At 45.0% G+C, this 71,377-nt stretch overlaps 6 protein-coding genes and 1 long non-coding RNA gene across 9 annotated transcripts in view; 5 read left to right on the top strand and 2 right to left on the bottom strand.

The window, feature by feature from the left end:
- LOC132473976 (probable E3 ubiquitin-protein ligase HERC6) overlaps positions 1–1,697 on the bottom strand; it is an 18,936-nt gene extending 17,239 nt beyond the window's left edge. The window contains 2 exon segments of the mRNA XM_060074373.1: positions 701–854; positions 1,400–1,697. Coding sequence (XP_059930356.1) covers positions 701–854; positions 1,400–1,601 — 356 coding nt within the window. The 5' untranslated portion in view covers positions 1,602–1,697.
- An 18,652-nt stretch (positions 1,698–20,349) lies between these two features.
- c5ar1 (complement C5a receptor 1) lies at positions 20,350–22,792 on the bottom strand. The gene is made up of 2 exons (XM_060075003.1): positions 22,763–22,792; positions 20,350–22,460 (listed from the first exon to the last, which is right to left on the bottom strand). Exons 1-2 carry the CDS (start codon positions 22,775–22,777, stop codon positions 21,456–21,458), a joined length of 1,020 nt encoding a protein of 339 aa, XP_059930986.1. The 5' UTR covers positions 22,778–22,792; the 3' UTR covers positions 20,350–21,455.
- Positions 22,793–26,230: 3,438 nt separating this feature from the next.
- LOC132474588 (uncharacterized) lies at positions 26,231–27,526 on the top strand. The gene is made up of 2 exons (XR_009529682.1): positions 26,231–26,319; positions 26,365–27,526. It is a non-coding gene; the product is annotated as an uncharacterized LOC132474588 (long non-coding RNA).
- A 14,747-nt stretch (positions 27,527–42,273) lies between these two features.
- polr2i (RNA polymerase II subunit I) lies at positions 42,274–44,999 on the top strand. Its single transcript, XM_060075155.1, has 6 exons — positions 42,274–42,453; positions 42,997–43,051; positions 43,504–43,577; positions 44,121–44,195; positions 44,401–44,452; positions 44,609–44,999. Exons 1-6 carry the CDS (start codon positions 42,392–42,394, stop codon positions 44,669–44,671), a joined length of 381 nt encoding a protein of 126 aa, XP_059931138.1. The 5' UTR covers positions 42,274–42,391; the 3' UTR covers positions 44,672–44,999.
- Positions 45,000–46,043: 1,044 nt separating this feature from the next.
- On the top strand, positions 46,044–50,864 carry foxg1c (forkhead box G1c). The gene has a single exon (XM_060075971.1). It carries the CDS (start codon positions 47,493–47,495, stop codon positions 48,870–48,872), a length of 1,380 nt encoding a protein of 459 aa, XP_059931954.1. The 5' UTR covers positions 46,044–47,492; the 3' UTR covers positions 48,873–50,864.
- Positions 50,865–51,743: 879 nt separating this feature from the next.
- On the top strand, positions 51,744–54,064 carry snrpd2 (small nuclear ribonucleoprotein D2 polypeptide). The gene is made up of 3 exons (XM_060075307.1): positions 51,744–51,925; positions 52,432–52,611; positions 53,636–54,064. Coding segments are annotated over exons 1-3 (357 nt in total). The 5' UTR covers positions 51,744–51,923; the 3' UTR covers positions 53,811–54,064.
- A 14,168-nt stretch (positions 54,065–68,232) lies between these two features.
- vaspb (vasodilator stimulated phosphoprotein b) overlaps positions 68,233–71,377 on the top strand; it is a 24,380-nt gene continuing 21,235 nt past the window's right edge. Inside the window, exon 1 of one of the 3 annotated variants that reach the window (XM_060074812.1) lies at positions 68,233–68,696. In XM_060074812.1, coding sequence (XP_059930795.1) covers positions 68,692–68,696 — 5 coding nt within the window. In that variant the 5' untranslated portion in view covers positions 68,233–68,691. The remainder of the gene's footprint in view (positions 68,697–71,377) is intronic. The other 2 variants (XM_060074811.1, XM_060074814.1) reach the window with 2 other exon arrangements.

Below are 71,377 nucleotides of genomic sequence, written 5' to 3'. Positions count from 1 at the left end.
TCCCAAACGACCTTGTCGGGTTCTCCGACGTCTCTGGTTCTTCTACTTTCACATCAATCTGAAGGAGACTGAACTGCGCGCTACCTGCTGCCGGCTGCCCGCTGCCGGGCGGTGGTGCTTCGCGGCGGTGGTGCCTCGCACAACCGGCGGCATGTCGCAGTTCATGTACTTCAGGGAGTCAAAGCCAAAGTTCCTTTCCCCCAATTCCTTCTCAACCCTGGCTGAGATAACCCCCACTACAGTCTCGTTGTGGAAATACAAGAGACGTCAAGGAACCGACAGCAAACACTTGCGTTACAGTGTGTGTAATCACACACACTCACATATATGTGGCGCTCGCACAGTCGTGGCTCTTTGGCGGGCCAAATTCTCTGGGCGGGCAAGGCAGAGAAAGGGGAGGAGCTTAGATCCTTTATGATGACTTATTGGACCACATTCCAATTCAGCTCGCTTGAGCCTCCGTTTTCTTCAAAGGCGAGCAGAACACCTGGTGCTCGTTTTACACCAAACGCAAGTTTTAGCCACTGGGGGACCATAGGCAGGCTAGGGGAACTCATATTTATGTTAGAAAACCTCATAAAGTGAGATTTTCATGCCATGGGACCTTTAATGAGTTTATTTATTATGTTGATTGTTGATGAATTAATAATCTTCTCTTTGCCAGTGCAACCTTATTATTAGTATGATGTTGTGTCTTGACCTTGGTGTTTGGATCATAGATGTTATGTGTCCAATGCCAAGTTGTCCATCACCACCTGCCCCCCAGGAGTACAGGTCTCCAGTTGTAGACAGCAAGAGGCAGTGGTCCTGACCGCAGGACAAGCTCACCGCTCTTCTACAACCTGACACACGTCCTGCAGTGGGGGCCAAAACAGACAAATGCAAATGGATTGTGGGAAGTCTGAGGGAGTGGGACTAAATTCATCTTGAAATAGTGAACATTAAAACAGAATGGAATTTCAAAGGCTATTAAATATTAATGATACACAAATTATTCTCCATTTAGTTTAGTTTACAATCATCATTGTTGTGCCTCAGTACCAACAGTAAAGGATTAATGGTGTAATATTTGCCCCATCCCCTTACAAACTCTGTGCAGCTCATGACTTTCGTTTCTTTGATTTTTTGCACTTGCAAGAGAAAGTGAAACTAACAAAGTGGGCAAACCAGACTGAATAAATGGCTAAATAACAAATATTTCAAAGATACAAAGGGTAATAATAAGCATAAAACAAGTTGATGTGAATTATGCGTTACATATGTTGATACATTTTAAATTGTTTATATAGTCCTATCTATGCCTATTGGTTATCTGGCGATATTTTTCTATGTAACCTCAATTCTATTTCTTACTGTGAACCCATATTGAAAGGGCTCATATTGTACAAGAACAACTCACCTGGCTTCGTCTGATCTTCGAGACTATTTCGACCGAGTTGTCCTTTGGAGTTTTGTCCGCAGGACAACACTGTGCCATCGCCGGTGAGGAATAAAGTATGCTGCGCACCACAACAGATGAGTGAGATGTCTTTAATGATACTCCACGACAAACGAGCTGGGTTTGGTTCGGCGGAGCAGTTTTTCCACCTGTACAGCTCCATCGTAGAGTTTTAACTAAATAGGTGGACTTTATAACCAGAGATAAACCACCATCAAGTCACCCTCCGCCCAAAGAGACTACGCCTCGTGCCCACTGCACCGTCAGTCAACGGACGTGGGAAGGCGTGGCTGACGGATGGGGGAGTAGTCTTTGCAGAGGCATACGTCAGCCAAGCCCAAGCATACGCGATCTGATTGGATGACGGAACCGTCGCTGCCGAAAAAGTTGAACATTTTTCAACTTTCTGACGGTGGCGAACGCTCCAACTGAACGGACGGATCCACAATGCATTGCGCGTCCGTCCCCATTCAAAGTCAATGGGCAACGGTCAACTGACGGAGGCAGTGGGCACGGGGCGTATGCCCACCACCTCCGTCAGTTGTCCGTTGCCCATTGACTTTTAAGCACTGTGACGTGTGACTGGGCACGAGGCGAGAGACTGAGCGCTGCTTTCGTTTCCTACTGTTTTATATCTGCCCCGCCCATAATACAGGGGTCATAGGCGGCGATTACGCCCGGGACGCTGGGGACGCTTTCCCACAACAGACCAAAAATAGTCGAAAAGCCTACAGAAACTATAGATAGTTAATGTGACAATCACATTATTGAAAATAAACTTGGAGCAATGATTTACTGAGGAACAATTTTTTTTGGGAGCATGCTTTTGCAGGGAGTTCGCCGCCACACCTGCCCATATGGACGGCACTCGCCTGATCAGTTCTATACATTGCTTCTATCTTCTGTTTGGCGCACATGGCTAATTTGCATACTGGCACAGGACTGTCGACTCCGCTTGGCAAAAAAATAGAACGTAGGTCTATTTGTGAATAAATGCTTTCTGAATACTGGACATGGTGAGCTTAAATACATTTAAGTGACCATTAGTGAGATGGCCTAAAACGGAATGCAAATGAATTATTTTATCTAGGACATAGGCTTTCAGGATAAATTCAGAGGTTCAACTGTTCGGGATTCATTTTGCTTAGCCAGTGAAAGTGATCAGCTTTAGATTCCACACTGTTAAAAATACTTCACTACAAGTATAGCCTATAAGTCCTCCAAATAATTCAGCAGAATTGCATTCCTGCCACAAGCATGCGCTAAGGTCCCTGCCATTGTTTTTCTATTCTGATGTTTGTGGATGAATCTTTCAGCTACACCTTTGTTACATTTCCTTGCGATGGTTTAACTATACAGCAATACCTCAAATTATGTAAAATGACCATGTGTCCGTTGCGTCCCTCCGTATGTTTCTCGCATAACCCTGCAGGCTGCAATAAGAATTGCAATCCACGCTATAAGACGCCCATATCAGGGGCGTAGCTTGGGCCGGGGCTCCCGGGGCGGGGCCCTGGGGGTCCGGGGGGCCGGGACCTGTTCAGCGTAGTGTCTGAATCCTCGTTTGTTCGTTCCCTATATAGTGCACTATATCATGAACACTATGGGAATAGTGAGTGAGTGTATAGCGAACGACTTCGAACACAGCTAGTATCTCCAACTCTAACATATTGTTAGAGTTGGAGAGAGTAGGGCGGCGAATTTCATAGCGAATCCCCCGGACCACGGCAAGTACAGGGACCTCAAAGCCTTCCTCTTGAAGACTTTTGGGCTGCCGCAGTCAGAGCGGGCCCATCAGTTGTTGGCTATTCGGGGCCTCGGGGACAGCAAACCCTCTGAGCATATGGAGATGATGCTCAACCTGCTGGGTGCGGAAGAACCTAACTTCCTCTTCATGGAGCTGTTCCTCCAACACATGCCAACGCAGGTCCGGACGGCGCTCGCGGGCACGAGGATTACTGAGCCACGCGCGTTGGCGGAGGAAGCCAACCGTTTTTTCCTGGCTGCTCAGAGTTTCGCACTTGAAGTGCTAGCCCCAACACGCAGTGCCTACCCACCGGACAGTGACAGGCTAACCAACAGAGCCCCAGTGGCCGCCGATGGCCGTGCCAGCAATGGTATGTGCTATTTTCACGCGCGTTTCGGCGCTAAGGCAAAGAGGTGCCGGTCCCCGTGCAACTTCAAACCGACGGGAAACGCCAAGGCTTGCGCTCATTAGTGGCCGTGAGTGCAGGCACGTCAACCCGGCTATTGTTCATCAGGGACACTCTCTCCGGCCGCGAGTTTCTTTGCGACACCGGCGCTCAGAGGAGCGTCCTGCCGGCTACGGTGGAGGACATCGCCCCTGGCGTCCACGGTCCACAGTTGAGGTCCGCTAACGACACACCCATCCGCACGTATGGTACAAAGACTGCAGACCTGTGCTTTGGAGGCCAGCGATTCATGTGGGATTTTGTCCCGGCCGACATCTCCTTTCCCCTCCTCGGCGCGGATTTCCTTTGTGCGCACAATCTGCTGGTAGGCGTAAATGGTGACGGCGGTGGTGACGCCGTTCGGGTTATTCGAGTTCCTGCGTATGCCGTTCGGACTCAAGAACGCAGCTCAGACCTTCCAGCGGTTAATGGACTCGGCGCTCAGGGAGATGCCCTTAATTTTCGTTTATTTGGACGACATCCTGGTCGCCTCCGAAAAGGAGCACCAGGGTCACCTATGCGACCTCTTCATGAGGCTCGACCAGCACGGACTAATCACCAACCCGGCGAAGTGCCTGTTCGGGTTGTCCTCCATCCACTTCCTGGGGCATCTCATCAACAAAGATGGGGCCGCCCCTCTTCCGTCGAAGGTGGAGGCGATTTCTGCTTTCCCCCGCCCACACACGGCTCGGGCGCTCCGGGAATTCCTGGGGATGGTGACGTTTTACCACCGGTTCATCCGCCAGGCGGCTCACGTCATGCACCCGCTGTACGGGGCTCTCAAGGACAAGTCCCCTGGCCAGGCTGTCGACTGGACGGCGGAGAGGGAGAAGGCGTTCGAGGCCACGAAGGCCGCCTTGGGCCAAGCCGCCATGTTGGCCCATCCGTCGCATGATGCCCCCATCGCCATCACCACCGACGCGTCTGTGGTGCACGAACAATGGGTCGATGGTGCCTGGCAGCCGCTCGCCTTTTTCAGTCGCCAGTTGACCCCCAGGGAGCTCAAATACAGCGCGTTCGACAGGGAACTCCTTGGACTCTGGCTGGCGATCCGCCATTTCCGGTTCCTCCTGGAAGGACGAGAGTTTGCGGCTTTCGTGGACCACAAGCCTCTGACATTCTGCATGTCCAAGGTGGCGGAGCGGTGGTCTGCCCGCCAGCAGCGTCAGCTTGCGTACATCTCTGAGTACACCACGGACATCCAACACATTGCTGGCAAGTCCAACGTGGTCGCAGAACAGTCATCGGGGCCGTCCAACTGGGCCTGGATTACGTCCGCATGAGAGTGGACCAGGCTTCCGACCATGGGGTCCAGGCCCTGAGGGATTCGGACACGGGATTGCGCCTGGAGGAGGTCTCGTTGGCAGCTCGGACGTGAGGCTATGGTGCGACGTCTCCACAGGCCAGCCTCAACCGCTGGTCCCAGTGTCCTGGCGCCGGCCCGTTTTTGAGGCGTGGCCTTTCCCACCCCGGCAGGAAGCCATCGGTGAAATTGGTTTCCCAGAGGTTTGTGTGGCAGGGGCTTAGAAAGGACGTTTGTGCTTGGGTCAGCTCATGCGTTGACTGTCAACGGTCCAAGGTGCACCGCCATATTAAGGCCCTCCTTGGAGAGTTTACTGTTCCCGAAAGGAGGTTTGACCACGTCAACGTCGACCTGGTGGGACCGCTTCCCTCCTCTTGTCGGAGATTAATCGAGATTTAAAACACTTAGACTAATTTAAGAGAGAGTGTAAAAGAAATCGAGGGGTCCGGAGCAAGAATTGAAAAAAGACTTTATCGTGAAGAAAAACAACAACAGCCTGAGTAGGTCTATAGAGTCACTGCCCGAACATCAGTTCCAGCTTCTCCTTTATACACGCATACATACAAGAATTTCTTTGTCCAATGGGGGTTTCCGCCCACGTCAATCTTCATCAATCATCAGTCTCCGAATATTATCAACAAATGTGATTTTGGACACCAGTCTGAGGCCAGCATGCATTAACTCTGTAGTCAAAATAATCATAGGGCTGAAGGCTGAGGTCAACCTGCTCATGTGTCCCACCATCTGTTCTGAATCCAGGCTCTGCAGGTATCATGTGTCTTCTACCATTATATATATATAAGACATAATAATAATCATGGTTTACCATAGAATATACTCATTAAATTCTACCACACTCTCACGGGTTCACCTCTTCACCATGGTCGACAGGACGTCCCGCTGGCCTGAAGCTGTTCCCCTCTCCTCGACGTCGGCTTCTGACGTGGCGCGCGCGTTCATCGGCACATGGGTCGCGCGCTTTGGGACTCCTTCAGACCTCTCCTCGGACCGGGGCTCGCAGTTCACCTCGGAGCTCTGGAACGCGGTGGCTGAGGGGTTGGGGGTCAAGCTGCACCGCACTACCGCCTATCATCCCCAGGCAAACGGCTTGTGCAAACGTTTCCACCGTTCCATGAAGGCAGCCCTACGGGCCAGCTTGAAGGACGGCGACTGGGTAGATAGGCTGCCATGGGTAATGCTCGGCCTCAGGTGCGCCCCCAAGGAGGACCTGCAGTCCTCTTCGGCGGAGCTGGTCTACGGGCAGGCCCTACGAGTGCCAGGCGATTTTATTCCTGACGCCTCGGTTCCCTGGTCGGCGGCCAGACAACGTTCCTCCCTGCTGGAAACCGCTAAGGTTTTCGCGCCTGTTCCCACGTCGCAACACGGCACTGCCACTTTCAGCATGCCCCCCGATCTGTGCACGGTGGACTATGTTTTCATTCCCCACGACGCCCACCGTGGTCCCCTACGACCTCCTTACGATGGCCCGTTCAGGGTTTTGAGCCACGGAGACAAGTGCCTGGTGGTGGACGTCGGGGGTAGGCCTGAGACCGTTTCCTGGGATAGGGTTAAGCCGGCTGACGTGGACATTTCCAGACCGGTGGAAGTAGCGCAACCCCCACGCCGGGGACGTCCGCCTGCGCCGCGCCCCGCGCTGGCCGTTGAGACTCCAGCGACCTCGTTGACCCCCGTGACCTCCGAGGTGGTGGACGGCGCCGACGTGCCTGCTGCTTCCTCTGCCTCGGCCCCTGTCCTCCGCTCGAGACGGGGTCGGGTCGTCGCCCCTTCCCGTCACAAGGGCTTGGACTATGGGTGAATTCTGGGGGGGCTTGTGTGGTGGTTAACATAATTCACCCACGGAACTATGGGTGGGGGGCGTGTTTAGCACGGACCCTTTTGGCAGACGGAACGACCGTCCAGTTCAGTCCGGTTTGACTTTCCGAATGTACGTTTTATTGTGTTGTGTTCATTAAAACTTAGTGCTGGATACTCCGCCTCCGACTCCCGTCTCTCGGCAATACAACTCACAATTAGTTTAGTTAACATGTTTTAATGTCGCTCAAAATATACATGTTAAAAATATAGATAAATTGTGGGTGTGGTCATACGCCAGTAGTTTCTGCCCCACCGAAATGAAGGGGCACCGCACGCTACTGGAACTGATTGTTGTGCATTGTTGTGGATAGGTAGGCTGGTTAGTTGTGGTTTTTTGTGGTCTTTATGAAACAGCCTTGCCTTGGAGTTGGAGAAGTTGGAGTGATTGTGTGAATGTTCGAGAGAGCGCACCTGCCGTGGTGATGTTTGGCTTGTTGTGGGCTTATATGTGATCAATGATGTCTGTCTGATCGTATTAGCTGTAGATGGATGGTTAAATAATGTCACAAGATCGGTCATACTGCAGGCTCTCATTTGCAAGTGCACTGTGCCCGTCTCCGATATGCTATATACCTGGCATTTATTCAGTTCATGTTCTTCTGAGTGCGCAAGAATAGTGCCTATTATTGTCATGTTTGCATTGTAATGCACAACTATGCCTCTCCCTGTTATAAAATAACGTGCATCCCAACAACTTCAGCCAATGCAGGCTCCTATGTCAGTGTTGCTTTACCAGTGTGTTTAAAGTGTTTGCGTGTGTGTGTGTTGTCATGTAGGCTATAGATATAGATTGATTGTCTTGGCTTGCATCCAGAGCCGGCCCTGGGCATAGGCAGTATAGGCATATATATATATATGCCTAAATAATTTTACCAGTGCCATTACTACTATTATTACGAAATATTATTTAAGCCCACAGCAACATAAAGTCATAGCAAAGACTTATTAATAATGGAGAAGCCTTTTTTCTGGGTGCCTGCCTGATCGTTGCTCTGTACCTGCCCTCTGTGAGGGGGCCAGCTGCCCTCAAGAGGCCAGCTGCCTGATTCTGACCGGACCGTGATCCCGAGGCGAAGAAAAAGATTAGTGACACTGTATCGGAATTATGTCCAAAAGACTGAAGCCCACCGGCGCCCAAGGAAGGAAAAGAAGGAAAGAAGAGGAGGAAAAACGTGAAAAAGATAGAGGTACAGTAATGTCAATGTGATGAAGTGCATGAAATTAATAGTTTAATGCATCGTAGTTACCGTTGTTGGAGCAGAGTGTTAGCTTGCTAGCTTACTTCGGACGATAGCAACATTGTTTAATAATCAATAAACGTGTCGACGTGTGTTAATGTTACTCCATCTTAAATTCATCAGTGACGATTGGAAACTTAACGTTAGGCCTGTTCAGGTGTTATTTTACACGTGTCTTTCCTGCTTGTAGGCCTATGTCAGTTAAAATGCTTTTAGTTGTCCATCCCCTTTGCAATAGGGTGGTTGTAAGCATTTGGTTTTTATGTGTCACAGTTTATGTTTGTTAAAGTTTACATCAGTGTTAAAGTGCAGTTAAAGTGTATTACTGTTAATATTTCATACCTTAGCTTTCACATATCATTCATAGGCTATATATACATATTTATACAACGGGGGGCCTAAATCCAGCGATCTGATTGGTTCCTAACTGTTGTATAATGAGCGTATACATAACTGCTATGACGCCCGATCATTTTGTGAAAGTATCACTCCGCGCCTTGAAGTGGAAACCGTTACAACCGTTCTCTCGAAGGGACGCTAAAGTGTGTTGCATAGCGAGCGTCGTGCATTTTGAAGGCAGCCAGGAGGGACTACTTTTTTGTATTCTTTAATAAAACGGCTACTTTGACTTTCTTGGTTTCTTTTTAAATGTAGTGTTTCTATGACTTTCGTTTCGCCATAACAGTAACCGTTGTATAAAAGCAATAGATCACTTCAGTCAGTGGCATGTGCTCATTATACCACTGTGAAGGGGCGTTGTCCGGCCCGACGCGCAGCGGAGGACCGGCGACCCCCTTCAGTGGTATAATGAGCACATACCACTGCCTGGCGTGATTTATTGCTTAAATATTCATTTCACTGCACTTTACTGGTTTTTGCACTGTGGTTAGACTGAATTGCATTGCAATGACAATAAAGTTGAATGAATCTCATCACATTTTCATCATTAGTCTATATTAGTCTCATGTATAGCACACCAAGCATTTGTTTTTTTATTAAAATGTAACATACAGTCGTCACATATACTTCTCTTCTCTCTTCAGATGCACTTTTAAAATATTTCAGTACCACCCCCAGTGACACAGCATCAGGTTCTGCTATGAAGGTATTATTGTAGCAAAAGTCTTTAGCACCTGTAACTGCAGAATTTGAATGCGTACACTAAAGTCACAGTAAATTTGAAGTCGTATATATTTATTTTGCAAGTGTACTCTAAAGTCATAAATGTGTAACAGTACATTTGTAGTCGTATATATTTTTTATACCATTGTAAACACAAAATAGGGTCTACGAGTACGCAAATCTGTGTTACAGGTGCACAAATCCTTTTGCTACAATTATTGCAGCGCAGTTGGTGCAAAACACATTCGCACACCCGTGTTTCATAATCTGAGAACATGCCCAAAAGGTGTGCATTCGTAAACCCAAATTTGAACTAATGCATCAGAAGATGCACATCTGTGAAAACTTTCCTCACAAATAAAATGATAAAGAATGCTATGTTAATTCAGCATTTTAATGAGCGAACACAAATCCATTTTACAGCTGCTCGAATCTGCTCCTGCAAGTCTCAGCTGTGGGGTTTTTTGCAGGTTGTTTTGCACCACGTCTAGGTGGTAAATGTGTAGCAAAAGTATTCGTATCCGTAGATGCCAGAGCGTCCGTGGGCGGGACAAAATAGTCCCGCCCATAATTTCCTCATCCAATGAAAATCGCCGGCAGGGATGCATTTCTCAAATTACACTGGGACCAGTGACGGCTGGTGGTGATTTTGGGTGGGTGGGCTAAAGAATGCATTACATTTATCAATACTTCACAGGGCTCCAGACGCCATGAGGTCACCTTTATATAGCTGTTCATAACTTTCATATAATGTGAATGATTTTTAAACAAGATTAAGGTGTAGAGAAAGGCATGTCTTTATTTGAAGCACAATTATAAATAAGAAGAAAAATAAGGTGTTTAAAGTGCTTCACTGAGCTGAAATTGAACATTTCGAACTAAACCATTAAGCAAAATAAAACTTTTTTTGTGCTTAAAGTATTACACAATTAAAATGTTGACTGGTCTCCCTTTGCGCAAAATGCGGCTGTAGACGATCACACACTCTTTGGTAGAGACGTCTGTCGCCGTCAATCATGAAGGACATGTAGGCCTATGTGGCGTTTCCGACGTCCGCAGCTGTCTTTTGCTTTAAGGTGCCGCCTAGTACTGCAATGAATTGTGCACATGCCATCTCATTGCTATACGTCGGGTTGATGTTTAATCCATTTCTCTTCATGAGAATAATTTCGGATTTAAATTGAGAATGGCAACTCCTCTTTGGCAATGTTGTATGCAACATTAAATGAGATCATTTCCGATTCCTTAGAGAACCTTATTGTTACTGCCTGTTGCTGAAATGCAGCTGGGAGAGGGGCCACTTTCTCTACACACTTGTCACGTCATGTTGGGTTATTTAGACAGCTTTTTTAATGTTTCGATACGAAACGTAGTTGACCCGCTTACAAATGCACTATTACCGGCCATATTCTGACCGCACTCCTGACAGTAAATCTGTACATCATTTGGTTGATGTGTCCCCAATCTTTTCACTTCCAATTTTTCCTCCAAAGAAGAAAACCGATTAGAAAGTAAATAATCCACTTCGTTCATTTTCATGCCAACGCCCGCCATACTGCACTTGCGCTACTGTGCTGTGATTAGTTGAAGGTCACTGTACTGTAGCTACTGTGCTAGGTCAGCCTTGGGGCTAAACAAATTTAGCCCAAATGGGAAGCATATGAAGGGGGCGTGTCAGGGCACCTGTCAATCAAACGTCAATGGAAGCTCACGCTACTGCGCTTGGGCTAAATGAAATTAGCCCAAATGGGGGCGTGTCACGACACCTGTCAATCGCAATAAAATGGCCGCTTACGCTACTGTGCTTGGGCTGAATGACTTTAGCCCGAATAGAGTGGCGAAGTCACGCCCCTTCCGGTAGGGCTCATGGGACCTATGAGATCGAAAAAAATGAATGGGTGTCAATGGAGAGAAAATAATTATTTTCTGGTCCCAGTCTTTATATGCCCTGGATTACACATATGTTGTTTGAGGATTTAAATGATAATTTTTCATGCAAAGAAAACTAAAAATGTTCGTGAAGAAGTTTGATAATTTTAGGTTTTATGTGAGGCCGCTTTGTGAACTACAGCTCTTCGCTGCTCTCGACGCATAATATATACGTCACCACACCCGCCCTTGGAACTCGGCACAGAGATGGCGATCTCTCTGCCCCACTTCACCGCTTTTTCCAAGGGGAGGATAAAAGCATCGAAAGAGGTGAAAACCATTATAAGTCGGGGCACGTGCAGAGTTTCAGTTATGCCGATGGGAAGATTGTCGGTCTTCTCCACGCCAGTCGCAGGGAGCGTGACGTCACATACGAGCCGTGTAGTCTTTCTCGTTGTGTTTTCTCTACAGCCTTTATCTGAACAATTGCACAATAAACGGTCGAACTCTTTGCATGAAAAATTATCCTTTAAATCCACAAACAACATATGTGTAATCCAGGGCATATAAAGACCGGGACCAGAAAATAATTATTTTCTCTCCATTGACACCCATTCATATTTTTCGATCTCATAGGTCCCATGAGCCCTACCGGAAGGGGCGTGACTTCGCCACTCTATGGGAAGCATATGAAGGGGGCGTGTCACCATACCTGTCATTCAAAATTGAATGGAAGCTTACGCTACTCCGCTTGGGCTGAAAAAAACGAAGATATATATATCCTGGGTTTTTCTGTCACTTTTTGGTGCTGTTGCTCCTTTAGGTTCTACCAAGTTTTTAATAATATTTTTTTCATTTCCATTGTAAAAGGTAGGGAGGGCTTAGCCCTGTTAGCCCATTTATACCAGCCGTCCCTGACTGGGACCCATCGCGTGCCAGCCATGGAGCTATAAAGATCGCATTTCATTTAACATAATGTAGGATACCCACCTCCATTCAGTAGGACGCCCTCTTCACTTCTCCAGAAAGAAACGTTTCCCGCGCTGAGTATGCTGCGATCTTTATAGCTCCATGGCTGGCACGCGGTGGGTCCCAGTGTCATTTGAGAAATGCATCCCTGCCGGCGATTTTCATTGGATTAGGAAATTATGGGCGGGACTATTTTGTCCCGCTCACGGACGCTCTGTCATCTACGGATACGAATACTTTTGCTACACATTTACCACCTAGACGTGGTGCAAAACAACCTGCAAAAAAACCCACAGCTGAGACTTGCAGGAGCAGATTCGAGCAGTTGTAAAATGGTTTTGTGCTCGCTCATTAAAATGCTGAATTAACATAGCGTTCACAGATGTGCAACTTCTGATGCATTAGTTCAAATTTGGGTTTACGAATGCACACCTTTTGGGCATGTTCTCAGATTATGAAACACGGGTGTGCGAATGTGTTTTGCACCAACTGCGCTGCAATAATTGTAGCAAAAGGATTTGTGCACCTGTATAACAGATTTGCGTACTCGTAGACCCTATTTTGTGTTTACAATGGTATAAAAATATTTACGACTACAAATGTACTGTTACACATTTGTGACTTTAGAGTACACATGCAAAATAAATATATACGACTTCAAATTTTCTGTGACTTTAGTGTACGCATTCAAATTCTGCAGTTACAGGTGCTAAAGACTTTTGCTACAATAATACCTTCACAATAATACTGCGCGCTTTTCTGCCTAGAGGTAAGTTGCCGCTCTCTGTTCGTGTAGGCCTACATTATAAACTAATGTATGGATAGACCAACAAGTTGATCATTAAAATATTCATGGAAGTAAAATGCATAGGCCTCATGTTTATGTCATGAGGTCGTTTGAATAATAGCATTTAGGCAGTGTTTTTCCAGCTTTTTTTTAACCCTTTCGTGCATGGCGTCAACATAACAATTAAATAAACTCCAATATGTTGGGCTTATTTTGGTAATATTCTCTAAACCACATTGGTAAAATATGTTTCGTGATGTTTCTGATTTAAATTTTGCTTTTCCCCTCCATATTTGACTGTATGTTTAATCTACATCCTATCACAGCTCGCACACGCACACTGCACCACGACATTGTACCACATAACACACACATTACAAAACCAACAGTTCTTTTCAGAACTCCTCTCTGTCTGTCTGTCTGTCTGTCTGTCTGTCTGTCTGTCTGTCTGTCTGTCTGTCTGTCTGTCTGTCTGTCGGTCTGTCTGTCTGTCTGTCTGTCTGTCTGTCTGTCTGTCTGTCTGTCTGTCTGTCTGTCTGTCTGTCTGTCTGTCTGTCTGACTGACTGACTGACTGACTGACTGACTGACTGACTGTCCGTGTCCTGATTTTCTCTGGTCAGGCACTGCAATGCTTGAAAAAAATCATATTTCATATCCAGGTTTATAAAAGCAGTAACTAATGCGCTATATTTGTGTGTGTTTCTACCCTCGAGTATGTCCGAGAGAAATAAAGAAGGTAATCAATTAATCATTCACTTGAATTAGAGTATGATAAGGCATAATAACAGGATTTGAATATCAACATTTAATGCATGGCCTTACTCTTTGCATAGTGCATTACATTTTGATATTGGAATTCTGACAATGATCAAAATAAATAATGAAATACATTCATTTATTCATTCTTTGTGTCCGTTTGTTACCCACAGCTACTTTGATTGACCTTGTGTTGCCTTCGTACATGTGCGTGCGTGTGTGTGTGTGTGTGTGTGTGTGTGTGTGTGTGTGTGTGTGTGTGTGTGTGTGTGTGTATGTGCGTGACAGGTGTCCCACTGCGGTACCCCCCGCTACATGGAGCCCCACATCCTGGGCTGGAGGCCTCTCATGCTCTCCATGGTCAAGCTCAGGCTGATTTACTTCCTCTTCCTGAGGCCATCCCTGATGACGTCAATGTGGTAAAAAATATCAATTGTCAGTGTCAATTTCAGATGGTAAAAGTTATGTTTTAGCAGGGGTTTAAGTGATGCTGTGCCTTTTAATGTTTATTATTTTTCCCTCTGATATATAGACACATTAGTATACTTTTGGATGGTGATACACCAAACATTAATAATATCACCAACAGTGAACTGTTCCACTGTCCCTTCTGTAAATACGTGGGTGCAAAATATAAGGTTGACAACCATGTAAAAGGCCATTCGTCAGTGAAACACAAAGGTGCTTATCTAAAATATTACACAAATGAATTAATTTTTTTTTTTTCACAAGTATGAATCTTACTTCCTTTATTCCTCTCTTACAGAGTTCACAATAATCAAGTGTGGATTAAGTTGTCGGACGGCAACACATTTTCATTGTTGCTATTGTGCAGCAACACTTAGAAATCGATTCCAATTGGTAAGGCACCTAGAAATACACCGGGAGGAGGTGCAAGCTGCAGCCCCTGCACAGCACTTTGTGGCCCCCGCTCAGCTCCCTGTGGCCCCCGCTCAGCTCCCTGTGGCCCCCGCTCAGCTCCCTGTGGCCCCCGCTCAGCTCCCTGTGGCCCCCACTCAGCTCCCTGTGGCCCCCGCTCAGCTCCCTGTGGCCCCCGCTCAGCTCCCTATGGCCCCCGCTCAGCTCCCTATGGCCCCCGCTCAGCTCCCTGTGGCCCCCACTCAGCTCCCTATGGCCCCCACTCAGCTCCCTGTGGCCCCCACTCAGCTCCCTGTGGCCCCCGCTCAGCTCCCTGTGGCCCCCGCTCTGCTCCCTGTGGCCCCCACTCAGCTCCCTCAGCTCCCTATGGCCCCCGCTCAGCTCCCTGTGGCCCCCACTCAGCTCCCTGTGGCCCCCACTCAGCTCCCTGTGGCCCCCACTCAGCTCCCTGTGGCCCCCACTCAGCTCCCTGTGGCCCCCACTCAGCTCCCTGTGGCCCCCACTCAGCTCCCTATGGCCCCCGCTCAGCTCCCTGTGGCCCCCGCTCAGCTCCCTGTGGCCCCCACTCAGCGCCCTATGGCCCCCACTCAGCTCCCTGTGGCCCCCACTCAGCTCCCTGTGGCCCCCGCTCAGCTCCCTGTGGCCCCCGCTCAGCTCCCTGTGGCCCCCGCTCAGCTCCCTCAGCTCCCTGTGGCCCCCACTCAGCTCCCTATGGCCCCCACTCAGCTCCCTGTGGCCCCCACTCAGCTCCCTGTGGCCCCCACTCAGCTCCCTGTGGCCCCCACTCAGCTCCCTGTGGCCCCCACTCAGCTCCCTATGGCCCCCGCTCAGCTCCCTGTGGCCCCCGCTCAGCTCCCTGTGGCCCCCACTCAGCTCCCTATGGCCCCCACTCAGCTCCCTGTGGCCCCCACTCAGCTCCCTGTGGCCCCCGCTCAGCTCCCTCAGCTCCCTGTGGCCCCCGCTCAGCTCCCTGTGGCCCCCACTCAGCTCCATGTGGCCCCCACTCAGCTCCCTGTGGCCCCCGCTCAGCTCCCTGTGGCCCCCGCTCAGCTCCCTGTGGCCCCCGCTCAGCTCCCTCAGCTCCCTGTGGCCCCCACTCAGCTCCCTGTGGCCCCCGCTCAGCTCCCTGTGGCCCCCACTCAGCTCCCTGTGGCCCCCACTCAGCTCCCTATGGCCCCCGCTCAGCTCCCTGTGGCCCCCGCTCAGCTCCCTGTGGCCCCCACTCAGCTCCCTGTGGCCCCCACTCAGCTCCCTGTGGCCCCCGCTCAGCTCCCTGTGGCCCCCGCTCAGCTCCCTCAGCTCCCTGTGGCCCCCACTCAGCTCCCTGTGGCCCCCACTCAGCTCCCTGTGGCCCCCGCTCAGCTCCCTGTGGCCCCCACTCAGCTCCCTGTGGCCCCCACTCAGCTCCCTCAGCTCCCTGTGGCCCCCACTCAGCTCCCTCAGCTCCCTGTGGCCCCCACTCAGCTCCCTCAGCTCCCTGTGGCCCCCACTCAGCTCCCTCAGCTCCCTGTGGCCCCCACTCAGCTCCCTCAGCTCCCTGTGGCCCCCACTCAGCTCCCATTGGCTCCTGCAGAATGTTCCACGGCCACTAAAGCTTTAAGTGAGCAAAATAAATTCTGTTGCCCTCATTGCAAGTTGATTTTAAACAAAAGAAACTTCAAAACACACTGCAGGAGAAAACACACCAACCTCCTTGAGTCGATAACGAAGGACAGATTTTTGGCCTGTCAGTGTATCGATGGTACACATGGTGTGTTTGCAGTTGAAAATCTTTTTGTCGTCCTGCAACACCCATACATGTAATCAAGAATATGTGGGGGCCAGCACAGAAGATCATCTGTGAGGTCGACCAGTGTCGCTTGAACGCTGACTTTGCTCAAAGGAGCGGGATGTTGCCTTTCGAGTGCCACCACATCCAATCATTGGTGTCAGAAAAAAACAGCAATAACTGACATTAGGAGCATGTATAGCTAACCTACTACATTTCTTTAACACAACAATGTACTTTCACAGGTGGTTGGGCAGTTATCACTTGCCCATGTGGGGATGTGTTTTCAGTCAAATTCAACCTTAGAGCAGAGAGTCCACGTGACTTTGTGGATCTCTTGCTGTCCTGGAAACACCTCCCCAATGTGGCTGTGTATGCTTATGCCAGGGGTCTGGCACTGCATGCCAACCGCAGGCAGCCAGGAATATTTGTCCCTTTTCAGGGAAGGTTACTGGATCCCGACCCAGAGAACGTGAAGCAGGCCATAGAGGGAAAGGTCCATGTCAACTTGCCTTTGCTGAAATTAAAAAAGAAAAGCCAGCTGACAAAGATAGTCACCCTCTCACTGGATCCTCACAGTATTTTGCTTCGAACGATGTGTTCCACCGGGGGAATAGCAAAGACCAGTGTGAGGTTCTAAGAAAGCTGGAGCTTGTGCCTGAACTTGCTGGTCTTATTAACAGCCAGTGTGCGGAGCAGCTGTTTCAGGGATGAGAAAAAACAACAACTTTTTAAATCAGACAACCCCATCAACACACATTTTTATACAAAGAAAAATTCTCCACCATTACAACTTGGCAAGGAACCAAAAAATCAAAAATCAGTACAGCAAGATTGTTCCTCCAGATGTTTCATTGCAGTTTGACAGCCATGGAAGGGCAGTCTTAGGTATGGGATTGAATAATTATGCACATTTGTCGTCTTCATCTACTTTAGAAAATAAAGTTTGTTGCACATTTTTCCTATAGCTCACTCCCCATCAGCTGTGATTTCATATGGGAAAGTACAAGAATACTCTCAAGAGTATGAGTCAGAAGTTGAAATGCAGTGTGACAGCCATGGAATGGTAGTATTAGGTATGGGATTGAATATTTATGCACATTTGTCGTCTTCATCTACTTTAGACAATAACGTTCTTTGCACGTTTTTCCTATAGCTCACCATCAGCCGTGATGTCAACTGGGTCATCAGGGAAAGAACACGAGGAGTCTCAAGAGTGTGAGTGATGGCTCTATTTTGCACATCATTCAAATGAGAAATTTCACACATAATTTTATTTTTCGGTTGTTGCTTTCTACACTAGTAAATGATGACAGTGAGCAGAGACCTAATGGAGACTTCCCTAGTCAGCTGGACATGTATGGAACGGTAGGCATAGGGAATGTGCTGTGCTGATATGGTTTATGTAATATTTTTCAAAATCTTTCAATAATTTGTGTTTACGTGTTCTACTAGATCCTGAATTCTTGTCTCAAAATGATTGAGAAGGTAGTGTAGCTCCTGTGAAATATTTAATTAAAAATTATTGGATAGTCTAGTTCAATAGTCAATATATTTTGATAGTAATAGATTTAGCAAACTTTCTCTGTTATAGAGAGTAGAGAACCTGTTTGCTGCAGACAGCTATGTAATTTCCTCTTGGTTCCCACCATCATCGAGGAACCCAATGGATCATCTTCCGGTAATTTGTTTAAAAGTTTTGCTTTATTGAGTGAAGCTTGAGCATTGAATATTCAGCTGTTGTTGTCTTTTTACAGGATAGTGCAGCCAGTCTACAGTGGATTATTCTCCCAGTGTCCGTACCTGGATATTGGACACTCTGTGTAAATACCTTTATATTTTCTTCCTTTTTTTTCTTTACACAACAAGTCTCTCATCGCTGATTTTAATGTTTTTCTATAATTAAATGCATGTCTGCTCTGTTGGGATTCCAGGAACATTACACAACTCACTGCAACTGGTTATATTTGAGTTTGAATATTTAATAGATACTGAGGCCACAGGCTAGGGGGATTTTCTTCCTAGATTCCCTCTGGGGCAGCGGTTGGAGAGATGGGAGTACAGGTGAGAGGTCATGTGATTAATTATTAGTCTTGTAGTGTCAACTATTGCTAGACTAAAGCGTAATCCCTCCACTTATTTCGATTATCTGTTTTACATCTTGCATTGTGATTGTGCCTGTAAGAACCGCAATCTGTTTCCATTCTAGACGCTGGGAAATGGACAGAACTGGAAACCGGGAACAGGGTTACTTGTTATGGGCCAGAAAAATACCTTGATACTTGCCATTGGCTAGGGAGATTTTTCTTCCTAGATTCCCTCTGGGGCAGCGGTTGGAGAGATGAGAGTGGAACCTATTCAGGTTTTAAGGGCACCTCACATCCTATCTGGACAGTGGTAGTTCTGTTTTAAAACACTTGTCCTTTTGTTTGTTTTAATCAATGGTTCTGTTTTTATTTTATCTAAAATATTCCATTCCATATTCCAACTATTTTGATTCCTTATACATATGGAAACAGAACTATTTATCTTTTTTGAGACGGGCAGTTCTGTTTAAGCCCGTTATGAAAACCTTTTTATTTGAAGTTCCAACCTCTTCCTTATTCAGTTCAAGCTTTGTTCCAAGCGTTTATGCATGCTTTTCAATCAAAAGTTGAATGAAGTTGAGTTACTTTTATTTACTTTGCTTATTATTTGTACAGACACGTTGCTCACAGCCTCTCTTCTGGCCCCTGGAGAGAGCTTGGTGTGAATGATGTCCAGGTGAGACATTACATAATAGCATTTGCTAACTTTTTACTATTTTCTTGCCATACTTTTATTAAAATACATTGTTCACACCTCAGGGCCTAACAAAGCAAGGGTGCTCCAACAACTGTGGCGTGTTTGTTTTGAAGGTAAGACCTAATCAGTATGTTATAGCATTGCTGTTGAAAAAAAAATGTGCTTGCTACATTAAAACCAAATACATTTTTATTGAAAAAAATGTATCCTTGGGAATACGCCTGACATTATATTATCCAGTACCTCTTGACTTACAGTACACTCTGTACATTGTAATTGGGGCCAATTGTGATTTCAGAGAGGTATGTGTAAATCGTGACACATTATGCTTAGTGTACAAGGTGTTATTTTTTTTACAACATATTAACATCTTCCTGCATTTCCTTCTTCAAAGGAAAACATGCTGCAAATTAGGAGATGGTGGTGTCTCGCTCTCCTGCAGAACTTTCCCATGCCGTAAGTGCCCTGAATATCACACTTTGGAATCAAATCACAAAAAAAACAGTTTTACTCACTGTCAACAGACCAACATTAATGTTTTCATAGTGAATGTATGTTGTCATTAAATCACTAAGGTCTGAAGACCGATTGCAGGACAGAAAACGGCGACGAGTGCAACGAGGGCTACAGGTGAGAGGTCATGTGATTAATTAGTCTTGTAGTGTCAACTATTGCTGGACTAAAGCGTAATCCCTCCACTTATTTCAATTATCTGTTTTACATCTTGCATTGTGATTGTGCCTATAAGAATCGCAATCTGTTTCCATTCTAGACGCTGGGAAATTGACAGAACTGGAAACTGGGAACAGGGTTACTTGTTATGGGCCAGAGAAATACCTTGATACTTGCCATTGTTAAACATTTATGGAAGCTTAAGGAATGTATTTGGCTAGGCTAGAACATTATTTTTTATTTCTTTACAGATCAAGCATTTTTTTGCCTGGCGTGAAAATAAAAATCAATGATGCAAAGTCTATATTCTTATGGAAATGCTATGGTTTATACATATATATAATATATATATATATATATATATATTTAATGCTATGGTTTATATATATATATATATATTTATTTATTTCCTGGTAAAAAAAACACATTTGACAAGTTAAAAGTAGGAATGTCTAAGTCTATCTGCATGAACCTTTATCCATATTAAGTCATTGTGCTGTGCTGTATTGAGAATGTGCTGCCGGATCTCCGCCACCAGATGGCGCCCGCGGGGGTGAAACCGTTAAACGTTTAGACCAGCCCACATTTAGGGAACATTTAAGCCCCTCCTCGATCTGCGAGCTGCAGTAGAGGGCACTTGGGAAAATTCGCCCTCGGGAGTCGGGTCGCACCAGTGTGCGGATCAGGCCAATGGCATCGCTTTTCTTTTTTTATTATCACCACATGATTGGACAATTCAGCTAATCAATCAAAAAGGCTACCTCCCTCAGCAGCATTAACGCAACACAACTACATGTAGAGAAGAGATAGATCGCTAACTAGCAGAGAGTTGTAAGCACTTTCCACCCATTTCGGTAGCGGAATTGGACTCCCCAAGCAATGTTATACTTAAAAGGAGCAAGTAAGTTACATATTAATTTAGTCTTTTGGCCTGTAGCATATAAACAGAATTTACTGTCCCATATTTCTATTGCATTTGAAGTAGACATTAAGACTCCCAAAAATATGTTTTGTCTTGTTGCATATTCTTGAAGAAAGTTGTCCAATCCCGGGTTGCTTTGAACTCACTTCATTTATTATAAAGTAGGCATGTTTCGGCATGGTAACTGAAGCTATACGGAGGGAATTGTATCTACACGTGTGAGAGGAAAATACCGTGATCTACTTCAAGCCCCCCGGGCTTAGGCCCGGGTGGCTCTCTGTCGTCTACCTATTGATCTCTGGCCATCTCCACCCCTTGTCCTCAGGTAGAGACCGTCAAGTGGGCGTGGCCTAGTGGGCGTGGCCGGGGTGCCGTACTGGCTTCGGCTTCTTCGTATATATAAAAGCGCTGCTATCTGTGGCTGGAGCAGCCTCCAATAAGGTCTTGCTCCCCTTGTGGCTATGTATAGTATTTACGGCTTATATGTTTGGTCCTGCTTCATTGGGTCTATGTGTGGGTAGCTTAGATTCTTAAAATACGTAACAGTCTCAATATCAGAATAACAACAACGGGTCAAATAGCAATGGCTGGTGGAATGGCCATAAAGTAGGTCTGCATATGCAGTGTAAGATTATCCAGGCCCTGCAAGTCAGGATGTAGGCTATGAATCTGAATGAATAGTAGGTAATAGGTAGTGGCCATCCCCAAAATGAACCAGAATACAGGAAATCAAATCTATTAAATTCAATGTTTTTGTTTTTTATGGGGGGGGGGGGGGGGGGACCCCAGACCCCCTGTCTAATACTGTGCCCCACCAACATTTTGGATCACCAGCCGCCACTGGTGCTACTTCATTGGCTACTAATTTAGGTTTACTCCATCAGACACAAGTCATCTCTGCAGTCGCCGTGCCACTGGAGTTGACAGTGGCACTGGTCTCACGGCACGTGGGTTCTTCTCTGATGAAGTTGAAGTGGCTGCGAAGGGTTCGATTCATGCTGGACCTGAAGTCACGACCCAGACACACATAGAGCATTGGGTTGAGGCAGCTGTTGAAATATGCCAGGCAGAGAGCAAGAGAGTGTGCTTTGTTTATGTTCGGCCGATGCAGAGAAAATCGACTGTGTAAAGTTATCAGAATGTCCGTAATGTGCAGCGGCAGCCAGCAAAAGAAAAAACTGGTGGAAACAGCGATGATGACCTTCAGGGTGCGTTTGGAGCGGATAGATCCGGACAACGAACTGGCTTTTATGTAAACCACAACATGGCTTAACACGATGGCCACGAAAGCAAGCAGGAATCCAAAAACAAAACGGAAACCGATGATGATCTGGGAGTTGACCTGAGAACGCTTTCCCAAGCACTCCTTCTTCTCTTTGCCCAAAGCCTCCTCCCTGGTGAAGAGCAGCTCTGGAATGGTGGCCAACAGCGCCAGGACCCAGGCTCCCCCACAGGCCCAGACCGCCATCCTAGGGCGCCTGTTGTTCTGGCACCAGACGGGCCAGCTCACCAGCATACAGCGGTCCACACTGATCAGGACCAGCAGCAGAACGCTGCAGTGCATCACCAGGTAGAACAGACTCTTGAACAGCGTGCAGGCGATGGGGCCAAAGTGCCAGTGGTCGTCGTGGGCCAATGGCACCATTAGGATTGGGAGGAAGAGGCAGCACAGAAGATCGGCCAGGGAGAGGTTGAGGAACCAGATGGAAGTGACGGTGCGAGGCATGCCGAACCCCGTTACCCACACCACCAGAGCATTACCGGGAACGCCCAGGATAAACACAAGCCCGTAGCAGACCAGGGTCACTATTTGGAAGGGCTCGATTTTAGGCAACTCGGTTCCTATGATGTCTAGGACAACATCATAATCCACGGTTTGTGTAAACTGTTGCATGGAGAAGAATTGCAAGCAAATTAAAACAATTGTAACTTATTGCACCATATCCACAGACATACATGTAGGCTAGAAACAGCTAAACATAGTTACTATCCTCAAACCTGTTGGAAATGTTTAACTTTAAGAAAAAAATAAGAAATAAATTATAATCAATCATGGATGAATCATTGTCTTATAAATATTTGAGAGGTAAATCTAATCTTAATAATGAAATACATAAATTTTTTCAAGTTAGATAACTTGTCAAAAAAGTTCTAAAACATTTTTACTTGAATACAGTTTTAACTTACATTTTCAGAGTCCATTTTTATGTTGGTTAAGCGCTCCACTGCTCTGTTCTTGTCTTGGAACAGAGCAACTTCTATAATGTACTGATATAGCACGCGCCCCTCCCTGAATATTTTTTGTGTGTGTGTGTCTGTCATGAAATAGACTATTTGCTGTGTCATTAGAATAACCAAGCTCTCTGAAAATAAAAAAGGGGAATCAGTTTGCAAGACAGAATATTGCAATGTCTGTGTTTGTAATATATATGATTTATGTATGTAATATGAAATTATAAAAAGTCGACCCTGGTGGTTATCAAAGAACCTCATCACTTGACACTTGGGTAATTGTTGCAGTCATCGACGATTGCATCATTTTGGTCGTACCTACTGGCATCTAACGCGGGATTTAGTTGGTTGCAATCTCCTTCCCCATCTCCTCCTCAACTGAACACACTGGACCTGTGAAGGAGAACTTCCATTTTTACCCTATTCTCCAATCGCTGTGGTTGTAAGCAACTCGTTTTACCGCAAGATTTTTGAAATCTGTCCAGTATTGAGCAAGAACACTGCAGCCGTAAACGGCGGAAAAAGGGTGCAATGTAATCCTTAGGGGCAAAAGTGGCCATTTACATCCTCTAAAACATGCTCATATTTTATTGTGGCAAGCAGCACTGAAAGGATGAGACGGGAGCCTAGGTTAGGCAGTTTGCCATTCTTACGCCCCTTACACCGCTCGAGTACCAGTGTTGCCTTTATTTTGAACACACACGGAAACACCCTCCACCTAATCAATCAACATGAAAATTCCCAGTGACGGTGTTGTACACATCACTGGGATGGCGATAGTCCGATTCCCCCCCCCCCCCCCCCCCCCATGGATCCCTCACGGAACACAGAGCACAGCGACCACGCCCATGGTCCCTACAAAGCCTCCCGGGGCTTTGGGGTCAGGTGTCCCGCCGACCCCAACACCCATCGCACAGTCCCGAAAGTTCAGGGACTACGCTGCAGACTCCTCCCGAAGTCTGCGGCAGTACACCACCTTCCCCCCTGGTTTAGAAGCCCGTCTCCAACAGCGGGCGGCATAGGCTCTCTTCTGCCAAATCCCAGAGTCAGACCGAGCCCTGGGGGTGTGGTCGGGGACCACCTCCGTCAGGGCCCCCACCAGGTTCCGCTGGAGGGGGTGTTGGAGTGTCATTTGTGGTCACCAGCCATCCGTTGAACCCGGTCCTCCTCTGCCTGACGTCTGGCCCATTGACATGCACACCGGCGGCTGGGCCGAGGATGGATGGTGGGCTGCCGCGCCCACCGCCAGTCCTTTACCAACCTGGCGGTGCTGACATTGCTGCGGCTCGAGGTCGGCCCTGTTGTGCAGTGTGTGCGGTGAAGCCGTGCAGTGAAGCCGCAGCTTCACCGCTGTCCTGGCTAGCAGAGGGCTATTGACAGCTGCCAGTTCTCCGACCATTCCGGTCGGAGAACAAGGGGGCACTGCGCCCCCTTAACGAAGGGTGGATTGGAGCTGGGCAGAACTGTCACCTCCTCCATGGGTTCGATCGTCGGTCTCAATTCCCTATCCGTGTGCGCAGGCCACAACCAACTTCTGACACCAATGTGGCGAGCAGCACGGGAAAGATGGGAGCCCAGGTCTAGCAGTTTGCAACTCTAACACCCCTTACACCACTCGAGTACTAGACTTGCCTTTATTAACGAACACACACAGAAACTCCCTCCACCTAACCAATCAACATGAAAGTCCCAGTGATATACACGTTCTCCAACCCCACTGTAGCTGAGGTGGAGTTTAATAGGTCTCATACAGTGTCCATGCCACAAAGAGTGCCGCCGACCTAGGAGGGCGACAAAGGTCCAACTGATGATAGTCCGAACCCCCCCCTACCCAGGATCCCTTGCAGCATACTGAACGTGTCAACAACGTGTTCCTACACTATTATAATATCATTGAAAGGATCCCTGAAGAGATATAAAACATTTAATAAACCCATTGCTTGATCTGGTAAATTTGTTATATTTGACAACCAAGTCTCGCTTAAGTAGAATTTCATGTGCGCAGTTTACACACTGCAACACTGAATAAGGCATTGCAGGCCAGTTGAAGCCGCCTTACGGCCCAATTCCACCGGATGCGTTACGGTCGCATTAAGGCTGCGGCACGTCTTCGGCGCGGTCACCGCAGCAGATAGCTTCCACTCTAATCAATGCTCTGCAAAACGTCTCAGCAGCGTCCCAGGAGCGGCTCGCCGCGCCGCAGCGCTATCATTCCGTAGCATTTCTATTTTTGACACAAGCCGTTGCTGAACCGCGTCAATTTCAACTGAGCAGATCGAGCTGGGCAGGAAGTGAAAAAGTAAAAGCCATAGAGCATCCGGTCAATCGTCAAAATAAAACACAATACTCAACTCATGTAGCCTATCAAAACTTCACATCAACATTATTACGTCTTGACCAGTGGCGTATCCAGGACATTTTTACTGGGGTGGCCAAGATGGGACACAAAGCTAGTGTGGGGTGGCCATGGCATAGCGAAGTTTAAAATGCTTTAAGATAGACCTTATTAAAAAGTGTGTCCGTAAGCAAAGGATAAATAAAGCTTGTAAGGAAAAAAAACTGAAATATTTGTTGTTCTTTACATGCTTAGTTTATGTTATTATTTAGCTTAGATATAATTTGTTGGAGATACTGGAATTCGATTTTTTTTGGTTTGTTCTTTGCTTTGGTGTGTTTTTATTTAACCATAAGATGGCACCTAAATTAGTAAAGCAAACATAGGTAACAATACAGGTGACACAGATGATGGCCTGATGACTGAATAATGTTATTCTATATAGGATGCCTTGTGATGTATGAAAATGTGCAAAAAGTGGGTTTTCAACCCAGACAGTATTCATGTCCAGGGCCCTGATGAAGGTATAAACGTTGGCTTTGATTCAGCATAAATTCTGAAGTTTATTTAAATCAAACAGTTAAGCCTTAGAATCACAAATTAACTTGATAAATATACATCAACAATTGTAACATAAACCAAACAAATCTTAACTCCAAAGTATATACTAAAAAGTAATGTTATGTAAACCTTCAAACTCTCATGAACAATAGAGGATTCTAATAATAGTAACAAAGTGCAATAGAGGTAGCTAGTTCTTGCTTTTGCTCATTCTCCTGCTACAAAATGCTTTCACATAGGCCATAAGACCACAAGACAAGACTTAAAGTCCAATGCAATGCCACCAGACCAAATATAACTTGGAACCCCTTAAATAACAGCTTTGACTCCATTAAAATGTCAAAAAGAAAGGAGGTGTCAACAATGTGCCTAATTATGTCTATTTATAGGATCTACAAAGGTTTATTTTTACATAACTACCACTCTTACAACTCACTTTTAATAACACAATTAACACATATTGCATCTCAAGCATTTGTGGCATTTGAATGCAACAAATAAGTCACAGCTTGTTCTTGTGTTATAGCTACTTAAAGGGACTCTCACCTTTGTTGCATTTGAGAATTACAGCACATTCAAATCATCCCGCCTTCCTCCAATGCCCCACCCCCTAAGCGTTATTTTAAAACTAAGAGTACAAAACTAAGCGTTACTAAGCGAGTACTGTAACGACCTCGCCGGTGACATAATGATGTCGAGTCATTAGTAGTTGAAGGTAGTTTTAATGAACCAAAACCAGGTCACTGAAACCCGTAACATTGTAACCAACGGCAGAAAACCGACACAAAACAAACCCCGGTTACCCCGGCAACCCCCAACACGGTCTCACTCGCGTGCAGGCCCCCACCCTCCTGTTCTTCCAAGGCCCTCCCCCAGCTGACCTAATGATTCGCCCCCACGCTGATTGACAAGAAGAACATTACAATACATGCACACAGAACAACTGGCATAACGGACAACGAAATATAATGTAACACATAACACACAAAGTATTTAACTGTCCCAGGGTCGCTACAGTACAAAAGTTCTAGACTCCCATGGGTTATGTTTAGACTCCCATGGGTTATGTTTAGACTCCCAGGGGTCATAATATCTACCATCCTGGAGCTCCAGATTAGCGGGACAACGTCGCGTCTGAGCCCGAAATGGGTCCCGTAATCGGACTGAGTGTGGCGGTTGGTTGCCAACGGTCTGGAGGTCTTCCTGGAGCTCCAGAGTAGCGGGACAACGTCGCGTCTGAGTCCGAAAAGGGTCCCGTAATCGGACTGAGTGTGGCGGTTGGTTGCCAACGGTCTGGAGGTCTTCCTGGAGCTCCAGAGTAGCGGGACAACGTCGCGTCTGAGTCCGAAACGGGTCCCCTAATCGGACTGAGTGGTGCGGTTGGTTGCCAACGGTCTGGAGGTCTTCCTGGAGCTCCAGAGTAGCGGGACAACTTCGCGTCTGAGTCCGAAACGGGTCCCCTTGTCGGACTGAGTGGTGCGGTTGGTTGCCAACGGTCTGGAGGTCCTGAGAATCATCCAGGGGAGCGGGACCACTTGGCTTCTGAGGCCGAATCGGGTCCCCTTGTCGGACTGAATGGTGCAGTTGGTGGCCAACAGTCTGGAGGTCTTCCTGAGGCTCCAGAGGAGGGTAACTGTGAGTCTGAGTCCGAGATGAGTCCCCTAATCGGACTGAATGGTGCAGTTTCAGTACGCCGTGGACCACTTTGGTCTGCCATCGTCAGTCGCTACGGTCGCTACTCGCTACTGTCTGCCGTGGAATCAAAACAAACCCTCTAGTTGAGGACGCGCCTTGATGACGCGGGCCCGAATGCGCCACAAGAAGCAGACGGAAAACCTTATATATCCATGCAGCAAACAGACAGGTCTGTCGGCCAATAAGGTCATTCGGTCCGAAGAATTTTATTGGTTGAAGTTTTCATTAAATATTATGAGAGTAAAATAATTGTTTGTTTTTACTCCTGGTGGGTCTGTCTTGCATATTAGAGTGTTATTACCTTATTAATACCAATTTAACCGTATCCAAAAAAAGTGTAAAAATGCAACAAAGGTAAGAGTCCCTTTAAATCTAGACTGTCACACTATGTTTCACACACAGGTTGGCCAAAAATATAACATTAGCTCTATTGAACACACACATCTGCAAAAAAACACGATCAGTCTTCAGTCCAGAAAACATCTTTTCATATTTCATGGCGGTATCCAAAACACTAACGTTACATGCTTAACTTGGTTTGCAGGCTGCTAAGCTAGCTAGTGCAGTGTAGTTCGTCTTTTAGCTGCTACTTAGTGCTGGATAAAGTTTTCCTACAAATTCAGAGGGAACTACGATATAACTAAACATTAAATTACCATACCTCTCAACGACAGATTTCAGCGTCTTTATCGTTTTTATATTGTTCACGTTGTCACTGTGACCGTCGTCGTCCTCCTGTTTCACGGACCAGCAGCATGTGCAGCGCGCTCATCTCATGGGTCACCTGACCTGCATAGCTAAATGTCCGCCGAGCAGAAATCAGCTCTCACAGCCTCAGTACGACCATTACTGTGTTAGTTAAAAATGTAAAACTGACCCTAAATCAGTTGATCAGCTGTCATCATTGATTGACAGCATTTCTCTTATTTCTTGTGTTGACGAACTTGACCAACTACCTATCAGATCTGGGGTGGCCACAGGGGTGGCCAATGAGCTTTCAGGGGTGGCCCTGGCCACCCCAGGCCACCCCCCAGAATCGCCACTACTCTTGACCCGTGGCACCAGGTCAGAAGTCAATCAATGAAAGGGTCTCAGAGGGTCGGCAACATGGACGACGAGAGACTCATGGTCGAAGTTCAGCAACATGAAGTCATTTATGTACCAAATCATCCTTTTTATAATGACAATGGCTGGAAGGACAAAGCTTGGCATTTAATTGCAGTAGTTTTGGGAGTGGAAGGTGAGTACATTAGGTTTAGGATTATCGCGTGATCTCGCGTGAATACGGCTGGCTCGCAAGGCAGCACTGCGCTGCCGAACACGCCCGTTGGAAATGCACGCAGGGCAGAAGTCGCAGCCGTTCCGCGCCGCAGCCGTTTTAGTATTTATGGCAAGGGAGAGTTTACAGAGTACTTGGGCCCGTCTACACGGGCGAAAACGATGTTTCCCCCTGCGTTTTCCTCTGATGTGTTTCAGGAATATCTCTGTAAAGACGGACTCATTGAGAAAACACATCGAGCTGTAGAAACGCTGTTGTAAATATTCAAGACGCTGGTTCTTCACAAAAAAAGGGGGAGCGCATCAAGCCTGCGCTCATCCAGCCTGTGTGCTCTATGCAAACATTCAGTCGAGGAGGAGATGAAACCTTTTAAATTGAGCAGAAATACTTTTTAATGTACAGTTAGTATTTAAAAGTACCAAGGGGCTGTATTTACTACGACACCCCATAAGCGCCACACCGGTGGGACGGGTTTGTACCAGTGTTGTTTTTGGCAGGCATTTTAGATTTAGTTTTAGTCTTAGTCTTTTTGACGAAATGCTTCTTAGTTTTAGTCCCATTTTAGTCATTTCTATCTTTGAAAGTTTTAGTCTAGTTTTAGTCTGACGAAAACTCAAAAGGTTTTAGTCTAGTTTTAGTCCGACGAAAACTCCAAAGGTTTTAGTCTAGTTTTAGTCTGACGAAAACTCAAAAGGTCTTAGTCAAAAAAGCGGTGCCGGGTGCGTGCAGCACCCGGCACCGCTGCTGCTGCCATGGTGTGTGTGTGTGTGTGTGTGTGTGTGTGTGTGTGTGTGTGTGTGTGTGTGTGTGTGTGTGTGTGTGTGTGTGTGTGTGTGTGTGTGTGTGTGTGTGTGTGCCTCGTCCACCAGCCTCTCTCTGTAGTGTATGAGTGTGTGTGCCTCGTCCACCAGCCTCTCTCTGTAGTGTATGAGTGTGTGTGTGCCGTGTGCGTGCAGGCGCAGCTGCGCGCGAGCGAGGCTTTTAGTGTGTGATGGGGGCGTGACTGTTAGCTCTTGATTGACATTGCACGCATATTATAGTTGGCGGGAAAAAAGCATGTTTTGAAACTTTGTTCGTCCACTCACTAACAATTTAGTCTCGTCTAGTTCTCGTCTGATGAAAATGTCTACATTTTTCGTCACATTTTAGTCTTTATATGGCTTTGGTGACGTTCGTCTTAGTCTCATTTTCGTCATGGAAAAAAGGGGTCTGACGACGTCATTTTCGTTTTCGTCTTGCCTGACGAAAACAACACTGGTTTGTACGAGGCTGGGAGGGATAATGAGCTACATTTCTGTTTGCAATCCCCCTGCCCACCAATTCTCGTATGCATGAATGCATTTTTTTATACCTGATTTATTATTGATATAGCCTTTTTATATGTCCTGTATTTGATGAATTAACATGGTCATATCATATGAACACAACATTCTACAAAAAACACAGAAATGAATGGTTCTTGGTCTGTGATAGAAATGTCAGGCTGTGATGAGGTCAATTAATGTTTAGCATGTAAGCAAGTGTGGCGGGGCTCAGTGTAAAAGTCAATATGAACGGGGGGAGGGGGAAATAACTAAAGAGCGACCGACAACGCCACCTGGGGAATTACACCCCAAGAAATATAGAAAAAAGAAAATTAAACTATGATATTACAGAAATAATAAGGACACAGGTTCGAGAACTAAAGAGGCAGAGAAAATAAATATACTGTTTATTTTATTATGATAATAATAACTAAATAAAGAGAACTGGAGCAAAACCAACACAAACAAAAGCAAACTGAACTAAAGCAACCAAAATAAAATAGCAAAACAGAACCAAAACAGCACAGCTAAAACAGCACAACTAAAACCGTACAAAACAGCACAGTTAAAACAGAACAACTAAAACCGTACAAAACAGCACAGTTAAAACAGAACAACTAAAACCGTACAAAACAGCACAGTTAAAACAGAACAACTAAAACCGTACAAAACAGCACAGTTAAAACAGAACAACTAAAACAGCAGCAGGGGATCCACCCTAGGAGGTAACTAACAGAGGCTGAGTTCAGCCATCTTGGCCCTTTTATCTTGCACCTGGGTGCAGGGGGAGGAGCTAAGATGGGGTTGAATTCGCAACCTCTACTGAGGTTCACCACAATCTACCCCCTGGGTTTTTAATCGTCTGCCCTGTTGTGTCTCTACAGCAGTGTTGTTTTCGTCAGGCAAGACGAAAACGAAAATGACGTCGTCAGACCCCTTTTTTCCATGACGAAAATGAGACTAAGACGAACGTCACCAAAGCCATATAAAGACTAAAATGTGACGAAAAATGTAGACATTTTCATCAGACGAGAACTAGACGAGACTAAATTGTTAGTGAGTGGACGAACAAAGTTTCAAAACATGCTTTTTTCCCGCCAACTATAATATGCGTGCAATGTCAATCAAGAGCTAACAGTCACGCCCCCATCACACACTAAAAGCCTCGCTCGCGCGCAGCTGCGCCTGCACGCACACGGCACACACACACTCATACACTACAGAGAGAGGCTGGTGGACGAGGCACACACACTCATACACTACAGAGAGAGGCTGGTGGACGAGGCACACACACACACACACACACACACACACACACACACACACACACACACACACACACACACACACACACACACCATGGCAGCAGCAGCGGTGCCGGGTGCTGCACGCACCCGGCACCGCTTTTTTGACTAAAACCTTTTGAGTTTTCGTCAGACTAAAACTAGACTAAAACCTTTGGAGTTTTCGTCGGACTAAAACTAGACTAAAACCTTTTGAGTTTTCGTCAGACTAAAACTAGACTAAAACTTTCAAAGATAGAAATGACTAAAATGGGACTAAAACTAAGAAGCATTTCGTCAAAAAGACTAAGACTAAAACTAAATCTAAAATGCCTGCCAAAAACAACACTGCTCTACAGACTGTGTGGATACTTATGATGAAAAACGACAGAGAGGAATATGCATAGAAACGTGGCTACTTAAATAGCAGGCGTACAGCAACATGAACATGTCTGTTCCTCTTACAGACTGGCTTCTTCTGGCAACTCATGGTTACACAGTTACTTAGATTCTACCGCGCCCCCTACAGCCATAACAGGATATAACATGTTTTCCATCACTTCAGGCCCGACGATTTGCATTTACTGCCATGGCCTAAACACCACACAGCCACTAAGCAAAGGTATCAGAGAGTTAGCAGCCCCAATAGCACTACTCCCAGCAACCTGAGGAAGATGGTGAAGGTTTGGGTGTCTGCCTGCGTTTGGACGGGTAGTTATTCTCAGGGAGGCCTCACTGGTGCTTGGAATTTCAGTGCTAGTTGTTGAAAACGCTGGGCCTTCGCTTGGCTGAGATGTAGCAACAGTATCAGTTTGGTTTGGTGAGAGGGTGATGATGACAGGCCGCGCTGGTAGGTGGTTTCTTGGGACAGCCATGGGTTCAGAGGTCACTACAGCCCAGTCGCTATCAAACGATGACTCATCGGCTGAGATGGATCCCATCTGTTCAGGGGGTTCACTGGGGGGACCATTAGCAGCACAATCCACTTTGCCTTTTATGAGAGAACGATGAACATGCTTTACCTGCTGGGGGTTATGCACCGGAGCCACAGTATACACAGACCCTACCATGCCAGGGGCCTTCAGTACTTTATACACTGTTGAGCTCCAGATGTCTTGAATTTTGTGACGGCCCCTTACGCTGGTGTCTTTGAGGAGGACCAGCTGACCTTCTTGCAGTGGGACATCACAAACATGCCTGTCATAGTGTTCCTTCCGCCGGGCAGCGGCAGCTTCCAGATGCCTGGTTGTAATTTCAAAAGCATGACGTAGCCGTGTCTGGTGTTCCACGATCCAATCATGGGGGTGGCCAGGTACAGGTTCCTGTACTCTGACCAATAGAAAATCAACAGGTAATTGTGGGTCTTGGCCAAACATCAGGAAAAACTGAGACTCACCAGTCGACCGATGTGCTGTTGTATTGTATGCAAAGGTCACTTGGGGCAGGTAGCTGGACCAGTCTCTCTTCTTGGTGATAGGCAGAGTGCGAAGAAGGCTGTGTAAGGGGCGGTTGAACCTCTCACATTGGCCATTTCCTGCTGGATGATAGGGTGTGGTGCGGCTCTTCTCAATGCCGTACATCTGGCAGGGCTGCTGGATGAGGTTGCTTTCAAAGTTCCTGCCCTGGTCAGAGTGGAGGCGACCAGGCACACCGAACCTGCAGAACCACTCAATAACCAATACTCTGGCCACTGTGGATAACCGCTGGTCGTGGGATGGCTTGTGTATAATTGGTCATGACCAGGATGTTCTCTGCCCCACTCTTCGAAGGCTCCAGGATGGTGAAATCGATGGCCAGGATCTGGTTTGGACGTGAAGCAAGCAAGTGACCCATATAACCACAGGCAGTAGGTTGAGTGTGTTTGGATACCTGGCAGCGTTCACATTCCCGACACCATTGCTTGACGTCGTGGTGCATCCATGGCCAATAGCATGTTCATTGTGCAACTGCTGAAGTACCTGTGTCTTGAGCGATGTAGGGAGTACTAACTGGAGCACTTCATCTCCTCTAGGGATGGTGACACGGCGATAGAGCACCCGTCCTTGCTCCACCAGCCAGTCCCACTGTTTGATCAGCACCAGGACTTCTTTGGAGGCCTGCCGTCACTCAGCTGCATCCGGGGCCCTCTTTCTGGTCCAAAACGTCAGGAGCTCTCGGATTACTGGATCAGCTTCCTGTAAGCCATGCAAGTAAGGGGGGGAGTAGCTCTGGAATGGTAGCCAACAGCGCCAGGACCCAGGCTCCCCCACTGGCCCAGACCGCCAGCCCAGGGCGCCTGTTGTTCTGGCACCAGACGGGCCAGCTCACCAGCATACAGCGGTCCACACTGATCAGGACCAGCAGCTGAACGCTGCAGTACATCACCAGGTAGAACAGACTCTTGAACAGCGTGCAGGTGATGGGGCCAAAGTGCCAGTGGTCGTCGTGGGCCAATGGCACCATTAGGATTGGGAGGAAGAGGCAGCACAGAAGATCGGCCAGGGAGAGGTTGAGTTACCGGGAACGCCCAGGATAAACACAAGCCCGTAGAAGACCAGGGTCACTTTTTGGATGGGCCTGATTAATGCCTGATTTCAGGCATTAGGGTATCTTCAAAAGGGTCTGTACCATTGTCTAGAAAATAATCCATGGTTTGTGTAAACTGTTGCATGGAGAAGAATAGCCGGTCAAATGAAAAAGAAATTACTTACTGCACCATATCCACAGACATACATGTAGGCTAGAAACAGCTAAACATAGTTACTATTCTCAACCCCAATGTTTCTCCAAAATAAAAAAAATAAAAAATAAATTAGGATCAAACAAACATTCATTATTCATTCATTATGACATCTTTAATTTAATAGTTTAATTATTTATTTATTTTTTTTACTTACAACTTCAGAGTCCATATTTATGTTATTTAAGTGCTGCACTGCTCAACAAAGAGAGACTCTTCTCTTTTTGAACGGAGCACCTTTTATCGTGTTCATGCACACAAACACACTCAGACCCCTCCCTGCATATTTCTCAATATGTTTGTTTGTGTCTTTAATATGAAGTACATTTGATGTGCTGTTAAACAAAAATGAAAATAAGTCAAGGGAAATCAGCAAAGATCTGCTTGCAAGACGGAACATGGCAATGCGTAATTGTTTGTGTGTGTTTGTTGTCCTTATTTGTGTTCTCAGTAACCTGATGTTTTCTTTCATGCTGCTTTCTTGGCCAGTTTGCTCTTGAAAAAGGGTTTAATCTCAATGATTTACCTCGTTAAATAAAGGAAAGAGACACATCTTCTCATGCATACTACTTATACATACTGGACATAGCCTATCATACATACTTAAATGTTGTTGTGATAGTTTTTGCAAATCTTTATTTAATCTGTTTTGTGGGATGGAAGACACAGATTTCTCATCCCTCTCCTTTCTTCTTTGACTGGGGATATTTAAACTACAAGATGTCGTCGTCGTCGTCCCCCCCCCCCCGCCATCAGGGGTCACAGGTTTTGCAGCGGTAGGTCAGTTGAGGGCCGGCGCATTGCTTGGTGGAAGCGTTGGAGTGTCATCCCTGAAGGCGTCTGACTGAAGGTCTGAAAAATGAATGAATGTGTCACATGCTACATGTCTGTGTGTGTGCCAACCATTTTGTAGCCACATCTTTTCGACTTTGCAGACATTTCTTTCCATCGGCTTTGTTATGTTTGTGTGTGTGTGTCATACGGACAACCTACCAATGAGGGACGGGCTTTGCTGATGGTTCAGGATAACCGACCTCTCATCCCCTTCGTCCTCCTCCTCTTCCTCGTCCTCTTCGTCCCCCCAGTCGGCGATGTTTGCCGGGGGGATGCACTGCTCCAGGAACAGGTCCTCCTCGTCTTCCTCCTGGTCGGTGCCCTCGGGCGGCCAGCGCAGCTCCCCGCTCTCCACCTCGCTCAGCTCGGTGGGCTCCACCACGATGGAGGGCAGGCGCTCCTTCTGGTGATCCCAGTCCCCGCAGTGCAGGGAGCTCTCGGGCCCCGGCGCCACGGCAACTGCCTCCGGGAAAATCTGGCATCGAATGGTTGCCGATGAGATGGAGGTTAGTGTAGGATGAGATTTGGCTTGCTGATAATATTCACCCGTGTGTTCCATTTGCCTCCTGCCCCGTGTGGTCTGTTCTGCGTGAGTCTGTATGTGTTTCTGTGTCTCCTCTCTTCCTCTACCCCGAGTACATTTGTGATGCCTGTTGTGAGGTTTGTTTTTTAATTTAATTTAATTTAAATGTTATATTAGGGTCTTTCCTGTACCTGGAATCGCAGTCTATTGTCCATCCTCTGCATCTCCTCGATGCTCGGATCCTGCCCGATGCTCTCTTCCATTTCTCTGTTGAAAGGTACATGACAGCATTAATGGGAGTGGCAGCACACATCACAATGCTGAAGTGAAAGAAGGAAAGACTGTAAATGTAGCTGCATTGGTGGGTCTTTTCATTTGTGCATTTTCTTTCATTTGAAATACACTTGATGTGTTCAAATTAAATAGTATGCCTAGAAAAACGGTTTTGAAAGGCTTTTGTATAACCTCTGTCTCTGTGTCTGGCTGTCCAGAATCATTACCATTAATTCACATCATTCATTTGTATTTGATATCCATCAGCTCACACGTGCTGTCTTCCTCCTTTCTATTCAATCCATGTATTCCCATTAGCTGAGGAATTATAAGACCTCTCTCTGCCCCTCAGTGTCTGAAGGCCAATCCATCACCTACTCCACCATTGCCAATCCCCTCACAGCAAGACATTATGAGCCTGTTCATGGAGTTGACCCTAGATGCACCTCAGTATCAGCCTCAAGATCAAATCAATTTAATAGAGAAGTCTGATATTTAAAGTTCTTTTTAGCATAAAGGTTCGGCTGTATGTGTGAGCAGGCCAGGCTTAACCTCAATCTGTTGGGTTGTGGTCTCCACTAGTGTTGACTCGGTGAGCCAAGATCTGCCTGAAAAGCCTCTTTTACTCCTCTTTTCCACTCCATTATTTATAAAGGTCGACCCTGTTATAAGCTATTTTATATAGTGGACAGTTTCCCCTTGAAGATAAAACTCTTTGACATTATAGTATAAACAATTTAGTATTATGAAGATAACGTTGAATACAATTATTTTCCTTAACTTGTCAGATTCAGCCATAGTGGAATAAATCTGTGTATCCTGTTCTTGCCCTAAACAGAACCCGCTTGGTTGTGATGCTTATATTAAATGTGATCGGCCCTAACAATTAAGTACAATTCAGTTCTATTTCTGCGTTGGGAGTGTGTCAATTTAAGCTTTCAGTACACCACCTGGGATGGAAACCAGGTGGTTTCCATTCCAGGTGGTTTCATATCCTCTTATAAGGATGAGCCGCTAAGCCCTGTTGTAACCCCTCCCGTAAAGGCTCTCACCCTCTCACCCTAGCTGCAAAAGTCCTAGGTTAAAACAATATATGTTGTCCGGCTACCCTACCTTCGGAGAGTATAATAGAAATTTCGCATGAGACAGCATTCCTAAAAAATGTAATTTGGGTTTTTCCTATCTTGTCACCACAATAAATACTGCTGACAAATGGCATTCAGCATTTCTTTGGATTGGTCAAAACTGTTGGCCTGAGATTAAGTAAGCAACAGGAAATTGTGTTTTTTATTTCTCAATATTATGCAATAAATTATGTGATGCTGACTTTTTACTTCACAGAACTAAACAACCTAAAAGAGCTGTCAGTAAGCCCGTGGAGTTTGACAAAAAATATCATGTGCTGCACATGGTAGCCTCGTAATGGCGTTTTGGATCTTATGAGACAGGCAGTATCAGAGCTGCAGTGACCTTAAGCCTTCCACTTACTCACGCAGGTCAATTCACACACTCACACATACCTGTCGCTTCACTGTATTAGATGACCAAACTATGGCTGTATTTCTTTACTGTGGACATCTGCATGAATCAAGAGTGTACTTCCCCTATAGATTCTTCCTCTGGTTGAGACCGGTTGAAGTACAGAGAGAATAGTTATAGTACCAGTAACAATAGTGGGCCTGGGTGGAAAGGAAAGGAAATGACCTGCAAATGCACCCATTAGCACACTTTCTTTCAGAGAGAGAGAGAGAGAGAGATAATGCAATCATGTCTTACCCTTCTATCGAGGGCATGTAGAAATGTTCTTCACCCGAACACAGCTCAACATTGGTGAAGTCGGGTACCTCCGCAACAAGTATGGCTAAATCAAGAGGAGGTGCAGGAGGAGGGCTGCAGGTCCTAAACCTTCCCCCCTCCTCAGATCCCCCAGGCAGGCCGCTGGCCTCCAGGTCGAGGCTCGGGTGGAGGGGCCCTTATCCAGGGACAGGACACAGGAGGTGCAAGCTGTGGACAGGGGGGATGGTTAACAGGTTGGCCCTCTTATGGATAAATCGGCACGGCTGTGTCTGGTCGCACCGAGAACAAGAACAGCGGCACCCCCATTCGAAAGCCCGCTCCAGCCTCGCTTTGTCTGCGACGCACCGACTGCCATCCACTCCCGGCTCCCACTCCTCACTCTTTCTCTCTCTGTCCGTCTCTCCCCACGTCGTACCCTCCCACCCTGAGCCAGGCTTTGGGGGAGGAGTCGGATTAACGTCTCTTTCAATTACGGAGGCTGGGTGGGTGACGTCAGCCGAGCCCGACCGCCGCTCCGGGCGAGGCCACCGGGAAAACACACGAGTGGCACACGGGTGACCCTGGGGCCACTCACCTTGACCTCCCGCACACACCGTGGGCAGGTAGACGTTTCTCCAGCCTCTCTCCAACCAGACCTTACGACGCCTCATTTTCTGTCTGTTTGCCTCAAAATTGAAACTGTCTGTCTGGCTGCATCTAAATATGTTCACTCCCACTCCATCGTGGCTTTGGATTTGGACGATTCAGGGAATTAGCTCTTGGATCAAGGGCTCAGTGGTGGGATAGGGGATAAACAGGTTATCATTTGCTCAACAGGAAGAGTCTCCCCATGTTGGGCTACATTTTTATGTAGATGGAATATCGAACCAGTAGCAGGTCAAACTACAAAGACATATCATTTATAGAAACATATTCATATTTAAGTCATATATATACCATTGACTTTGTCATAACATACAAGGGAGGTTGTTGAAGCTCATTCTATGCATATGAAGCAAATACACATATGACATACCTTTAGGGGTTTCTGGAGTAATGTCATCTTGGAGAGGAAGTTACAAGTCCTTATTTTACAAATGTTGAAGAGTTCTCATCAACGAGCATGTTTTGTCCTACTAATTAAAATACTATGCAAATAGTACATACACGATACATTTGTGCAGTTATATTCATGTTTAAAGCAGTGTCTTCCGCAACAAAACATTATGTAAGCAGCTGTTGTCTCCCATTAGACTTTTGTAAGGCGTGGATGCAATCTGATGTGTAAATTGTGATTCCTCTCGATGTGTATTTGTTTTATGTTGTCTTGATACTTGGTATTATCAGGCCTGAGAGAGCTGCTGTTTTTCAAGAGACAGCTAGGCGCCAGAGAGGACGGCTAGGCTGATGCAATGTGCATTGCTAGATCCAGTAGTTGTTTTTCTAACATGTTTTCTAACATTGTGTTTCAAGTCTTGTATACTAACTAATTTTGCCACCATTTTCATAATCTCAGTAGAAAGCCAGCACACCCAGGTTGAAGGTTTTATGGAAATATTTGTAATATTTCTTCACTTCTCCAAAATATGTATCCTCACTGTGTCATGCATTTCACAGTGAGGTTAAACTGAGGCTTTTTATTTCAGGTGCCATCTGTAAGGGTGGTAAGAGAGTATGGTGTCACTCTACCATACCTGTCGACCGGTGGAACTTTGTGTCGAAGCATTAAGTGTCAGCGGTGTGGTCAAAGGAGCTATAAATGACCATGTATGGGAATGTAAAGGCCCTAGTGGAAATGACTTCTTATCTAATCCTGATGATGAGAGCGTTTGTGTTGGGTTTCATTTGGACTACTAATAATAATAAAGTTATAGTCTTCTGGGGGGGAGGGGGCTGTTTTAAGTGCAATATTTATTCATAATGTCAAAATATAACACTTTCAATAAGAATAATAAGTCAAAGCTAGATCAAGTGCATATTTCAGCTTTCTTTAGACCGTTTCCCTTCAGGATTTTTTAATTTTATTTTTTCAGACTCGGGGGGGGGGGGGGGGGCAGCGGGCTGGCCAACCTCTGACCAGGGGGGGCCGTGGCCCAAGTTTTCAGTGAGGATTGATGTTATCGTTTGGACTATATCTGACACCAGACTGTGTGAGGGGTGAATGGAAGTTAATGTGCTGATAAATGCGTGGGGTTGGCCTCTTCTTCTAAATGAGGCAAAAATTAAATGAAGGGGTCCATGCTGACGTCACAAGACAATATTGCTTGGGTTCTTTTGTATAAGCCATTTAAGTATTATTCTGTTTATTATAGGGAAACCTGTGCCTGCTGTAGATCATCAAATTGTGCAAATTAGTAATCCATTAATATCATACATTTTTTGCCTCAACCAATTGTTGAGTGTGTGTTTGTTAGTCACTGTTGCGATATGCAATGAAATGAGGAAGGACCTGATCACATTCAATGCTTGCGTAACATCCTGCGCTTGAAAATAGGCTAGATTAAGGATGTAGTAACTTAATGCCATTTCACATTGCCTTTCACAGGCATGCAACCAAGTTCCCCTTTCACCAGTCTTTTTTGGGAGTGAAATTAAGTATTTAGGTTTATCAAATCAGTTTCTCTGAGGACCAGAAACTGGAAAGTTTTGTTTTTGAAAAGATGTGGATGGTTTACTGACGTGACATCACCAAGAACGTTTTTGTGTTTCCGCCTTTCTCCTCTTTTTTGCAAAATCCTATCTCCTTGTTTACCCCCTGCAATCCTTCAAAGCACCCCTAGGCGTATAGGTATCATGAGAGGTTCATGTCTTGATGTGCAAGGGCACGGCACAAGACCATCTACTCTGTTTTAACGTCCATCCAAGATGAAACCAAGGTAGCGTTTCCTGATAGATTCTCTGCAACCCTGTTGCTCAGGGCTCACTCTATTAGAGAGGAGCCTCCTGCTCGCGAGGATCGAAAGCTTTGCACAACAACAACTGAGGTAATAACAATTGCATTGGGATGCATGAATACAAATTAATAGTGTGAGAAAAGAAATGGGGCATGGCCTGTTTCCTGATTTGAGGGGAATACTCTATTTATAGGGTAGAAAGGAATTTCTACAGCTTTGTGACAGCAGCAGTCAAACTCGTTTGGTTTGCTTTCGATGGGTTCTCAGACTACAGTCTTTTAAAAAAAGAAGGAGACAATGTAATCACTATATCGAACCACCAAAATAATATACGTGGTTAATAAAATGGTACCCAACCTTGGGGTCGGGAAACACACTTTGGGTCGCCTGATGTGCCTATGGGGTCCCTAGAGTTTGCTGTCAAAAGCTAAAGAATAAACCATAGATTATTTTTTTAATGGTCTCATAGACATCCTGTATAGGCATTCCAACTGCATAATGATTCATTGCCAATAGAAAAATTGGCAACTAGTGTGTAGTAGAGTGATGCGATTTTGTTACCAGGACATTGATATTACAGGCAGATATTGATTGGGTAAAATCAATTTGTGCTGAAGCAGATGCACACAAGTTAAAGTTGGGCTAGCAAACATTTTCAGAGCTGCATTGTGTTACGCAAAAAAATACCCCTCAACCCTGTCCCAAGGAGGCTCTTAGGGGCTTGTCTATCAGCATTCTTCTACAAGCAGACACAAGATAAGAGGTGCACTTTGCTACCTCTAGACAACTGTCAGTAGCATTTTGAAGGCACAGGTTCGCTCTAATTATCTACAGTGTGCAAAACATAGAATTGGACATTCAGACTTGCATGTCCTTCTTCTGTTTGCTGTCGGAAGTCTTTCAAGATGGATCCACGCCGCGGAGACAACAGTGGAGAAGGCAGTGCAAATGCGGGTAAAAGCACCATTCAGTTTTTAGAATGTAATTGCAACTTAAAACCATAGTTTTAAGCCACGTTTATTTAATTATTTTGTATTTTTATTTCACATCTTTTTATCTGATTTAATTTCATTGTTTGTAACATATCAATATTGTATTTGATGTAGTTGGATTCACGTCTGCACTTTTTAGATCCTTTAAATATAGCTTTAGGCCTACCTATATGGTACGATTTTAGTCAGTTCTTGAGCAACTTCTGTGTTTTTACTATTTAGTATTACCCCTAGGCTTATCTTGTAACTATTTTCCTGTTTGTTTCTAGATAAAAATCGTTATCTATCATTATGTGCACATCTTCTGCCCATTCTAGAGCAAGTGGTTGCTTTCACGGCCAAACTGGCTCAGGAAGACAGCTACCCCTGTCACTCTGGAGTGCTGAAGTTTGCCAATGTCTGCATCAACGAAGGTGATGCCTACAACTCTGAAACTGGCATCTTTACCTGCCCTCTGGATGGCCTTTATCACTTCATGGTACACATGTCTGTGTATGGACGGGCCCAATGTGCCATATCGAAGAATTCTGAGACTATAGTGTCAATGTATCACACCAGTCTGCCTGATAAATGCAGCCAAGTAGCAAGTGTCAGCACTGTTGTGAAATTAGCTAAACGAGAACAGGTCTGGGTTTCTACCTGGGGCCCGGGTCGAAATGACTTCTTTGCCAGTCCTGATAATGACAGCATTTTTGTTGGATTTCGTTTTGGATAATGTTGTTTTTATTGCAAAAGGGTTTTACATGGCAACTATTTTGTTAGAAGGATTGTTTCTCGTCGTGTAATCGATGGAATTGAGTCGTTGTACATTGAATTGACAATATCATGTAAATCGTTTCGAAAGTAATAAAATGATTGCCCTCTACTGGATTATTCTTTGTGTCAAGTGTCACCTGTGACACCAAAATACCAGTCCACTGGGGGCGCTGTCTCCAAAACGCCAGTCCACTGGGGGGGCGCTGTCTCCAAACAGATACACCTTTTTAATACAATACGCATGCGTAGATGTTCTGTTGTATGTTGCCCAAACTGATAGGAGCGCATCGCCAACTTCACGAAACTCAAACTAGTATAATCATTGACTTGTTTGATCGATCGCATCAGTAAACCGCTCCAATGGACCTGGACAGCGGAACATATGAACCCGGGTTTGTCGGGATCCGGTTCTGTCAGGAATGGTAAGATCCCGGACTGAATGATATAGAGAAAATACGGAGCCGACATTACGATATTGTCATTGACTGTTTACATGTGTGAGAGGGATAGGGTTAGTAGTGATAGGGCGATGAGAAGCTCAGCCATCCGCAAGGAGCTCGGAGTAGAGCCGCTGCTCCTCTGCTTAGAAAGGAGTCTGTGGAGGTGGTTCATCTGGTCAGGATGCCCCCTTGGCGACTCCATTGGGAGCTGTTCCAGGCACGGCCAGTGGGGAGGATACCTCGGGGAAGACCCAGGAATAGGTTGAGAGATTATGTCTCAACACTGGCCTTGGAACGCCTCGGGATCCCTCCGTCAGAGCTGGTCAATGTGGCCCGGGAAAGGGAGGTCTGGGCCCCCCTGCTAGAGCCTCTGCCCCGGTGACCCGACCCCGGATAAACAGTTTGAAGATGAGATGAGATGTGTGAGAGTGACTGAGACCAAAAGTTCAGACGCTACACACGTGTGTGCATATCAAGTCACGTAACTCTATATAATCTGGGTTTTCTGCACTTTCTGTTCCCCAGTAACAACATGTTGTATCCGAAAGAAGACAAGGAGAACCGCATCCTCCTTTATGCCGTGAGTAACAGGGGGAGGGGATATCATGTTCTCTTGAAATTCGCATTAACCTGTAGCCTGAGGATAGGATGTAGCGTAACATAACCGATTAGAATTACGATGCTTTAACCTCTTTCCGTAAATTGTATCCTACCACCACCAGCAACAACAACAAAAACAACACCGCTACTTATGTCCCCTTTTTGGGCATTTCTGGATGTGGTTTAAATGTGTGTCAAATGTATGTAGAGACACAATCAAAACATATTTTGATGATCTTTGACCCGTGGGCTGTGCCCACATTGTAATTGTTCAGTGATATCCTTGCGAATCTTCATCACAACAACACACGTTGTACTGTCTGTACAACTGCTTCACCATCACAATGTAGTGATGGTTATACAAGAATTACCAGTGCTGGTTATTAGAGCTTTCCCCACGAATTGCACTGATGCTCTTTCCTGGACTCCCAGTGTAGAAACTGTGACTACCAACAAGAGGCAGACAACAGCTGCATATATGTCAACAAGATCACTCATGAAGTAGAGTAAGTACACATGATGGTGAATACTTGTATGCTTCATAGTTACATCGGTTGGTTGTCCATGGAATGGCTAATGTTACCCGTCACTGCATCTCTTTATATGCTATTTTATATTTTGCCATTTGAATGTGTCCTACTTGTAGTAATAAGACATGCATGTCAAGCCATACATGTTTGGGTTAATTTAGCAATAATTGCTTCTAGTTCTTTTACATACTTCCCCATACATAGTCATTTCAAAGCACTTAAAAATGTTGGTCTAGTGCTGCCTCTCTAGAATGTAACTCGGCAGGTCCAGCGGGCGGCGGTCCTATGACGGGTTCCTAATTGTATCATCTGCTCTTCGGAAAAAAATACATTTACTTATGGATTGTTTTTTTAGAGATGGGTCAGAAATAGAGTAAATAACTAATAATCAAACCACACTCTATCTATAACTGCGGTGAAGGAAGTGGAAATGCGTATTGGGGCATCATTTATGTTATTTTATTCAATGGCCAAATATTGTAAACTGATTCAACTGGTATCTCCCTATTTATATTATAGTGAGCTGACTCAGATCATAGCTGATGTATCCCAGGATCCCACGTTACCCAGAACAGAGGATCATCCCTGTCCCAAGTAGGTGTCCATGTCTGGTACAAATCCAGGGCTTTTCCCAGAGGTGCACCACTTGTTATTTTGGTTTGCTTAACCTCAGCTTTACTTTACATTTTTGAATGTTACCATACTCTACGATTTGGTATAGCCTCTATCCATTTTTTCTATTTAGTTCCATTTACTTTCTATATTCTAGTAACATTTTTATATTCATTTATCTTCTCAGATGTGGCCACAAGGAGGCAGTGTTTTTCCAGTCCCACAGTATGAAAGCTGAGGTAATATCTTCCCCTCTGTCCATGTCAATAAGTTTCAATGGCTAAACATCCATACGCATGATGATCTGCATGAGGTGACTGATAACAATGGGTCTGGCGGACTAGAAAAACGCCTTATCTCACTTTTTGATGCCTCCACTTCATGTTTTCCCACAGGATGCGATGAGGCTGTACTACGTTTGCACTGCTCCTCACTGTGGACACCGGTGGACCGAGTAGAGGACGTGTTGGTTATGATGTCTGCCTTCCGCACCCAGGCCCCCTGGCTTCTGCAGCATAGAAGCCTCTAGAAGTCTCTAGAAGCTATGGGACCGATTTCTGAGCTACGTAGGATGCCTAACCTCCATGTTTGAACGTGGCAGTTAGTCTGTTGTTGGGACTCCATACAACCGATCGTGGGCAACCAGAGCAGCATCAACCTTTATGTCGTAAGTTGTTTCAGGCGTCGCATTGTAAACGCAATAATTTAACAGTTTTAAACTTTTTTTTTTCTTTTGTAATATTAGGTTGTGATAATAAAAAAGATACCACATTTTTCAAGAAACTACATTCTTTCTGTATTTGAACCATCCGTTTGAGTCTCGTACATTAAGTCAACACACCTTCGTAGTTGGTACCAAAGTTTATTTTGGGTGTGGATTCATCTGTGTATGTGTGCGTGTGTATTTATATATAATATGTGTGTGTGTGTGTGTATATTTATGTATGTATGTATATATATATATATATATGTATGTATATATATATATATATATATATATATATATATATATATATATATATATATATATATATATATATATATATATATATATATATATATATATATATATATATATATATATATATATATATATATATATATATATATATATATATATATATATATATATGTATGTGTGTATGTGTAGATACATAATTCCATGGGAAATATTTTACATTACTTTGCTCTAAGGGTAGTGTGTTGATGTAGTATGTTTGCAGCGTATTAATGACTGACCAAATGTAAATCACAGCTGAGCAAACGACCACACATGCCACAGCAAAGTAGACAAAACCAATCCCATGAAGCAAGCAATGACAAATACTAAGCAGGATAGGAGATGGGGTTAGTCTCATAGGGCCTTGGAGTGGTACGTGTGCAGGGATATAACCGCCTCAGTTGGCATTCCTCCGTCCACGGGTATTTTAGGTGGTCACCCTCGGGCAAAATGTAAAACATTGTTGAAACGATTGAACACAATCTCACATATGTGACAATAGAAAATCAACAATGTTTATATATCTGTTATGTATTTGCTATTTTATATTCATCATTAATTATTCAATCGTAGCCTTTTTCTTTTTCTTTTTTTGCTATTAATCCTATGAATAGGCAAAAAGGATAAGGTCAAATTGCCATGGGAAATGTATTTGTTCAGCCCTGCATCATGTTTTATTCTTAGGGCCTCACAGGCCATTGAATGACCCCCTGAGCACTCAAACAATGTAGGGAAACATGTCACATTAAAGAGTAAATTCTACTTTTCTTAGCGTCTTAGAGTACCTTATTAAGTGCTATATAAATTTAATTTATTATTATTATTACTTTAAGATGGATTCACAAGAAATGTCCCTATCCCCAGTTCGACTTGGAAGGCTATATGTGGGGTGTGTCTGCGTCCTGATATATATCTGGATTATAGATATAATTGAAAGCTTGTATTAGGCCCATTTGGATTGATTTGAACCTTTTATGTTACTGTCAGTTGTTCTCGGATTAATCCCAAACCTACGAAAACCAAATCCAATCAAAATCTTCCTATAGGCGATAAACGGAGGCAAGCTTGAGTATAGGCTACTTGCAACATGTGCACGTAGCTACAATATCAACTTACCATGTTTGACTTAAATATAAAAGAGTGTAAATCCAGTAAAGGTCTATGAACATATCTGAAATGGTCTAGTCAATAGAGGCTAATTGAAAGAGGGATGCCATATCTTGAGTTGCCTGTGAGATACAGAAGGAAAAAGTACGATACAAGTAAAATAATGTTATCAATCGAAAAATCAAGCCATTGAGGTCTGTAGGTCTGTGTCCCCAGTCAGCGGTGGTTCTAGACCATTTCAGTGGGTCAGGCTTGGTTCCGTCTCCTATTTTAAGGACCAAAGTATCATTCAACGTCCGTGGTTCCATTAGAACTATCTCTGTCCTAGAAGAGGTGTAGCTTTTTCATCCATCGGTTTTTACAGGTTTGAATAGAGCATCACTTACCACCGCAGGGGGTGCACCCTTAAGCAAAGAACATTGCCATTATTGACTTGACTCTGCAAAAAAACTGCAAATGTTCCCATGACGCACAAGTGTTATCATGTAGGCCATGGATTATGGAGAACCCTTTGTTAGATTGAGGCAAATAAATTGGGTTTAAATCAAATGCTTGGCGTACTACGTTGACCTTGGTCTAATAACCCCACTTTGCCTGTCAACCTCCTGGGCAGATCTAGTTTGCTCAACCGTGCAAGGCCTATTGACAAAGTTGTTTGTTTCCCTGACCCAACTATATACCATTAATAGAGGATTACAATGTGTTATTCTTTTATAAACAATTGAACTGTTGCGGTTGCGACGGGTTATGATGACACCATGAATCATCATTCAGAGAGCGGAGAGATGCTTGGGTCCCGGGGGCGAAGCAGCACGAAGGTGAAGTGTTGAGTTTCAGGAGTGGGAGGAAGTGTTGTAATTAAAGCAGAGTTCAGCCATCAGTCAAAGAGGTGTAGCGGGCCGGGCTCCAGAGGAACGACTCGCCTCTGCTCTCAAGTGGCGGTGACACAGTGCGGCGGGCCGGGCTCCAGAGTAACGACGCGCCTCTGCCCTCCAGTGTTGGTGACACAGTGCGCCGTGCAACGGGCTGACCTCCAGCGAGGAACTACGCGAATCTGCTCTCCAGTGGTGGTGACACGGTGCGCACGTGTTGCGTGTCTTCGGCTCGCCAGCGCGTCGTATCCGCGTCGCGCGTCGCGTTCTCGTGTCATCAAGGGCTATATCGCAGTCAGAATGCAGACTGACACTTTAAGGACGCAGGGCATGTTGACCGTGGACGATTTGAAAACTCCTGCACATTTTTACCATAAATCCCCTTTCAGCATCAGCAGCCTACTGAGACGAGAGGGGGTGATGTGTGGAGAGGGCGACGCGCTGCAAGGGGTTCCCATTACGCACGGAGGCAGACCCTGCTCTGGAGTCCCCATTACGCACGGAGGCAGACCCTGCTCTGGGGTCCTGGGAGTGGTTCCCAGAACTCACGGAGGCAGCCCTTGCTCTGGGGACCCGGGCACGCCGCCACTTGATCCTCAGGACCGCACGGAACACGGCCGTGGTGGGATGATCTGCAACAACGCCGAGGAAGAAGGTAAAGAGGAAAAAATTATCGTTGTTCCAAAAGACAAACTGGGGGGAAATGAGTGTGAATCGAATAAATCAGAGGAAGAAGAAAAGGTTAAACCACAAAAGCCCCCGTTCAGCTACAACGCGCTCATCATGATGGCCATCCGCCAGAGCCCGGAGCAGCGGCTCACTCTGAACGGCATCTACGAGTTCATCATGGGCCACTTCCCGTACTACCGGGAGAACCGACAGGGCTGGCAGAACTCCATCCGGCACAACCTGAGCTTAAATAAATGCTTTGTGAAAGTGCCGCGCCACTACGACGACCCCGGCAAGGGCAACTACTGGATGCTGGACCCCTCCAGCGACGACGTGTTCATCGGGGGGACATCTGGGAAGCTCCGGCGCCGCGCGTCATCGGGCCCCACCAGGGGGGCCAAGCTGGCCCTCAAGAGGGCCGGCCACGGCCTGACGTCCACCACGGCGACCAGCCTCACCTTCGCCGCGGCAGGCTCCTTCTACTGGCCCCTGCAGTCGTTCCTGGCCCTCCAGCAGCCCGTGCGCCCCCCGTTCTGCACGGGGGGCCTTCTGGGGCCCCGGCACCACCACCACCACTCCGGTTACGCCACGTCAGTTCTGTCGCAGCGTACGCGCCGCCATGTGAACGCAACGTGTATGGGGGAGGAATCCGCGCATCTGCAGAGGAGCCAGGAGAGGAACCAGGAGCGGACCGAGGAGAGATCTTACTTTGGTGTGAGTTGCGCGCAGTCGAGCCCCCATCAGATCAGCGCGACCGCCGCGTTCTCCGCGTCAATGATCCCGCTGTCTCTGTCCGACCCCGGTCCGTTTAATGTGCTTTCCGGACAAACCAGTTACTTCTACTCGCAACAAATGCCCTATAGCGCAGTGTTTAACCCGTGCCAGGAGGAGCGGGCCTTCTCTAGGACTTTTCAGGGCAGCGCGCTGTGTAAGAACGGCCAGTCGGAGTGTGTGAGCGCCTATGAGTTCCCTAGTTACTATCCTCCACCCAATCCGACCCCCGGGGTGTAGGAACACGTCCACTCCATCCGACCCCCGTGGTGCAGGAAACGTTCATTCCATTCGACCCCCGTAGTGCAGGAAGCGTTCATTCCATCCGACCCCCGGGGTGGAGGAACGCTGCATGTGAGGGCCAGGGTATATGGCGCTCAAATCATGAAAGTATGGAGACACTTTCTAAACCACTAACTGATCACTAAGTAGGCCTGTTCCCTGTTGACCTGTAATAAAAGCTAATTTTAAATGTAATGCCTTTTTTGACCAAAATAAACTAGGACTTTTTTAAATTGTATTAATCCTAATATGTATTTTTTTGTTTATATTAGGCCTATATTAAACAGTATGCTATAGGATATTTCATTTCGGCAGGCCTAATAAGTCAGTTAAATGTATCAGGTGGCATTACGGTTTTTACCATGTTTGTAATTGCATTGATTGCAACACAAGCCAACTTATTTTTTTTTAACCAAAGCTTCCTGCTGTTTAATTTAGATTTTCTTACGATGATATTTTACATGTCTGTAGACCTATCCCCTCTCTTAGAGAACATGTAAATAAATCGTTGCGGAGGAAGGAAATTATTCGATGTATCTGCCTTGCACTGACGCATGCAGCTGTTGTGTAGCTATAGGTCATTATGAATAACAGAATAACATTAAAAGTCAAAGATCACCCTCTTTTAAACCAATCTATTAACTCAGACAGACTTTCAGTTTGTTATTCGTTTGAAATTTATTTTTAATAAATTTCAAGCGAATATTTAGAGGCTAGATGTAAAGTATTTTATTGTTATTGGCTGTTGATTATTTGGGCTCGGATATACCCTATACTTGATGGATTAGGCGATTTCTCAACCTTCTTAGGCCACTGCATTTTTTAAAAAAAAATAACACCGAATTAAGAGAAAATTAAATCGAATTGCTGAAGGCAAAGTAAAGCAAATAATAGCCCAAATAATGAACCTGTAACATGAATCAAATGCCTATTCTCTCGTCTAACTGTGCTCCAAATGTCAACATCTAAGAGGAAACGAGTCTCTGAAGGTATTTTGAAGACACAAAATGGAGGTATGGGAACAAGGAAGTCATCTTTTGTCTGTGCTTAACCATTTGCAGGAACATGTAGTGATCTAATGTGAGTCAGGGATCATCCACAGTTCACATTCCACTCATCAGTGCAACAACATCAATGCAGACTGAGATGCCGCATTATAACAATGATACAGAACGTTTGTCTGCCTGATGGTGTCATATGTGTCAATAAAATCAGACGTGTGGTTAGAGAACAGATTATCAGTCTGTGTTTGTCTGTGTAACACAGATTACATTTTTCTCTGTTTTTGTCGGTGGAAGGGGCGCCTCTTTTAAACAAAAGAGTCTTTCATCAAAAGGTTTCAGTCTGTCAGCCATCAACGTCTTCTAGCTCACTCACATTCAGTCGCCTGTGGTTAAACAAGACGGCAGGCATCGGGTAACCAGTGGCAGCGTGTGTTGGCAAACTCAAGGTCTAGATAGATAGAAAGATAGAGCATTTTTTCCCCTGCATGAGTAATTGTGGCTGTACCACTTGGAGTTCAGGCGAACCGAGTTGTGAATCAACAGGTCTGGATCAAGTTTTGTGTCCTGGGTTGGTGTAATGGGATACTGTTGTTGGCATAATAAATAACTTTCTTGATTTGACATGGACTAATATCCTCACAGCCCTGGAGCCTCCCCAGTCCAGCAGAACGGGTATTAGAAGAGTGGGGCGTATAGCGACATCTGGACATGCAACACAGGGATCCTTGACTTGAAATGGGGTGATAGGCTACAGTCGGGAAACCGATGAATACTTATTTCTTCAATGTACTGTAAACATTTATCATGGCTTAATAGGCCTATTATATTGTACTAAATTATTTGTGTTGTTCTGTTATGCATGTTATAGGCCCATGTGTATATTAGAAAATTTCCTCTGTGTGCATCATTTTTTCTTATTTTTTTCAAATAAAAAACGATCCTGTAAGGTTTGTGCTTTCTGACAAAACAATAATATATCATATATATATATATATATATATATATATATATATATATATATATATATATATATGTATGTACAGTTAATGTGAACTTGTCACAAATGTGCGTAAGTCGCCACTTTAACAGGCCTCTGAATACAATGGCTTTGATAAAAGAATGGGTTTTCTGTTAAACATGAAAGCATTTTAAGGTTCATGCTCTACACAATCTTAAGATAACTTTCTAAAGTTAGCCTTTCTCTGGAAATGAGTCCTGAACACTGTTTTCTCTCAGGAGCATACAGGATGAATGTATGTTCTTGTAAGTGAGCTCCACAGGTACGCTTGCCACCGTGTGAAATAAGGTGAGTGGGTTGTGCAGCCCTAGGCGTCAGTCTGTCTCCAACCAGAAAGCCAATCCCTCAATGCTTCATTGAGGAAAAAAATGTTGCACGTCTCTGGTTCCTCACACACCTCTCCATCATTCTTTTTGACTCAAAGAATAAAAAACGACCCATTTGATTCCCAAGCAAGCTTCTAAGGCATTTATTCTCCTTAGTCTATGAAAACGTGATACTTATTTTTATAAATGCAACATAATTGTTTTTCATACGTGTGTGTGTGTGTGTGTGTGTGTGTGTGTGTGTGCGTGTGTGTGTGTGTGTGTGTGTGTGTGTGTGTGTGTGTGTGTGCGTGTGTGACCCTCTGTAAATGTAGTGGGATTATGGGTTATATACAATCAAGAAGTTACACTGTACGCTTCGCAAGGCTACATTATCATAGTGCATATAATACCAATACTTGCTTATTTAGCTTTGCGATCAAACCTCTGGGATAGGTCGGAAAACACAAATGGGAAAGCTTGCTGCAGGCAGCCAGTGTTGTCTGATTTGGCGGGTAATCTAGCAGCAGTAGCACTGTTGACCCGGTTTTGGTTGGAGAGCTCTGAGCGCCCATATCCAGACCCGGAAGTAGTCAAAGCAAGCAGCACGAGTTCGTTGGTTGTTCGTTGAGAAAACAAGAAGCCGGTGAAAAGGACCTCAAATTGTTTTTACGCCCTTAAAATGTAAGTGCAATATATCATAGCCGTGTTTTTGAAACAGATAAAAACCTATAATGAAATGCTTTTGAATTGTAGCTCCTAGCTACCACCTTAAGTAGAAATGATTCACTGCTAGCATGTAGCCTGGTAGCTAGCCTAGCATTGGGACAAGTATTAATGAATGAAACTATTATATACAGACCATAGCAGCACATCGTAACGGATGACTGTGTGTACGCTTGGAGGCAGACTCCACATAAGTCGTTCGGAATTTATAGTAATTTACTTTCGAGGTGTGTGTGTGTGTGTGTGTGTGTGTGTGTGTGTGTGTGTGTGTGTGTGTGTGTGTGTGTGTGTGTGTGTGTGTGTGTGTTCCACAACAGGGTGGTATTAAAGAACAGTTAATAAAATCAGACAGAGGGGTTATTCATGTCTTCTTTAATATAAGATACTAAGATATCTTGCAGTGTTGTTGATACTACCTGTTCCATACATGTATGTGAACTTTGTTATGTGGTGTTAATTCCCAGGAGTCTATTAACCAAGCCCAAGTCGGAGATGACTCCAGAGGAGCTCCAGAAGAGGGAGGAGGAGGAGTTCAACACGGGTCCCCTGTCCGTGCTCACACAGTCGGTCAAGAACAACACACAGGTCCTCATCAACTGCCGCAACAACAAGAAGCTTCTGGGAAGAGTCAAAGCCTTTGACAGGTATCAGAATCACCTGCATTAATAAAGTTTAATCCATCTGTGTTTAAAGAAGAGTCAAAGCCTTTGACTCTTGAAAGGCTTTGGGTATCATAATCATGTGCATTAACAAAAATAAGTACAATCCATCTGTGTTAAAGATGAACTGGCCACCACTTGAGATTGGTTTTCGGTAGATGAACCCTGACTTTTTAACGAACCTGCTGATTAAGTGTTGACGCGACACAGCTGTCCTCCGCTTATTGAAGCTAAAAGGAAGTGGCTGTTAGCCCTGCCTCAGAATGAACAAAATAACTTTAACCAATTTATTTTGAACAATTATTTAGTAATGTTTTTTACTACAAATTCATCAATCACTTTAATCATATTTGTGTGCGACCATCTCTACCCCCTTGGTCACCTCTTTCCTATCCAATCACCCACTAATGTGTTACTGTCTGTCGTAGTGGCCAATTCGACAGGTGTAGTCAGTGTTAAAAGCATCATAGTTGCACTCCTCAAGCCAATGATACCATACCACCTTCAGGCGGAACGGAATCCATTATACACTAAGTTAAACTGCATGAATGACTAAGAGGTGAGTGTATACAGATTATGGTGAGGAAATCCCACTGCAGGGTGTGTGCATGTTCACTAGACCCAGATGGTAACGTAGAACCAGCAGAGAAGGCTGCAGAAGAAGTAGGGTTAAAGCTCTGTTTGTTAGTTCTGAGTGGTAGGTCTGTTGAGACTCTTCGGAACAACGTCTTGGCAATAGTATGCTTCATGACACGCATAACTTTTTTTTATGCATCTAAGAATCTGTAACACTTAACTAAAATTACCAATGTCTGAGAGGCTGTCAGTGACTTGGTTGTGACCCACTCAAATGAGGCAGTGGGTTCAGTAACGGACGTGGTGGTGGTGTACGTTAACGGGAGCGATAACTTGTTCTTCCAGAGGTTGAGCAGTGTTTTTAGATCAAGTCCTAGAATTTGGGGATTTTGCAATAAACATGTTTTCTATGCTTTTCTGTCTCTTCTTTCAGACACTGTAACATGGTGTTGGAGAACGTGAAGGAGATGTGGACGGAAGTCCCCAAGAGTGGCAAAGGGAAGAAGAAGTCTAAACCTGTGAATAAGGACCGATACATCTCCAAGATGTTCCTCCGGGGAGACTCTGTCATCGTAGTGCTGAGAAACCCGCTCATCACCGGGAAATAAACATTTAGCTTTTTGGTCTTTTTTCTCTTCTTCTGTTGTCTCCAGTCAAAGAAGCTGTTTAGATCTTGACAGTCAATTGTTGTTGGAATGCTTTTTTTGTTATGTATGAACAACCTGGTTGTCATTGTACAAAAAAGACAGTGCAGAGACATTTTCTCTGAATACTGATTAGCATGATGACCTGATTTAGTTTTTTTGTGGGGTGTTATTTCTCTGTCCCTTTTTTCATTTTGATAATAAAATGATAAAACCAAGTCAGTTGTACTTTGAATATATTTTCTCAACCAAAGCCTTTGTATGCTTTTCAGAAAGTCAGGCTGACATTCTCATATTCCTTAAACCCCTTAGTCAAGATTCCAAGCCAGCACTCAGCTTTACTCCATGGTGTACTGTTAACTTTAAAATACAAATTCACTTCCTCTCACACTTCTGTCAGCCCGTCACCTCCTCCTATTCCAGTGTCATCCATTTACTCTTCCCCCACACCACATCTTTGTCGGGGTGGATTTCAGCGAGCAGTGCTCGATAGGCGACAAACTGCCGTTTAAAGGCTATCTGCATTATTGATGAGAGCAGATGTGCTGACTGTTACTTCACACCCCGCTCTCTCCATCTCATGGTGCCACTCATCACACCCTTGCCCTCCTGAACACTGTTAATTGTCTTGATCACTCAGCCCCGTCCACACGGAGCCGATTTTTTTGGTGAAACCGCATGTCTTGTGCGTTTCGGCCGACCGTCCAGACGGAGCTGGTGTTCTGCCAAATTCTGCTACCTAGTGGTTCGGTGCATGCGCATCTCGAAAAAACAATCCTGTGTGCACACCCATCACTTTCTGCTACCATTTAGGCTGATAGGGAGTATTTTCTCTGAAACATCTTTTTAACTGCGCAATTATCTTACACAAATGTTTAACATTGCCCCCTTTTGACCTCTAATCACGTAAATATGTGCTCACTTCTGATGAATGTCGAAATAAGATGATATATGTGTTATCTTTACGGGTCTGGGAGCAGAGAAAGTTTTCGGCGGTTGTGGAGGGGGAGGGGGGGGGACGGACATCTTGTCTTGTTATAACAAGATATTTATCGTGTTACATAAATTCTAAATACTTGTGTTTGTAAAGCTATGGAGGAAAGATTGAAACAATCGTTTGACCTCCTGTCTCCCGGGAAACATTCCTGGATGGCTTTGATAAGTCCCAGAAATTAAACCTTAGGAGGTATGCTTCAAAATTCAAGTTAAATGGTGAGTATCTGAAATACATGCCTGTTTACGTCTTTCACATTATTTTAAACCACTACTCACCCTATGTACACTGTAAGAATATGGGGAGCATATTTTGTTTGATGTTTGTTTATAACGTCTTTATTTAAGATAGCTGGGGTACCGTATGTGGATAGACCAACCGCCTCTATCAAATAATGCTCCCACTGCAGAATCACATTATTTGAAACCACTAATCACCCTTTTTTCAATGCAGGTTATTGATGGTTACATGCACATCCTTATTGGAGATCATCAGGCAAGTGGAAATTATATTTATCTAACTTTAGATGTTTATTTAACTATAATCCAGCATTATAAACTTATATTGTTTTAAACAGATGCCTATTCACCAGCTCAGTGCTGTTGTTGCCACATCATTGTTTGGTGGACAATTCAAGCCCCTCAAAAAGGTAATTAATTGTTCACATTCATTGTCGGGTGCTGCGACCCAATCTGTAACAATCTAGCATTATTGATTATCAATAACAATAACTAACAGTCAATAACTTGGTATGAAACCCATTCCTCAGATGAAGTTTCCAGTGGAAGAAATGTGGATGTGCCCTGTAAATGTTGGGGCTCACTGGATTTTAGTGGTTTGGTTACCTTTCTTTGCTTAATTACCAGTGCAATATTATTCACATCAAACACAATTATTTCATGATCATTGTTGCGGGCTACAACTACTGGACTCGTTCTACCTCTGTTAGCCAGCCCGTAACTCGGCGTCTCTCCCTACGTGTTGCACTCATGCATACAGATATTTCAATTGACCTCTGATGCAGCAGCGCTCATAGTAATTTAGCTATTAGGATCTGCTTAATCAATGTAAATGTCGTAATCTGATGGGTAATCTGACATAGGCTACTTTACCCCTGCTATCTTAAATAAAGACGTTAAAAACAAGCATCAAATTATGCTCCCCATATTCTTACATTATTTGCATTATTTGATAGAGCCGATTGTTCTATTTCATGTAGGCTACGCCGTCTATGCTTTGCCTTATGGGCTTGTCCCGTGCGCGTACTCGCGCGCACTGAAAAAAAATTCAACAATGCACCAATCAACTTGGCCACCGTCCAATTTCCCATGGTACCGTGTATATAAGGCGGCGGAAACCGCCGCCCATCCTCCCTTTTCTTTCAGCACTAGTACTGATCAAACGAAAACGCCTGAAGAGGGTGCCTCTCCAGGCACCTCTTTTTCCCCCGTCGATGGACCTCGCTGAGGCCATCGACATCTTCAGGGCCGGAGTTCCGGACGCCCAGGATGCCGACGACGAGCACTTCGAGGTTGACGACGTTGCCTCCTTGGACGACGTCTTTGCTGGTTCTGCGTCCGAGTTCTCCCGCTCCGGGGCTTCCACCGAAGCCACTGTCGTCCCGAGGGAGAAACCACGCCGGATGGCCGATCTCTTTGGCGAGATCATGGGAGAGGCGGCGGCCATCAAGGGCATCCCTATGCCAGCCCCACCTCTCGCCCCCATGTCGGATGACATGCAGGGCGAGTGTTTCCGTCTCCAACTCCAACCCCGATGCCGCAGCAGCAGTCGCAACAGCAGTCGCCGCCGCAGCCGGGGAGAGCAGCACCGCGGGGCGGACCGTTCGATCGAACGGCAGTACATACTCCCTAAACAGCGATATTCCTTTTGATTACCTCTTTCCCCCCCTCAGCCAGATGGCTGTAGGGGGGCGGCCGGACGGCGGGTTTACATATCCTCTGGTTCACCTGCTTCTAAGAAGCGGCGTCCCTTTCAACTTCGTGGGCTGACTGGAGACTCATTACACAAGCCCGTGGAACTTCGGGGCGGACCTCATGTCTCGCGGCGGTCCCCGCCACGACGAGTGGCGGTTACATCCTGACATTGCCCGACTGATCTGGCAGAGGTTTGGGACGGCTCAGGTGGACCTGTTCACGTGCGGGGAGAACACACACTGCAGGTGGTGGTTCTCTGTCAACCCTCGGGATCTTTCCCCATTGGGGGTGGATGCGTTGGCTCACACACCTTGGCCGCGGGATCTCTTCAATGCGTTTCCTCCGCTTAAGCTGATCCTTCCTCTTCCGGAACAGGTCAGACAGGAGAGATTGTCCCTGATTGTAGTGGATCCGGAGAACCGCTCAGCTCTGTGGTTTCCAGAGCTGGCGGCGCTCTCACGGACGGCGCCGTGGCCGGTACCGTTCAGACCGGATGCGCTTTCACAGGCCCATTGGACGGTGCACCACCCGCCCGATGTATCGGGACGGCTGTTGGTCTGGCTCCTGAGAGGTTGATCCTGCAGGGCAAAGGTTTGTCTGAAGCGGTTATCAGCACTATCCAGGTTGCTCATGCACCTTTTACTTCTTCCCTCTATGCATGCTCTCTGCGTTCCTCCCTAAGAACATTAATAGTTCTTTCCGGTCGAGAGATATTGTGCTTAAGGCTTTTCACCCCCCGTCTCATTCTATTGAGGCGGAGGCGGAGTTGCATCTCCTGTGCCCGGTGCGGGCGCTGCCTATGTACGTGAAACGCTTGGCCGCGTTCCGCTCCACACAACAGTTGTTTGTGTGTTATAGCGACGCTAGCAGGGTCCGCGCTCCCTCTAAACAGCGGTTTTCTCGCCTGATATGTGAGGCGAGAAAAGACCGATGCGGTTTTCGTGTTAGGATTCGTTTGGACGCCTGAAACGCAAACGATGACGTCATTTGCCCCCCAACCACCTGGAGGACGTCAGAGTTACAATAATATTCGGAAACAACACTGCCTCAAAAGGATATTGGCCTGAGGCTATACTTTTCCCTGAACTTTTAAACGTTGCAAACGTGCAAAAACATAATTATATATTTATGTGGCATTCAGTCCAATGCTTAAAATATATATGTGGCATTCATTAGGCCAATGCTGTGGTAAAGTGTGTAAAGTATGACCAAGTGTTTCTTTCTGTCCAATAGATAGAACTTTATCAATCCCCTGTAGGAGAAATTTGTTAATGTTTGTCCCTATAAAACAACAATGGCAACAAAAAAAAATACAAAACACGACGGTAACTCTAAAGTCAAACCGTCCAAACGTGTCTCAAAAAGAGGGCATGTCTGGGCATTGAGGACGTCTGGTCACTCTTCGTAAGGGGAACCCATATCATTCCTACCTGTTCCACTGTTAAATAGTGGCACAAGTTGGTGGGCGCTATCCTGGTAATTTCTCTGCGTGAGAAATATGAAGTGTGGCGTGTGAGTGTGTGCATGGGTCGAATTGCGTGTGTCTCACCCCTGCTACTGGGCCAAGACCTGCTGGGCCGAAGTGCACTCGCCTACGGAAACGCTGCATAGGTATTCTTCCAACAAGCTTACCGCATCGGAAGTTGGCCTACTAAGCTATTATTTCATCATTAGCCATCATCGGTTATTCTCTCAACCTTGGCTATAAACAAACATGCCATGTCTGTCCGGAAGGGTATTCCACAAAGCCGGTTTTATCACATAACCGGGTAGGTTTGCGGTAACCCTAGGTTTTCCGTTCCAAAAGGATCACGGTATTCTAGTTGCTATAGAAACATATGCTCTGAATCAAACCTGGTCAGAGCAGGTTTTGCGCAGGTTAAGTTTGAAACAAAACCCAGTTTTGGGCATTTAAACCGGCGTTCACCGCAGATTTCATGTGTTCACAATGGCATGCCCTTTTGATGAGAGAACTGCTGATATCGGGGCGCAAATTATACGTGCAATCCACCGGGAGCGATTGATAAGACCACGGCTCGGCATCTTGGCATATCGGATGACTTTTTGCTGGAGTGGAGAGATATAGATTCTCGCGCAAATCTTTAATATATTTAAATAGCCTTAAATAGCCAACACTACCAATCGAGGACCTGGCCTCAGTTCACTCCAGACTATTTGCGAAGCCCTCTGTTTTTTGCAAATGGTAGTTTTATCTAGGCTATAATGTTGGAGATGCTGAGCACATCTCAGTCGTTTCAGATGACCCATCCAAGATTTGTATCGGCCTCATATCATACAAAGAGCAATATTGTCTGAGTACAATGCCGAGAGGCATTTACAACATAAAGTATAAAATAGTCCTAACGGACTTGCATCTACTGGAGAATGTTTGATCGTAGCCGGCGACTTCATTACAAGCACTAATCCATCTTGATCTGTGAAGTTGATGAATTGTCACTTTTAGGTTTTCTACCCAGTTACCAAAAAAATAAACATTTGGAATAGTATGCACTGTGGAACGCAAAAGGTTCCCATGTGTTACTTCGAAGGCAAAAAAATCTAAAATACAAGAAAACACAGAAACCTACATTCAACCAGTGGGGTATGGCCCCTGACTCTCTGAGGAGGTAGGTACCTCTAGGTACCCCCTCCATGCCAGGGCGCCCTGAATTTGTTTAGTAACAGCTCCTCCACCGGGGTCAAGACAATTTGAGGGCCAGATCCAGTCTGCCGACTGTCGGCCTTTTCACGATTGGCTTAAAACAATGGCTTATTTAAATTTATACCAATACGATGGTGGGAAAAGCTTACCAGTTTGTATGTTTTTTATACTTCATTTTTATACTTGATCCGCTTGGAGGCAATCGGAGTACATATTTTTTTAGAAGAAAGGGGTTATGTGGTAGGATCTTTAAGAATGCTTAACTGGGATATTTATATATTCATGGCTCAAATATTAAGGATCATGCTTTTGACGTGTAACTAACGCATTTACGCGGTTAGCGATCCGCTGCCAGGCTTTGGTTCTCCGGGTTGCAGAGGCTTTAGCGTTCCCTTTTCTTGTGATATTGTCCTTCTCCTCGTCATAGCTCTCCAGGAGAACCTGGAGTTCCATTTCATTGAAATAAGCTGCCCGTTTCACCATATCGATCAGGGTTTCCATGATCCATACATCACGTCTTTTTAGGTTTGGCGTGGAGGCGCACAACCCTGTGTTAACCAACCCCGAGTTGATTGAACTAATGCATAACCGCTGCTGTGGAACCGAAAACTCTGGGTTGGTCGGCACAGTGTCAATCAACCTAGAGTTCAGCGTTAACTCAGTGTTTGTTAAACCTCCGTTCGTTGAACACCCCTCTGTTTGAGTGGCAGCGGTATCGTGTTTCAGAATTAAACAATACAGTTGGCATCTGTAAGGAAGCCAACAAATCAGATCTTAACTTTGATTCACTAAACAACAGCGTCCAAATGGGGACCATACAACATTGATCAGCCTGTTGGCAATCACGTTGTCTGGTCACGGTGAACTGTAAAAGTACTTTGTGTTGCTTACGGCAATTCCTGATATCTCTTGCATGTTTGGGAGGAATATATCAAGTTACCTGAACCGGGAAACTGTCAGATGTCCCTAGTGATTGATGTCAGATCTTGCCAGGCCTCTGCCAGGTTTCTATTCGAAAACCAGGTGGTTTTATTAAACAAGAAGGTTGGGTATGAGATAAGACCATCTTCTAGACACATTAATATGTGGACTTATGTGTAAAGCTAAATGTAGATTTACCAAAATTATTATTGAGCCTCCCCTTTCTTTCATTCATCGAATTGCGGCCCCCAATGTGTCAGGCATAGCCTGTTTCTCATGTTTCTTCACCCGCTGAAGAAAGATCCTTTGGAGGGGCCATCTCCCCCCAGATTTGGGGGAGGGTGATCCATGGCAGAAAGGGAGATGTTTTATTCAGCAGGCAAGGGGCAGAGGGTGTGATAAGAGGGGAAGTGTGATTATGATAGCGATCGTCCATTCATCTATACGAGACCCTCTGAGCAACACGATACCCTCAGCTTCACGCGCGGTTCACACCCATTGATCGGTCCCGGTAACCGGATCGGCCCCGGTAACCAGAGCGGCCGTAGGTCTGTGGTGGTGGTTGTCCGGGGGTAGAGCTGGGAGGTCAGGTGAAGTGAGTAAAAGCTATCAGCTCTGTGAACACAAGCCACTTACCCCTCACACTCATCTCGTGTGTGATAATGAACTACATAGTGCAATGCTTCAAGGACAAGTGCATTGAGGGCTAAACAGAATAGATTAAGTACACCAAGCAGACATAGGATAGGACGGGGTGTCTGGTTCTATGGGCAAATAAATGATGCATGCGTTGATGTGACGAGACAAATATCGTAGACCAGTTGTTCTAAAACTTTTTATACTGCACACCAGCTCAGAAGATATTTCTCTCCCCGAGTAGCATAACCATGACCGGTGTTATACAACATAACAAAATACAGTAGTGTCCGCCGGCCCTATTCAGCGATGCACAGTTCCCGCTGGAGGCACATTTATTCCTTTAACTTGTTTTAAACCCCATTTGAATGATCTCATGGTTAATGTTAGCCTGGTCCTTCCAGACTCTCGTACTTCATTTCATTTGCACAGAGTCTGGACCTACTCAATTGACTAACGTTAACTCACTTGAAGGTAGGTGTCTGTTGAAGTTTAAAACTATTGGATCTGCCCAGTGCCACTCTGGATCTGCCACAACCAATCGCTAACGTTACGCCGGGAATCACGTTGCGCACAGTCTGTAAACAAACCAAACACCATTCGTGAAGACGAGAGCTGACTTTAAAGGTCCCATGACATGCTATTTTATGTATTCTTTAATGTAGGTATTAGTGGGCAACTAATACAGTATTCAAAGACGTTCCCGAAATTCAGCCGTGGTGCAGAGTTACAGCCACTCCGAGCCAGTCGCACATTGAGCTTCCCCCAAATGCGCTGTTTTGGTGTCTGTTGCTATAATGCAAATTAGGAGGAGCGAGGCGGGTCAAGGAGGAGGGTGGGGGTGTGGCCCTGAGCAGCTTGCAGCCACGGTACCATGCGCTCTGTTTAAGGTGGATGTATCGCAATGGCGAGGCGCACACAGCCATTAGCCGTGTTCTGTAAATATTCTAGAACACACGGGAGTCCTGGAGCTCTATGTCTAAATATTATCATATAGCCTACATAGATATCTATATCATATAATATATATTATCACGGCCAAAAGCTGTGTGAGCCGATATTATGAATCTCAAACGACCGCGTTGGGTTCTCCGACGTTCCTGGTTCTTCAACGTCCAAATCTATGTGAAGTAGACTGAACCGCGACAAGGAGGATAAAGGGATTGTTGCCGCGCAGCGCTTAGGCACCTCCGCCTCCGGCGGTGGTCCCTCAGCGGGGCTCAAGTGGGAGACATTCGCTGCCAACAATCCCTTTCTCCTCCATGTCGTGCTTCATGTTCTTGAGGGAGTCAAAGCCGAAGTTCCTTCCCCCCAATTCATTCTCAACCTTGGCTGAGATAACCCCCACTACGAGTCTCGTTGTAGAAATACCAGAGACGAGAGTCCGACGTTATGCGCCATAACAACAAAAGCAGAACGGTTATCCAAATAACAAGGAAGTGTACAACACTTGCGTTACAGTCCTGGAGCTCTATATCTAAATAATATCATAGAATACATAGATATCTATATCATATAATACATATTATCACGGCCAAAAGCTGTGTGCGCCTCCAGATGATATTATGAATCACAAACGACTTTGTCGGGTTCTGCAACGTCTCTGGTTCTTCCACTTTCACATCAACCAGTATTAGACTGAACCGCGCGCTGCCTGCTGCCGGCTGCCCGCTGCCGGGCGATGGTGCCTAGCGGCAACCGGCGGCATGTCACAGTTCATGTACTTCAGCAAGTCAAAGCCAAAGTTCCTTTCCCCCAATTCCTTCTCAACCATGGCTCAGATAACCCCCACTACAGTCTCGTTGTGGAAATACAAGAGACGTCAAAGAACCGACAAGATATACTTGCGTTACAGTGTTTGTATTCACACAGACACATGTGGCGCTCGCATTGGCGGGCCAACGTCTCTGGGCGGGCCAGGCAGAGTAAGGGGAGGAGCTTAGATGCTTTATGACGTCCTAAATAAAGACATTCCAAATCAGCGCGCTTGAGCCTCCGTTTTTATTTATAAAATACAAAGAGCAATATTTATTTATAAAATATATAATTTAGAAATGATATATAAATGTTATATCTAAATATAAATGTTATATCTAAATATAAATGTATAAAACGGCAAAGGCAAGCAGGCATGGCCGGTTCTCTGGGAGTCCTAGACATCGAACGGGGGGTTATTGCAGCTGTACGGGCTGCACCTCAGGGTGTAGCTGCCCCGGTCCAGTCCACAACAGCAATGGTAAGTTAAGTAGTTTTAATTTGAGTTCTTTATGCATACTGGGCGAGGGCGACTGTTAGCTAACCCAGCCAGTTAGCTGTGTGACATACGCTAGCTGAAGTTTTGTTATCCACTCCACTGAGTATTAGGGCCACACGTGAAGAAAAATAATATTTTTGCCGTGACGAGATAAAAGTCGACATTGAACTCGAAATGTAGAGAATAAAGTTGAAATATCATATCGACTTTAATCTCGACGTGTCCATTTTCCGTTCCTCTGTCAGCACGCAGACGCTCCGGGCATCCTCCCAAGCTTGCAGCGGATGACACGAAGTAGTCGGCAATAACCCAAGGGTCATTGTTTGTGGTGTAGGCCTCCATCCAAACAATATAGCGACTAAAACCTTCAATGCAACCACTGATGGCAATGCCGTATGGCTTTAGTTTATCGTACCCATCCATATGCCAGAGTGCATTTCTGACCTTTTCTGTGATATTGCCTGCGCCTCAGACGCCGGGCACGCCTTTGCTCCACACCCTCAATCGAGATTAAAGTCGACATTTTATTCTCGACATTTCCAGTTTAATCACGACATGTCGAGATTAAACTTGAAATGTCGAGAATAAAATTGAAATATTAAATTGACTTTAATCTCGATTTGTCGACTTTAAAGTTGACATTAAACTCGAAATGTCGAGAATACAGTTGAAATTAGTTGGGAGGGATAGCAACCGCTCCACGGGCCTGCAATGAATCCATTGGCTTCTGTAGATATTTTGGTAAAATTGTATTTCAGAATCGGGTTTAACATGGGAAATGGGCAGATGCAAGGATACAGATGGTTGCACCTCTGTGCAATACATAAAGGTTATGTTTTGTCGCAAAATACAGTAAGACAATTGATCAAGATGCTTGATCCTGAGGGTGTGGAGCAAAGGCGTGCCCGGCGTCTGAGGCGCAGGCAATATCACAGCAAAGGTCCGAAATGCACTCTGGCATATGGACGGGTACGATAAACGTCATTCAGCTAGCATATGTCACACAGCTAACTGGCTGGGTTAGCTTACAGTGGCTAACGCCCTCGTCCAGTATGCATAAAGAACTCAAATTAAAACAACTTAACTTACCGTTGCTGTTGTGGACTGGACCGGGGGAGCTACACCCTGAGGTGCAGCCCGTACAGCTGCAATAACCACCCGTTCGATGTCTAGGACTCCCAGAGAACCGGCCATGCCTTGCCTTTGCCGTGCGATCTTTGCAGCACGATTTGAAGCCACTGCAGTCTGCAGTGGGCGTGATTTCCTTGGGGATTTGAATATTTTCTAAATATTTAGCTTTACACTTAGCGACACATTTAGAGTTAACGTTTAGATTTAACATTCAACATTTAGATTTAACATTTAGATTTATATATAAGATTTATATTTAACATTTAGATTTAGATGTAACAGTTAGATTAGATTTAACATTTAGATATAGATTTAACATTTAGATTTAACATTTAGATTTAACATTTAAAATTTAGATATAAATTTAACATTTGTATTTCACATTTATATTTAGATATAACATTTATATTTAGATATAAAATGTATATATAATTTCTAACATGGATTTTGTACATTTGAACGTGTTGTTTTATATGAATTTTTCTCTCAAATGTGAGGAAATGCGCAAAATGTGAGGAAAGTGAGCTAAATGTTGAAAATGTGTCAGCTAAAAAAAAGGTAAGAGTTTTTACAAATGGCACCCAATATGAGTGTGCTGTTAAATAGGTAAACGATCATTTCTTAATATTTAATGTATTACTGCTTATATTTATTTTCATAGTTTCTTAACGATTCAAAAACAACGTCGGAACAGCGCTGCATTATAAATCATCGATTATATACTGCCATCTAGTGGCAGTTAGTGGAAGCCACCCGACATGTGAAACAGCTTAGCTACCCCAGTAGAGGGCGGACTTATACATAATATTAGATTAATTTTAGATTTATTTATTTATTTATACCGTTCCGTGTCGTTTTTACGATTGCCTTCCGTTTTAATATTTTTTTTTAACTCTGCTACGAGCATTATACTCTCTCTCTCTCTCTCTCTCTCTCTCTCTCTCTCTCTCTCTCTCTCTCTCTCTCTCTCTCTCTCTCTCTCTCTCTCTCTCTCTCTCTCTCTCTCTCTCTCTCTCTCTCTCTCTCTCTCTCTCTCTCTCTCTCTCTCTCTCTCAATTCAATTCAATTCAAAAAAGCTTTATTGGCATGAGAAATATACATTTGCATTGCCAAAGCAGGTGAACAATAAAATAAACAGCGGTATAAAATTAAAATTAAAAAGGTAAGGTATATTTTATAATACATAATATAATAAGTATAAACCGTAAAAAATATCTATACATATCAAATGTAATACTATAAAAGTACTATAAAAAGTAAAATGCAATATTTTTTAAATTAACAAAATTACATTATCTCGTATGAACAGATAAATTAAAGATACACTCTAAATACACAGTATTTACATTATGGAGGATGTGTGCAATAGTGCAATTATTGTGTGAAGAGTGAGTCCAGGGGCATGAGTCTATGGGGAGTTTAAGGTTCTTCTCTCATCACAACAGGTTACGAATCTTGCAGCTGCGTTTGCACATTGTTGTATTTCTCCCAACAGGTATGGCAGTTTGTGAGCATCTGGAGTTTCTTTGAAGGCCTTGCATGCCTTTGTAATCCGTGGCAAGGGTGTATTCCTGATGTCTTCGTATGACTGGCAGGAAGTCAGGAAGTGCAGTTGTGTTCTGTCTCTAGTTGGTTGTGTGGGCAGTGGGAGCACAGTCTGTCTTCTCTTGGGAGTCCGGTCTGCCTGTGGCGCCCCTTCTCGATGGCCAGGCTGTGTTCGCTGAGTCTGTATCTGGTCAAGGATTTCCTCAGTTTTGGGTCGGTCACGGTGGTCAGGTATTCTGCCACGGTGTAGTCTCTGTTAAGGGACAAATAGCAGGCCAATTTACCCTGGTGGTCTCTTTCCAATGTGCCAAATACTTTTCCTTTTGTTTTCTTATAATTTGATTTTGCCTGATGTGTTGGGATGATGTTCCCAGGACAAGCTGGCACTTTTCTGGATGTAATTCTCTGTGGGTAAGAGCCTTGTTGTGGAGTGTGTTGCTGTCGCTTTCCTTAAGGTGGTTATGCAATTTTCGGGCTCGCTTCTGAATTACTAACGATTGGATATCGTCCTAATTCTGCTCTGCATGCATTATTTGGCGTCTTTCTTTGGACTTTTAGTATTGATTTGCAGAATTCAGCATGAAGAGTTTCAATTTGATGTTTGTCTCATTTTATCAAATATCTCTCTCTCTCTCTCTCTCTCTCTCTCTCTCTCTCTCTCTCTCTCTCTCTCTCTCTCTCTCTCTCTCATATATATTATATATCTTTTTAATGTAAAACAAAAAAGGTGTTGATATGATGACCATCAAAGTTCCATCACTGAGACGATTTAAATATTGAAAGAACAGCACAAAATAGCCTAGACACAGTTGCAAAAATATACCATAATTGAACAGGGATTGAAAATCTGTTTTTGTATAATACTCAAGGTAAAACAGACATCAATTAGCAAAACCTTACTCTTGCCAATACATTTTTAAAAGAGACTTGCACTGATGGACTGTCAGTAACCCTTATCTTATTTACCTTTCAACCAACAGAGGAACCAACATTTGTGAAGAAATCCGAATTAGGCAGTTAGCTTTAAAGAGGAACAAACCGATTTTTTCTATTTTATTATGGTTTTGAAAGTAATGCAATTGCATAACAAACCCACAAATTGCTCCATTTATCAGTGGTCTCTTGCTAATCCATCCCCGCTTTCATCAGTCTCAATACCAGTAGCCTATCAGTTATCCCTTTGCCAAACCGATTGCGGGCCTCATATTAATCAAAAGATTAACATGATTATGTTCCGAACCCCCCCCAAGGCCAAGATTAGCTATAGTTTGGGTTACCAGGATTTGCTTTTGGTAATTCTCTGTACTCCTTGTGTGCTTCAGTGAGAGCTGTTTTACTTACTTATCTGGCAAAGGCATATGCAAAAAGACAAGAACTTTGGAGAGAGAAATAGCAGTATTTGTTGTCTTTCGTATTTGACCTGAGTCAACAAATGAAGGTGTATTTGGATACAGAGGCGAACATTTGCATTTTTAAGGCCTTATTCTTTAGAAATGAATGTGTCTAAGTTGACATCCATTATAATTCTATGTTATTCATTGATTTTGCTAACCAGCCCGGTTTTGTATTTTTGACTTTTTAGGCAGGATTCCTTTAAATAATAATTATCTGCAAATCACTGCCATCTTTTCCCTCATGTGTTTAATATGAATATTAGTTGATCGATCAAAGATGGCTCCAATGTGCAACTGTAGTTTACGACAAAATAAATTCAGGGTGCAGCTTTAAAAACCTATAGCAGCTGCTCTAACTGGTCAACTGGGGTGTGTGTGTGTGTGTGTGTGTGTGTGTGTGTGTGTGTGTGTGTGTGTGTGTGTGTGTGTGTGTGTGTGTGTGTGTGTGTGTGTGTGTGTGTGTGTGTGTGTGTGTGTGTGCCTCTGTGAGACAGATTGGATGTCTGAATGTTTACACATACTATGAATATGTAATGGATTCCTTACATATTTTCAACTACTTCCCCCTATTTAGAAGAACAGCACTTCCAAGAATGACCCACACGACACATCGATGAAAGTCTACTTAAGTAGTCCACTTTGTATTAAATGACTTTAGACCCCTGCTTAGAAAAAGCCCCCTCTGTTACAACTGTTGAAGTGCAGAATTAAAAATAAATAGGCTAAATCCAAAAAATAATTATATTGCAATTGTATTGCATTGATCAAGGTTTTTCCGCCATTGATTTGATTACTACACACCATAAAAGACTACGAATAAAATTGAAGTGAATAATGATTTCAAACTTGGATGATAGAGGAGCCACCGCCAGGGCGAGTTGAAGCGCGCCTGAGGGCTTTGGATGAGGGAATATCTCGGGTAGGGCCAGACTCCAGTGAACTCACCCACAGCCTTGTGGCCGGGAGAACAGTCTGACGCACATTCACGCCATTGTGTCCGTGAAACCAGCAGATCAATTAGTGCCAATTAAAGAAGAAGTTGCGCTTTGGACGTGCGTTTTTTTTTTTCACTTTGTCTTGGAGCTCAGTGCTCGGTGGTGATATCAGACCAATGCGGGATAGTGATCGGAGTTGACGAGCCGCTCCACTACTGTATCCCCCCCCTCCCCCCCCTCTCCGCACAACCAGGAAATCCACCGCCGAGGTGTGCTCCTTCTTTATCCGGCTTGTAGCTCCCCCTCTACGGGTGTTAGATGTACATTGACGGGCTTTTGTCGGGTTCTTTACGTTATCCGGTTGCTTCTTAAACCCGGGCTTTTGATCTGAAGACACCCGGACTGCACCCGAGGAGAGGACCTCCACCCCGGCGGAACAATGAGGTGGGTAAAGCGGGTTGGACCGCCGCTCTCCACGGATTCATTGTGTGTTGTGTGTGCTACACTTTGTGTTCAGCCAGCTCCACAATAGTTCCCCCACGTATTACAGGCTCTTAACTTTTTTTCTTTTTTTTTTATGAACAATGCAGACAACCATATAAACTTAAATTAATCAAAAAAGATTGAATCGCTTGCTTTGAAACATGAGTCAATTTGGTTTGTGACCATGTTTCACACTGACTCCACACAGTGAAGCAGTCAAGCGCATGGCGATCGGGCTTTGCTACAAAAAACCCGCTGAAAACATCTTTGTAAACGGTGCTCTTTTATCCAGGCTTTGACGGTCACTAACCGACGTTGTTTGCGTAACAGCGTGTCCCGACACCTGACATGTAACTGTGTATCTCCTCGACCCATGTAAGTGTGTATCTCCTCCAACCATGTAAGTGTGTGTATCTCCTCCAATCATGCCCGGTGTTCCAAGTTCAGGCCATGGACCTAATAGGTTCAGACGGATCCAGAACCAATGCTCCTAGGTTAGCTACTGTCTCGATGACCACATAGTTTCCGTCTCCATGCTCACTTTGATGTTTACACATGACACATTTCTGCTGCGATCCCCGAGTATAGTTTTGGACCCTATGTGGTGGTGATTGTTTTCTCATTAGGTGCATATTAACGGTTGGAAGCCCACCAACCATGGTGGGAAAAGTTTTCAAGAGCCACACAACTAACAACGTGTAGGTCGGCTCCTTTTCCCCACTCTGGATATTGTCAGGGAGGGTCGGACCCGGAACAAAAGTTCTCTATGCAACACCCAAGTCGGCGAATTCCACATCCTGTCACAGCCTGTGCAGGTTACAATTACATGTTTTGAACCACCACTCCTCGCAACGTCTTTTTGTGGACATATATGTACTCTTTTCTATCCATGCGCTCCGTATTCATATTGCGACTCGATATAGTAGGCCTGCTACTTCACATTCAATTTCCAGTTTCTCTTATACAAATGACGATGGTTGGTGAGCCACCCGTGTAAGGAGTTCCTTATCCTAAAGCAATCTTACCACTTTCACCCCCAAAACAGTGTCAACGAGACAATGGTTGGTCCAAGGTTTGCGTGGTCTATTCACTGTGGCAAAAGCCACTGCAATGTGTTAGGAGGGCTGTTGGCCTATTTATTCAAGCCACATTCCTCAAACTAAATGCACATATGCAATGGTATATAGATGTATTTGTGTGCCCTAACATGGTATGTTCACAGAGTTGGTAGTTGGCATGGACAGTAGTTGCTTTAAATCAATTGATCTTCTGAGTTATACTGATTAACATATTCATCTTTATTTAATTCCTTTAGCCAAATCGTTCGACTGGTTCAGACCTTTTTATAAAAACAATTACAGAATGGCTTACTGTTGTCGTCAAGTTGGCACAAATCTTCGAGTTGAGAGGGGAGTTGATACCAGGCCATCCCATATAGTGTCTAAATTTAACATTACACTTAAGTTGATATAAATGCCTCCATGGCATAGGATCTCAACCAGCAACTCTATCCATGCAGTTCATGAGGCCATTTCGTGACATTGACCTATATACGTTTTATTTTATGTTATGTATTCTCCCCAAGCTTAGCTGCTGCATTGCAGAGCTGACCGCCTCTAATATAATTTTGAAATACTTTTGTGGAGGTCAGGGTTAAAAATCACAATCATCTCTTATTTTCTCTTGTTCAGTGAAACAGAAGGTATGCCATGTGAGTTAAGGCCTTTTTATGGTCCCACATTCCCGCAACGCAATGACCATGCAGACGCTTCGACGCAGTCGTGAACGTTTTTGGTTCTGCGTCGGGTTTCAGTAAGCGGACCAATCACAGCCCTTGCTTCTGCGTCGCCTTGATGGAAGGTTACGATTTTTGGGAGGCGCACGTCCGGCCCTTGCGGTGGACGCAAGGAGGGTCCGCAAGGACGTAAGGGGTCCGTAACCCCCTTGCATTGCGTGAATGTGGAACCATAAAGAGCCCTTTACGGTCAGGGCGGTGACTCCTGCCATGATGATCAGACTGTCAGCCTTCCTTTACAGTTTTTCTTGATTGTATACACAAAGGAAAATGGAACTATGAACGATATTCTGAAAAATTGAAGCTCTTGTATCAACTACAAGACTCCAGACTGCTAACTCTAAGCACAATTCCACTGTTTTCACACGTAGGCCTATAGAAATGTCTAAATCACATTTTTGCAAAAATCTCAAACATTTAGCACACTTGGTTCACCTGGAAACACTGGCCTTCAAAACGCAACAACTAATTACCAATAAGTCTAACTCACTTCTCACCCGTTCAAACTCAACTGGCAAAACACTTCAATCATGTGTCAGAGCATGAAAGAGGCCTCAGTTGATCTCTACTGTGTTGTAGATATGGTCCTCTGGCCTTCATCAGGATCGGACGTGGGATACAGATAAAAAAAATGTTTTTGTTGGCCTACGAAAAGCTTTCTATGCAGTCAGTTCAGATGAACATTTTCTGTATTACAGTGACAAATAAATATTTGCTTTGTTACCTTTTTGAACTTGTGCACTGTTTTCATCATTAGATCCGCTGAAAGACAGTCTTAACATTTTCTTACTGTAGTGTTTTTCATTTTACAGTAATCATTAGTGCAATTACTGTACTGTAATTTGCT

The sequence above is a fragment of the Gadus macrocephalus genome, chromosome 16 (genome assembly GCF_031168955.1).
Source record: "Gadus macrocephalus chromosome 16, ASM3116895v1".
NCBI lineage: Eukaryota > Metazoa > Chordata > Actinopteri > Gadiformes > Gadidae > Gadus > Gadus macrocephalus.
The sequence above is the reverse complement of the archived record's forward strand: the minus strand, read 5'-3'. Positions and strand labels throughout refer to the sequence as shown.

Coding starts and splice junctions, on each gene's coding strand:
- snrpd2 (XM_060075307.1), top strand. Junction 52,612..53,635: donor AGAGTCAAAGCCTTTGACAG/GTATCAGAATCA, acceptor CTCTTCTTTCAG/ACACTGTAACATGGTGTTGG.
- polr2i (XM_060075155.1), top strand. CDS start 42,392: ATGGACCTGGACAGCGGAACATATGAACCCGGGTTTGTCGGGATCCGG. Junction 42,454..42,996: donor ATCCGGTTCTGTCAGGAATG/GTAAGATCCCGG, acceptor TCTGTTCCCCAG/TAACAACATGTTGTATCCGA. Junction 44,453..44,608: donor CCCACAGTATGAAAGCTGAG/GTAATATCTTCC, acceptor GTTTTCCCACAG/GATGCGATGAGGCTGTACTA.
- foxg1c (XM_060075971.1), top strand. CDS start 47,493: ATGCAGACTGACACTTTAAGGACGCAGGGCATGTTGACCGTGGACGAT.